This window comes from Lactuca virosa, chromosome 9 (genome assembly GCF_052849685.1).
Source record: "Lactuca virosa cultivar CGN04683 chromosome 9, Lactuca_virosa_CGN04683_v6, whole genome shotgun sequence".
Lineage (NCBI taxonomy): Eukaryota > Viridiplantae > Streptophyta > Magnoliopsida > Asterales > Asteraceae > Lactuca > Lactuca virosa.
Genome location: NC_136434.1, coordinates 228,793,484 through 228,865,572, shown reverse-complemented (window position 1 = coordinate 228,865,572; position 72,089 = coordinate 228,793,484). Strand labels below are relative to the sequence as shown.

The following is a 72,089-nucleotide window of genomic DNA, read 5'->3' as shown; positions in this document are numbered from 1 at the left end:
TGGGCCGTTATGATTATGAGATATTGAGCCATTAGAAATACCAAATGTTGGACTGGACTTTAGTTGGGCCTTAGATGAGACCATGTGAAGGTTTGGGCCCAATTTGGAAAATTGGGCCATATGTTGGGCTTTGAGACATAGTTGGACTTTTGGGGCTTTGGATTGGGCCTTGGGCTTGAGTCAAGATAGGTTAGGGGTAAAGTAGTCTTTTACCCCAAGCATGGATTTATGGATATGCGTTAGAACCTAATTATTAATTGGGTGTTATTTTGATGTTGACAGATTCGGGACTCTGTCATCCAGCAGCTAGGGTTTTGTCAGCAGGACTTCAGCAGTGTGAGGTGAGTTTTCCTGTAGTAGTAACTGGTCTACGGCCACAATGCCAGCCCATTTAGATGATAGTAGTTCTGGAGTTCGATCCGATGTCGGGGTTAGCCCGATGCAGTTTATATGTTTCCGGGCTTCGGTCCGATGCCGGGGCGGTCCTGAGAAGTAGTTAAAGTATGCGTGATGTCTTTGTGATTCATGTGTGTTATATGATATGTGTTAAGTGTTCCAGGCTTCGGCCGGATGTCGGGGCAAGCCCGATGTATGTTAGTTTACATGCGATGTGATTATGTGTTCCGGGGTAAGCCCGATGTCGAGGCAAGCCCGATGTGTGTTAGTTATTATGCCATGCATTATATGTACCGGGACAAGCCCGATGTATGGTAGTTTATATGTTATGACTATATGTTTCGGGCTTTGGTCCGATGTCGGGGCAAGCCCGATGCAGATCATGTGATTATGTTATGTGTTTATGATATATGTTATGTTGTGTATGTGTCGGGGTAAGCCCGATGCCGGGGTGATCCCGATGCCAGGGTGAGCTCGATGCCCGATGCGGTCGGAGGCCGGGGTGAGCCCGATGCCGGATAGGAGTCCAATGTCGGGTAAGCCGATGTCGGGATTCGTCCTGATGCAGTTGGGAGTATGCATTGTTGATATGTTTATATGTGTACCGGATTACGGTCCGATGCCGGGCAGGTCCCGATGCAGTGGGCTAGGCCCAAGTTATGAGATTATGTGTACGGTATGTCGTAGTATGGGGAGACTCACTAAGCTTCGTGCTTACAGTTTTCAGTTTTGGTTTCAGGTGTAACAACGTAAAATTCCAAAACAATTTTTCATTTTTAAATCATACTTTTAATCATAAAACAATATCAAACATAATAATTCCAATGTCATCTCAAATAACAACTCCCAAGATCTCAATGTAAATAAAACTCCATCTGTGTGTACGGTCATGTCGGCGCCTTCCCGCGATCCTCACTGGTATCTGAAACACATAACACACAACACGGTAAGCATAAATGCTTAGTGAGTTCCCCAAAATACCACATACAACACATACGCCACTCGAGGCTACAGTACGACCCTCCGGTCGATGTGTCTCAGCGGGACCCTCCAGTCTCGTAGCTCGTTGGACCCTCTTGCCCTGTCATAGCTCGTTGGACCCTTCGGTCCGGTCTGTTTCGTTGGACCCTTCGGTCCGGTCTATATCGTTGGACCCTCCGGTCCGGTATATACAACACATAACATGCATATATCACATAACACAAAATCTCATACATACACACAGCACACAAGACCCTCCGGTCTACACATATATACCACTCTAGGTAATGTATAATGAGAAGACTCACCTCGGGTAACTCGGATAGCCTCGGGCACGGATATACTGATCTAGCCCTCGCCTAATCACATAAACAATATCCTCAAATAAATAATGGCTCTCAAAGGCTAGATTAAATCCCTCTCTACAACTCCACAGAAGGGTAAAAGACCATTTTACCCCTCCTTGACCCAAAAGTCCAAGTGTTGACCAAAACCCTAAAAGTCAACGAAAGTCAACAGGGGCAGTACGCGGCGCATACCAGCTCTTGTACGCTGGGCGTACTCCGGCGATCCAGAATCGGGGTCTCAGACCCTTACGCTGCGCGTACTGAGATTTATGCCCAGCGTAAGTCTCAGTTTCATGCATTCATGGATTTTGGTCTTAAACGGTTAAGACATAAACTCAAACTCTAGATCTGACTTCTCTAAGACCACTTAATCCATAAAGTCGAGACCTTTAAGCCTTTGTATGGCTGTAAAGGTCACCAATCACCCTAAACACCTTTCCTCTTTCCATATTAAGCCAATACCTCATGCATGACTCAATATTTACGTCCAAGATTGGATTTTTATGAACCTACAACTCATTTTACTCTGGAATATGGCAGATCTAGGCTTATAGAGACCATTTGCTCATAAAGTCTCCACCTTGGGACCAAAAACCCTAAAAATTGGTCCAAGAAGCACAAAACACAAATGACAAGGAAAGCTTTGAGCTTTTTACCTCAGAAAGAAGCTCCAACCTCTGTAGAACTCGGATCTACTCTTGTCCACCAACTTCTAGCTCCTAAAATGGCCTCCTCTTCTCTTTCACCACCTTGAAATGGCACTTTGAAGCTTAGAACACACACACAAGCTAGGAACGAAGGCTATCTCTCTATTAGGGTTTCACTCTCTGAAATGGTGGCTGAGGATAAGGCCTTAACATTCCTTTTATAGTACACAAGCCACAATTTAGGGTTTACATCTGGGCCGGTTACGCCCGGCGTAACTTAAGCGCATGAGTACGCGGAACGTACTCTTCAGTACGCCCAACGTACTCATTTGCCTTAATATATTCTTTAAGGGGTCAAACTTGACAGCTTGGAAAAGAAGAAGGGTATAAGAGATGTACCTGAATTTCGGGATGTTACATCAGGTACTTCAGTTTTCAAAAGAGGGACTCGGGAAGATTGCAGTGCACACACCATTTGTTTAGCCTGGGATGATTATACTCTGATATATTTTGACATGAGACTTGATACATGACTTATGATTTTTATGTGAAGTAAATTGTTAAATTAAAACAAAATTTTTAGACTGTAGATTTGGGATGTTACAGATGTTTTTACGTATCCTAATTCCCATGTGATTTTTCCATTTATAGGTCCAAGAAATGAGATGTCACACCCCCGGCCCAGGTGGCAGAACATGTCGGGCTGTGCGACTAAGTTCATGGATCACAGGTAAACTGAATATATAGCAGAAGTACAATGATAAACAAAATAGCATTTGTATTCTTCTTGGTGTTTGAACAAATGGTTCTTACAGATAATAGTGTAATACATGAATTGCCTTAAATAGGTAGGCAAACATAACAAAAAGTTGTAAATTAAGTTGCCTGAGATCCATGACTATCCGTCGTCTGAATTTGTGTGATTACTGATTCCCTGAGAATACATGTAGTTTTGAGGGTCAACATGAGGTGGTGAGAGTTACAGGTTTTCTGCTAGCAGTAGTAATGATACTTTTAAAAGAGTTCAAAAAGTATTTTCTTTATAAGTAAACCATATTTAAATAAGCTTGAAAAATACAAAAGGTGTCTTGGTATAAGTAAATTCATGCTTAAAACGGTTAAGAATCAAGTTTATGAGTTGTAGTATGAGAGAGAGAGAGGGAGAGAGATAGAGAAACAGATTCAAGTTAATGTTTATAGTGAGTTTTATAACTGAGCTATGTGACTGAATGTGCCCTGCTATAATGCTTCTTTGGATGACGTAACAAGAATTGTAGACACTTATCACCCGCTTCGATTGATCGGTCAAGGTTGTAGCTAGCAACCACAGGTAGGGATGTCAACCCCATATAGATCTATACATATGTATCTCACTCCGAAGATTAACGGTTATAGTAGTGTGGGTATGCTACATGTTTAGACTTTGGCTAATGAATAATGTCTCACTATAAAACCCTTAATTAAGGTATGAATAGCTCTCAGCCCTAACTTAAAAGTGGATAAGTTCTAGGCATAATGAATCGTATAGAGTTTATAAAATTCGAGCATAATTGTTATGAATGTATAGTATAAGGCATGCACTAGCTTTTATAAACTAAGTATGTTTCTTGTATAACTATGTACATAGGCATGTATAGTTCAAATCCTTAGGAATACTACAAAGTTTTATGACGTGCATTTTATGACACACAATGTCATGTAAAAATCATAGGGTTTTGTACTAAAATGGCATATGTTATTTTTAAAAGTTGTATTATTTTAACAACATAACATATGAGAATATTGAAGTTTAAAACTAGTTTATGTGTTCGTAACATATAAAAGTTAAACCAATAATTTATAAACTAGTTATAGTTTTTACATAAATAACACTTTATGTGTTTTTTTTGTATTATCTAGCATAATTAGTACACGTATTCTCCCCCAAAAATATATAAAAGACGGGCCGTAACACTCACCTTAAAGTGTGGTTGTCGAGTTGTTTCGAGTATTGGATGCGTGAACCGGGACGTGTTGTCGTGAACACGACTCTTCGTGATTAATTTAGTTTCCTAGGAAATTTTAATATAAATTAATATATGGAGGGTAATTTGGTAATTTAACTAAAACATAGGACCAATTTATTAATTAAAATAAATTAAGTGGGACTGAATTAGTTGATAATTTTTAAATGAGGGACTAAAAATAACTTATTTAAATTTTAAGTTTCAAGATTGGACTTATTTTGCAAATAAATCTCAAGATGGGGTTTAAATTATTTAAATAAAATGGAAGTTTAGTTAATTTGGACACATTTCAAAGGATTTTCGAGTGGGGGTAAATTCTACACATTTTTATTTGAAGTTTGGATATGTTTTGAAAAAGAGTTTTGAGTTGGAGTAAAAACTATAAATTTTAATTTGAAGTTTGATGGTTTTGGTCTAGCTTGAAAGGGCATTTTCGAATTAGGGTAGAAACTGCCACATTTAATTCAACTTTGGCCTAGGTTTGTTAGGGATTTTGATAGGAGGGGGTTTATGTATAATTTAAAGTGGAGTTTAGGACTATTAGGACTAAATTTGTAACAAATTTAAAAACAGGGTATAATGTAATTATTTCGAAAGTAAGTTTGCACAGTGGAGGAGGTCCTCCTCCTCCTCCAACTGTGTTCGATCGTGCATACGAATGAAAGAAGAACACATAAAAAAATGCTCGAGACTTTGATTTCTGTTTCGACTGGAACAAAATCATAAACGAGGGTGGAAAGAACTTACAGTGGTGTGAATGAAGGCCGAAGTTGGTGGTGACCGGTGGTGAGGGAGGGTGGCAGTGGGATTCCGGTGAGGGTAAGAGGGGGTGACGGGGCTTTCTACCTCATTTCCTCCATGTTTTTTCTGGCTGCAACATAACAGAAGGGAGAGAGGGAAGGGTGGGGAAGGGTTTTACAACAGCACAACAACACAATGGGTGGTGGTGGCGGTTCTTGATGGCAGCAAACAATGGTGTAACACCCTGTTTCGAATCGTTTCCCATTGCGGGGTGGTGATCAAGGAGTGGGTATTAGCAGACTTAGAACCCTTGAAGAATTGATTTTGGGCTCATTTTGAGGTGGATGATGTAGTTTGGATGATCCGGGTATTCAGTTTGTGTTTTGGAGCCTAAGGGTATCGGTAAAGGCGTTGGTTCAGACCTTTTATGAATTTTGGATTTAATTTCGGTTGGTTTCCAGATTAAATAAAGTTGATATAAGGTTAGGGCTTCTCGTTACCTTTTCGTGGATATAAAGAACGTCGAAAACGGATAAGGGATGCAAACGTTATGACCATTTGAAGTTAGAGGGGTTTTGGGCCAAACCGGGTACGCATGGCGTACCAGGTGGGAACATATGGCATTCAAAAGGAAAATGGATGGGGGCCAGCTTGGGAACGCAGGGCATTCGTTGCCTATTTCAAAGCTTCATTTTTAGGGTTTGGCCCCTTTATAAGCATCATTATGGACCCAAACCTCTTCCATTCTTCAGCCTCCATCTTCTCTAACCCTAAGGACGAAATCCTAGCCCCCTATTTGTGTAATTCTTGAGCTTCATGGTGATTTTTTTGTGTTTTGGTACTTCAATAGAATGAAGGAACTTCTTTAAGAGTCAATGCTTGACTTAGAGCTTTTGGATCCAGGCCTTTCTCACCTAGATCTAACTTCTGGAGGTATAAAGTCTCAACCTTGACAACTCTTTCATATAGATCTAGCTAGTTGGTTTTGGTTATGTTTTGGTCCCTTTGTGGTGGTCCTTGTGAGTAGAAGTTACTCCAGAACCTTTGAGCTTCATATTTGGTACTTGTTGGGGTTATGAAGTCTTAAAGTTTGGATCTTGATGAGTATTAACCTTTCATGCATGTTTTAGTGGTCTTTTGGTAAAGTTTGGGACATACGGTTTTGTTTTGGGTCCCATTAAGTCTTGCTAAGTCATAAAGTCAGGAACTTTATGACTTAAGAAGTCCGTTTGAATCAGAGATGGAAGTTTGGACTAAGGTCTTAAGGGAAAAGCTTGCAACATGGCCTCTTTATGGAGTTAGAATGCTTGAAATCATGATTGGGTCCTTTTTGGACCATGAAAAGGTGCCAAGTTGACAACTTTATGGTTTAAGTCATTGATATCAAGCTATTTTAAGGATTTGGACGTTGGACTTAAGGTGTTAAGACAATTGGGGTAATTTTGGACAAAGTTCGGGAACGCCTTGCGTTCATCCTAGGAACGCGGCGCGTTCAGGCAAAGGGTCTCGATCTGTGGTCTGGCAACAAACGCCCTGCGCTCCACCAGGGAATGCAGCGCGTTCGGTTCATCAGTGGGTTTTTTGGGCTTTTGCTTATGGGCTTGTTTTGGGGTTTGGGCTTGATTCTTTGGGCTGTGAATTATCTGTTTGGGATCTGGTTGGGTCTCAGGACTTTGAGTGGGCCTTAGGTTTGGTTTGGGCCTCGAGTTGTGTTATTGGGCCATTTGTGGGCCTTGGGCCAAGTTTGGGGTTGGGCCCATTAAGGAGAAGGTAAAATGGTCTTTTAGCCTAGGATTCGGGACTTTCGAGTTGAGACCATGGTTATTGGATTATGGCATAATTATTAATTGGGTGTTGTTTGTTTGATAGCACGGGGTTTCTAGCGGATCTGCAGTCAGAGATTATTTATGGGTTCAGCTGTCGAGGCGAGTGTTCCTCACTGTACTTATGGGTCGAAGGCACCAATGTCGGACCTTTAGATTATTATCTTGGTTTATCGTATGGTTGAGCAGTGAGGTGATCTGTTAGATTTGTATCCTGGTATATAGGATGATGTTATGTTTAGTGATCTGTTAAATCTTCCTGTTATCTGTTCTGGCTATATGTTTATCGGTCACATGTGTTGATGTAGTATGGTTGGGTTGAGACTGTACTGCTTTGTACTACCTGTCAACAAACCCGGTAATATTTATATCGGTATGTTATATGTATGCTTATCGGTTATGTATATGTCGACATGGGTTGTGTGTGTGGTTGGGTTGAGGCGGACCTGCTTAGTGTTGAAGGCCAACAGACCCAGGGCGTCCCACATAGGCTAAAGTCTAGTGGGTCGTACAAGTCAGGCCGAAGGCCCGAAGAACGGTCCAGACATGTTGAAGGCCTGATGAGGCGGTCCAGACATGTTGAAGGTTCTATGAGCGGTCCAGATACGCTGAACGCCCGATGAGGCGATCCAGACATGCTGAAGGCTCTGTATGCATGTTGTTGTTGTATATGTGCTATTTGATTGTGTGTTGGTACTTTGGGGGAACTCACTAAGTTTTGTGCTTATAGTTTTGTTTATGGTTTCAGGTTCTTCAGATGATCAGAGTGGCAAGGTGAAGGCGTGACCGTATTTTCCAACAAACTGGATCTTGGGAAACTCTGATTTTCAAATAATGTTTGAGAACACTATTTTTGTAAACATTTTATTAGTAAACTGATTATTTTGAAAAGTTTAAATTTGTTGAAATTTTCGGGACGTTACAAGTTGGTATCAAAGCCTTGGTTTGAGTGAATTGGAGGAACACTCGTGTGAATCCAGTCTCAAACTAAGGAAAAAGGGGTTTTAAAAATGATTTTCAAAGTGAGAGTTTTAGAAATAATTTTCAAGGTTAATTTCAAAATAACCAAAAAATATGTGATGTGTACGATCGGTCGGAGCCAGTAAGTTGACCCCAAATTACCACACTGTTCTTGATATTGTGATATGTTAGAACAACATGCTAGTGATAGGCTAGGGTTCTTCAGGAATTGCATGATAGAATTGCATGATTATATGATGCTTGATAGCCTAGGGTTCTTCCTTATATGAAATTGAAATCATTACTGTAGTTGCTTAGTGTATGCATCATAGTTGTACATAACCAAGATTCTATAGCCTGAGAATGTTTGGTTTGGCCTTATTTCCTATTCTTGTTTGATGAAGGGCTTAGGGTAGGATCAGGTATTCAACTATCTATAGGATCCAATGTTATGTATGACTAGCATACACGAGTGCTGCATGGTTGGTGGAAGTTTCATGAGCGGGTGCAGTGTTTAGCGGGTCAGCGCGAGGAATGATTAGCCACTCTGGGGAGAGTGAGAGCAGGGCAAAGGTGCACCCGTGGTGCGGGAAGTTGAAGATCGGGGATTTTGTTTAAAGATCTGTCTGATTTTATTGCATTTTAGTGCCAGTTGGCTTCTCTGCTCGAATGTTGCTTGCTTTGTGCTTTGTGGGACCCTTGTTGATGAGAGTTAACCATCAAAAGAATACAATAAATTACATGCTATGAAGGTTAAATAATCTTAGAATTAAGGACTCGGACCTATTGCGCAGCTCTCGTTTGAGTCCAACCATTGTAGGGCTGAGTCCTTTAGTCGAAGGATTATTTAAGCTTGATTGAATGTAATTGTATTCGTGAAGTGGTTAGCTGGTGTTATTAGGGGTTCCTCAGCAGCTGATGGCAGAGGGGGTGTGGGTGAGTCCTAGGAGAGCTTAGGAAGTATTTTAGTGCGGTTATTTCGCTATAGAGCGGGTATTTAGTGTATCTTCATGACTACGACTTAGAATACCCGAGATGATTCTTGAGGAAATTATGGATAGGTGTGGAAGGTGGTATTAGGCTCGTACTACTGGAAGCACATGATCCATACTCGAATCAAGGAAGGTTTCGAGGATTTTAAGGGCTGGTCGGGGAAAGATAGCATGGTTGGACACAATGATTCGTGGCAGTGTTTCCGTCCCTATCAATCCTTTGGTTGTGACTGCTCAGACATGAGGATTGTTCTGGTATTTGTTTTAAGCCCAATGGTGTTATCGCACAAACTGGGCATAAAGTGTAAATTCGCACAAAATGCAGGGTCCTGAAATGTAAAATCTTCATTTTCTCAGCTTTATTACCCCAATTATATTCTGTCAAAATTTCGAAACATCAGGGACCAACTTCGAAATTTCTGCCTTTTTTCTTCCAAAATGTCTAAAACTAGTCCTTATTTCGAAATGGGTGTAAACTGTCAAATCTTCAAAACTTGAAAGACCAATTTCGAAAATTTTTGCTTTGTGAACTAGTCGCAAATGTCAACACAGTAAACCGAAAGTTTCGTTGGTCGATACCCGGTGTTGCCCTCCCTCCTTGAGGTTGAGGGTTCAAGTCCCGTCGTGGACATAGGTGGATTTAAGGTTAGGTTTAAAAAAAAATCAACTTCCCAAATCACTTGCAAAAACGAACCCTTGCAATCGCTGAATATCAGCTGAACCATTCAACTGCTTAATCCACACTTCGCTACTACAGGTCTTTCTAAAATCATCGACAACAACATATTTCGAAATCAAACAAATAGCCTTCGAAATCAACATCGCTTCGCTGCCATTCATCGAATCACGACATCAACGCTTCCTTACCAATCGATTTCCCAATAACGAATCCAGACTCCAAGCTTTCGTTTTTCAAAAATCAAGCCTTCCCAAATCACGACCAAACTCAATATCGACTTCAAAATCACGAATTATGTGCCTTCGTTATCAACATACAGTACTTCATTGTTTACTCCAAGGTCAACAGCAACCCAGTCGATCCATCGAAATCTAACCCATAGCTTTCGAAATTAGATTACAGATCGACATCAACAACCACAAATATAAGATGTCTATAGAGAACTCAAACCTTCGATTCTCAATACATTCTTGTCAACATCCAAAAGCGATATTAGGAAACAAAATTCGATCGCTAACACAGGGAACTTTCGCACATTAACATATACCATTGACCATTGATACTTCCCATTTCAATGATCATTCATGATTCGTTCCCAATTCACGGTTTCTTCGTCCCCAGATCAACAACGATTTCAAATCGAAATCAACCATCTGAACAATATAAATTTTTCTAATTTCGAAGTCAAAAACAAAAAAAATGACTTAGATCCCAAAGTTGTTGACAATCAATCCAGACTTTCGACATCAAAATTACCCCAATTCGATTTCCAGGATACAAAGAACAACATCATCACTGCCTTCGAAACTCAATAAAGGACCATCAATAATGATTCCAAATGTTCAATTTTGACTATACGACTTTCAACCAACCAGTCAAATGCAAACTTTTGACTTCAAACAACAAACTTCAATCAAAGATTTAGACTCCAATCGACTCAAATCGAGCTTCAGGTATCAGTTGAAATCAACACTAAGCATCGAATTTTGAGTCTCGATTTCAATAAAATTTTGACTATGAAAAAGAAATCGTGATCAGGATACCAGAAAACTGATAATGTGAAGGACTTGATTTTTCTAAGATTCAAACCGATCTGTGCTGACAATAAGTCCTTTTGATTTTCAAAATTGATTTCAACTTGAGATTTTCTTTCAATTGAAGAAATCAATTTTGACTTTGAAACCACCGTGAAATTGATACGAGGTAAACAAAATAGATGATAATAGGGATTTCGAACCAGGTAATGAACAGTAACCGTATAAAATATTGGGCTTGAAATCAATTAACGAATGGATTAACTTTGGATTGGGCTTTTTTTATTAAAAAAATGATGAACAGGGAATGATTGGATTTCGTAGAAAAAAAATCCTGATGAACAGTGATTTTTGAATGAATAAACAAAATTTGAGAATAATATTTTGATTTTTGGTATTTTGATCTAAACAAAAATAATTGGATCAATCAATGAGATTTGAAACGGATTAGATCCAATGAGGCAAATCGATCAAAAATGAAAAGCACAAACGCACGAATCGAAATTATGGACGTTTTGGAAATCATTTGAGAATTTGAAATACCATTTTGACGAATCGAGTTCCATTTTCAACGAACGAATCAAATTTAGAGGATCTTGGTTCTTTTGTTAGAATGAGAAAATCTCCAATTTGAACATTGTGCCACCCATTATGCGTGATGTACAACTCAATCTTCGTGTTCTTCAACGATCCAAGAACATTTTCAAAAGAACCACCAACACTTTCGGAGTTTGATACTTGTGAATTTCTTGGATCACCATCTTTCGATAAGGAATCATTCCTTCAAACGAATCAGAAGAACACAAAATATCATCAGTTTGAACTCCAATCGAGCAAAAAACTTTTTCATAATAAGAATCTACTTGAACTCCTTTTTCTTGAACATCAAGAACATCAAGAACACGATGATCATCATCAAGAACATGTTCCTGATCTTCACGCCAATTTGCATAATATTTAAGTTTATTGCCTCCATGTTTACATTCAACAAGAAAAATTCCTTTTATGACTTCACCTTCTTTCTTATTTCTTCGTCTTTCTTGATACGTTGTAATCAATTGATCAAACAAATCTTTGGTTTGATAAATTGGATGACTAATTAATTCTCCAACCTCATTCTTTTCTCCATTTGAAATGAGTGTATATTCACTTTTCAATCCAACAGTCAAGAAAAAAAGAATGGATTCAAAAGTGTATTCGTCTAGAGAATTTCCATTATGTATCAACCATTTCTTCATAATTGCTTCTTTCCTTTTGAATCAAACGATATGAACTTGGGTTTCTAGAAAGAGAAAGTAAAAATCAAGGAGATCTCTAGAGAGAGAAAGTGAATATGAACCAAATTCTACTGAGAGAAAGTGGTACAAACAAGTATTCTAGAGAGAGAAAATCGAATTATGGATCAAATCAAGGAAAATTTTGATTTCTAGAACACAAAACACTCTCTAAACACGAAGATCAATAAGAACATGAAGAATCACCAAATCTAGAAAGCCACCATGGATCAATTCTTGATAAAATCAAGAACGCCTGCTCTGATACCAATTGTAGTGGTGTTGATTATGATGGCATGTGCGGAATAAGAAAAGATCTAGTGAATCATAATACAAACTCAAGAAAACAAGGAGTAAATAAATCTGTTTAAGCTCATATTAGATCTAGAAAGAATATACAAATGGGTCTTGTATAAATTCTCTCTCTAGTCTAACACTCCAATACAAGATCTTACATAATGGGAGTCACTCACTTCCTATTTATAGGAAAGACTCAACCCATTTACACATACAAGAGGGTAACCCTCCCGAGGATTGATGATCTTTTCGACCAGCTTCAGGGTGCATCTTGGTTCTCCAAGATTGATCTGCGATCGGGTTATCATCAGATGCGAGTTAGGGACAAGATGAAAGAACCCCTTTCTATACTTTCATATTTCTGAAAGACCCAAACTTTCATACTTGACAATATAGCTACTCCAAAACATGCTACATGCATATTCATAAAATAATATTTTTACATTGATAAAGTCATTACAAAAGATTGGATACAAACCGACTATGTTTTAAGATTTTACATGACTACCCAGGATATTGTAAATCTATACAAACCTAAACCAAAATAAAAAAAAATAATATTACAACTATTCTAAGTCTTCCAACTATACTGGGTGCTTATTGCCTGCATTATGTTAAAACATTGGGAGGGGTAAGCGATAACGCTTAGTGAGTTCAATAATAGATACAATATAACGTTATGCCATATATATATACCAATATGGCAGAAGCAAATAGGAGCAAGGAACAACGAAGGCATAATGTGATAAGCTTTCCCTAACAATTACTGATTTGATTCAAAGATATACAATCATTGAGACATAACAATTTCCATACTTAATATACATCAATAACGTTTTGGCCCAAATGGCACAGAAGACATACAACTTCGGATTAACATTTTGGTAGATTTCAGGTTTTCACGCCCTGTCTAACCATCTGCCAATGCCATAGAATAGAGTCATTCACTTACTGGGGGACATGCTCTACATGGCCAGAGGCTACATACCAGTACCACTGTGAATCCGAGTTCTTAAACCGATCACATGGTCAAAGGTATAGCTTTGCTATCATAAATAGCAGAAATAAAAATAACACGGGAAAATACTCAGGAATATTATTCTACCGAAGCCAAAGTGATGCCTATGTCATACACTTCATGGTCAACGGTTCATACCAATACCCAAGTGATGCTTATGTCATACACTTCAAGTCAGAGGTACAGCCTTGCTATAAAAATAGCGGATACAACAACTCGAGATGATAACATGGAAAAGCACATAGCACATATAACACATAACATACAATTGTTTCTATATATTAAACTCACCTTAAATTAACCGGGGGTCAAAATAATAATTTGGGCAGCATTTCGGCTCTAAATATGACTTTATTTGTTGAAAAAATCGGGAGTTTTCTTGAAAACCGGGCTCTGCGAAGGTAGAGCTTCGAAGCCGAAAAGATAAATTTTTCGGGCTTCTTGGGAATCTCGGGGCGCGTTTCGGGCTTTGGAATAAGTACCGGGGCTTCGGGGGAAGTCGGAATGCAAGAAAATGTTGAAAAGGGGTGAAAAAGGCCAAAATTCAAACCCTTAACCGGGAGGTCTCGCACCCCTTATATAGGTGCGAGCCTCGGATCTGAAGCGAAGAAAGAAGGGCACGTGTGCGAGGCTCGGAACACGCGGCAGCAGGGCGAAGCTTCGGCCGGAGAGCTGGCTGCTTCGGATTGGGCCTCCTCCTCGGTCGAATCAGGAGCTTACACGAGGGTCAGATCACATGCTCACGTGGGAGCATGCGAGGATCACGTGGCTTCCTTCGGACACATGTGCGACACGCGTCGTTTCTCGGACCTGCCACTCAGCAGCTTCGGACATGTGGCCAGCTCCGAGCGAGGGTGACGTGGCAATCACTATTCATGCGGTTTTTCTTGAAAATTATGTCAAATCTTGTAAAATCCATAACTTTCTCATACGAGCTCCGTTTTTGACGTTCTTTATATGCACGCGTAGAGAAAATTATGCTCTACAACTTTCGTTTAGACTTCGTCGGAAAATTTTGATTTATTTTTATATTATTATTTTTAACAGACCGGGACTGGTAAATCCGTTAAAAATTCATAACTTCTTCATCCGACGTCCGTTTTCGTCAGACTTTTTACCGTTGTACTAATAATGAAAAGACCTTCGATTCTCGTTTAGGTCATGTCGGCTAAAAATCACTCGATCTAAAATTCGAGTTTTTAGCTGTCTACTGCTAAGCTGAAACTTGTAAAAATCATAACTTCCTCATACGAAGTCAGATTTTGGCGTTCTTTTTATTGAACTTCTCGGTTTAACGAATACTACGACTTTCATTTAGATCACTAAGGCTAAAAAGTAGTTTATCAAAAACTCACTTTTTACGTCATTCGGCACCGTGCCGGTTTTATCGTGGATCTTCGATTGGTCATAACTTCTTCGTTATAACTCAGATTTTGACGAGGTTTTCGCCTACGTGTTTCTAACGAGATTATCTACAACTTTCAACAATAAAATTTTACTTATTTCAAGTTTTATATTTTCGCTAAATTTCACTATTTAGCTTTTAATTTGAATCTCATAAGACTTCCAATAATTTATGAGTGATTCTAAACATAGTTTTACCTTATTTCTAGTAAAAACTATCTGTTAGAACTCAATACTCAATATCACATAATATTTCATAATATTATTTATATAAAACACGATCTTAAAACGTGTATGTTACACAAGAATATGTAGAAGACAGCTTTCCGGACTCGCTATGGCCATTATGAGTTTGTGGTGATGCCATTTGGGCTCACCAATGCTCATGTCGCATTCATGGATCTCATGAAACCGCGTGTGCAGACCAATGTTGGATCGGTCCGTGATAGTCTTCATTGATGATATCTTGGTCTATTCCAAGACGCAAGAGCAGCACGCGGAGCACTTGAGGGAGGTGCTTCAAACATTGAGGAGGGAGAGACTTTTTGCAAACTTCTCTAAGTGTGAGTTTTGGTTGCGCGAGGTGCAGTTCCTGGGGCACCTTGTTAATTAAAAGGGTATTCTGGTTAATCCGGCCAAGCTCGAGGCCGTGATGCAGTGGGAGGTTCCGAAGTCTGCATCTGAGATTCAGAGTTTTCTTGGTTTGGCTGGTTATTATCGGAGATTCATCCAAGATTTCTCCAAGATTGTTGTTCCGTTGACCCGACTGACCAAGAAGTCGGTGACATTTTGCTGGGGGCCTGAGCAGCAGGTAGCTTTCGAGACTCTCAGACAACGGTTGTGTGAGGCGCCGATTCAGACCTTGCCAGAGGGTGTCGATGACTTTGTGGTCTATTGTGATGCTTCGATCACAGGTTTGGGTGCAGTTCTTATCCAGCGGAGTCGCGTAATCGCATATGCTTCGAGGCAGCTGAAGCCTCATGAGGCGAATTATCCGACGCATGATTTAGAGATGGGGGCTATGGTTTTCGCCCTCAAGATTTGGCGACATTACCTCTATGGAGTTCGTTATACTATTTACACAGACCACAAGATTCTGAGGTATTTGATGGATCAACCGGACCTGAATATGAGGCAGCGTCGTTGGTTGGATGTGGTGAAGGATTATGATTGTGAGATCATGTACCACCCGGGGAAGGCCAATGTGGCGGCCGACGCTCTCAGCCGCAAGGAGGTCGCGGCTCCGATTCGTGGTATATGCTTGAGGATGACAGTGATTACTCCGTTGTTGGAACGAATTCGAGAGGCTTAGGTTGAGGCTACGAAGGAAGAGCGCCAGAAGTGTGAGCGGATTATGGGTCAGGTGGCTACCTTTGATCATGATAGTCGCAGATTGTTAACCTTGCATCGGAGGGTTTGGGTTCCGCATTGGGTCAGGGTGCGCCAAGTTCTGATGGAGGAGGCTCACAAGTCGAGATTCTCCATTCATCCCGGGGCGACGAAGTGTTGTGTTTTGTATACTACAACATCCTATGGTGCACATACAACCCTAAATGCTTTGGATCCATGTTTTCTCTAATTATACATGCAATATTGTTTCCAAAGCATTAAGCCTACAACTAGCATACAATTGACATAAACAATGTAAAAGTGAGTTATAAAATTACCTCTTGTTGTAGCTTTTTGTGTTTTGGCCTTTAAGAACTCCCACTATCCTCTTGACATATAAGACTATCTTGCCAAATATTCAAGAGATAGTGCGGATTCTTTATCAAGACAAACACTTCACACAATTGGCCTTAGTTGGTCTTTGTTTTATCCAAAACATCACAACTTACCAATTTCAAATGTACAAGAGTAGGACACTTTTACTCTTACATTTGACAAGTGTTTTAAACCTTTCTTTAAGATATGTCACTCAAGTTACAATCTTGGAGTATGACTCTAAGAATTGTTTTGGAACGAAGTATGACTCATCTTCCTGATCTAACCATTTCAACAATTCATGACTCCTCTTCTTAGTCATAAGAATGCACTAAGATGACCTTTAGAGGACTAATTGTGATATGAATTCTAAATCATTAAGATGATCATAAACATGATACTAAAGTACTCTCCCATCTTTTCAGATTTGACAAACTTTTATCTTTCTGCCTAATTTGATTCTTCCCATTCGTTCTGCCATACATTGAGACTTTTCCCATGTTTCAGAATTATACTTAAACTTGTAAGTATAACCATATTTTGCTAAACTTTAGTAAATCAAATAGTCTTAACGAGCTTTGTGGTGGACATGACCAGTGCACAAGAATGTGTACTCGATCCCTTTAGTCCTTCACTTGACTCACACATCCATGTGAACAAGTAATTAGTCTTGATTTTCCAATGCTTGAAAGTTCTCATTCATCATACTATTCAACTTGCATGATTCCAAGTTTCGGTCCAATTGAAACTTGGGTGATGAGGAACTTTCCTGTTTTGGTAAATTTAGACACTACCACAAATAAAAGAATCAAATCCATTTTCCAATATTGCTGTCAGTGGAATCATATAAGCAACAATTTTCTACAAATGCCATTGTAAGGATACTTCAAATAAATAAAATTAAACAATTTTCTTTTATTTTAAAACTTTGCGGAAAAACTTATCCTTACAATCCACATGGAAAATTGTTTTTATCTATTCCTTAGCAATATATCATAACTTCTTAAGCAACTGCTTAAAATTCTGATGCGATCGAAATCCACCTTCGCGATCAGAATCAGCATATACTTCCTTTAAGATTTCTCTCTATTCTTTGATTCTTAAAACATCAACATGTGACCCAGTCACATCATGTAATGAGGATCTCATAATAGAACTTAACAGAGTTAGATAATGGGCTCTACCTGATGTAGAGTCAAACTTATTGACTTTAACATCCTTAGGTAAATTTGGCAGCTTTGCAATCAACGCCCCTTCCTTTGGCAAAATAAACATATGGACCCTTTGGTAATGGGACTATCTCAGACTTAGCCTTTCTCTTTACCATTTCGTCAACCGGGTTGACTATGGCCAATCCCTTTCCATTGGGAAGAGAATGCTTTTTCTGGATTTCCAGTGTCACCATTGTCACTGTCCATAAAGTTTTTTGGGAAGTTGATCTTCTAATCAAATTTGCTTTACTATCGTTCCAAATCATTGCTGATTCAGCAGCACCAAGCAAATAGATATGATCATTAAGGTTCATGTCATAGTCTGTTTCATAGTAGTCCCAAAGGAACTCACTATGTGACTTAGAAAGTGATTGAACATCCAACTTTCTCAAGACTTTGACACCCAACTCTCCCGGCTTGTCAATATGTGACTTCATCTCTAAGATGTGATCACACATAGACCTTGCTTGCCATTAGGGCTTGAGTGACCTTGAACTTGTGGGTTAGGGAGAATAATTGGAGGAGGTGGAGGAAGAGAAGTATGACTTCCATGAGCCAAACTCGGGAAGTCATATTCATTAGGAAAGCTTGGTTTGGGAAGATCATTGTTGTCTAAACCAGACATCAACAATGGGAGAAATTCACGTAAAGTTGATTTAAGTCCTTAATATAACACCCAATATGATATATTAAGGCTAGGACCCAACAAACTATTTTATAACTTGGAAGAGGGATGCCGTAATCCAAGCTATAAAATATTTGAAGGTAGGTGAATGACGATTCACCAATTTCCACCAAGATAAACGAAATGTATTATTAGGTTTTAATTGGTTTTGAAACTCCTAGATTCTTTTGAGATTCATTGAACTTTTCAATGACATGTTTCAATCTCGAGTGTGCCCTTCAGGTTTTGTGACTGGGATGCCAAGGATCACAAACAAGGTGTGAAGTAACCATGCAAATATACTTGGTACCCTTAATATTTACCCCTCAATCGATGTGCCGGTTAACCACACACGCTCCAACGATACTATGATAAACATTAAGTTACCCTTTGCCTACCTTGTTAAGTCCAGGTTAGTGTGCCGGTTAACCACACACGCTCCACTAACAGCTTAAACAAAGTGCAAAGTGTAATTTCATGGATTAGCACCTTATTCACATTTTCCTAAGTAACTAAGATTGAGAATTTATAAGTGTTTAGTTACTTAGTATTTATCATTATACTTATAATGAAGGGAGAATTATAGTCCTTGTCCTACCTGTTCGGCTAACGACCCTCCACCAGTCAAGGAAGCGGTGGGTGAGAGTGGACACCCATTAAACTGCCATTTTATAGGCAGTAGCCTTATACCCCCCTTATAGACCGGCTTCGTGAATGAGGCCTACTAATGGTAAGACGACTTGCTCTTATACATATAATATATTAAACTTTTAATATTATAATAGTATAAGGGTGTATTTTAGACATTTAAAATACTTGGTGGTTTAATCTATTAATTAAACTATACTCTTAATTTAATTAAATTTAAACCATGTCATTATGGAATTATTAATTCTCTTTTAATTAAACACTTTAATTATCTATTAATAAAGTCCATAAGAGTTAATTGAATTATTCAATAAAAACATCATAATTCCAATTATTAAATTCAAAATTAAAACCATTTAATTAATTGTTTAAGTTGAACCCAAGAGTTTTAGAATTCAATTCTTTTTTTTTATCATAAAAAACTTTTTCCAAATTCCAAAACTTGAGGGCAAGTTTTGTAACTCTTGAAAACTTTTGGATTCCATAACTTATGGAATTAATGGTGTTTTATGATGAAACTTTCCATGTTCCATAACTTAAGAACAAGTTATGGAATTCTTTAAAACATTAACACCAAATTTTGTCACTCCATAAAAACTTTGAATCAAATTTTTTTTTTTAAAAAAAAACTTTCATATCCATAACTTATGGAAGTTTCAAAAACCCTTAAGATCACAACTTTAAAAAAAACTTTTGAGCTCCAAAATTTTATGACAAAATATGTAACTCCTTAAAACATTTAGATCAAACTTTTAAAACTAATAAAATAATCATATCATTTTATCTTTTACTAAATTTGACCTAATTCAACTCATATAACAAATGATTCAAATTTTACAAATAATTCGTTTTTCACAAAACAAGTAATTATCTTAAAATTTGACAAACGTCATGTTTTTTTTTTTCCTTTTTTTTTCCAACTTGAAAATAAAACATTTGCATCAATATAACAGAAAACAACCTGGCTCTGATACCACTGTTGGGTTTTGAGCATTCTAACACTCCTATGGTGTACATGCAACCCTATAAACCTTGGATCTATGTTTTCTCTATTATACATGCAAATATTAACTATTCCAAGGTTTCATCCTAACTAGCATATTATGAAGCACATATACTACAAAGTTTTAGTTAGATGACATACCTTTTGATGTAGCTTGATGTCTTCAAGCTTTAAGAGCTTAGCCCCAATAGTGTGGAAGCCTCAAATGGAATCACAAATCACCAAAACACCTTGGAAGAACTTGAGAGAATATGTATGCACACTAAAATCGGCTCACTCTTATTTTCACACACTTGTTCCAATTTTGTGAGCCAAGGACCCCTTTATATATTATGGAGGATTAGGGTTACATCCATGTAAACCCTAATACCCATGACCTTTCATTTACATAGGATCCATGGGTTAAAAGCTCCATGGACCATCCATGAAAGCTTAGCCCAACCTAAATGAACTTGGCCCATTCCATATATATAAGAGTCCATATTTAATTAGTTCTTTTTGATCACTTAATTAATTCTAAATTAATTCTTGATCAATACTAATTAAATAATATGATTCCATATTAATATACTATAACTTATAATATATTAATATAAATCATAAATATACTATTCTCAAAAGACTATCCATATAAATTGTGCCGGTGAAGTGCAACCTAAATGGACCATGCCGGATCGGGTCAAGTACATACCAAATATAGTTATGGACTTAGACATTAATCCAACACTATTTACACGGATCACAAGAGTTTGAGGCACATTATGGATCAGCCGAACCTGAATATGAGGCAGCGCAGGTGGCTGGATGTAGTCAAGGACTATGATTGTGAGATCCTTTACCATCCTGGTAAAGCGAATGTAGTTGCGGACGCTTTGAGCCGCAAGTCAGCTGGGTCTTCTACCCCGACAAGGTGTATGAGGGTAGCGGTGGATTCCGCGCTTGTGAGCTTGATTAGGGATGCTCAGGTCGAGGGCATGAGACCAGAGAACTGGAAGATGGAGCGGATTAAGGGCGGGAACGCCCGGTTTGTTCAAGATAACCGCGGGTTATTGACCCGACACGGTCGGGTTTGGGTTCCGATGACCGGAGGAATCCGGCAGACAGTGATGGAGGAGGCTCATAAGTCTCACTTTTCTATACACCCCGGGGCCACCAAGATGTACCGGGATCTGAGTTTGAGCTACTGGTGGCCGTGCATGAAGCGAGAAATCGTTGGGTATGTTGAGAGGTGCTTGACCTGTAGGATGGTCAATGCCGAGCATCAGAGGCCGCATGGCAAGCTACAGCCTCTGGAGATTCCCATGTGGAAATGGGAGCAGATCACGATGGATTTCATTACAAAGTTGCCGAGGACGGCGAAGGGGTTTGATGCTATATGGGTCATCGTGGATCGGTTGACCAAGAGTGCCCATTTCTTGGCCATGCGGGAGAGTTCGTCGGCTGAGAAATTGGCCGACATGTATGTCAGCGAGATTGTCTCTCGCCATGGGGTTCCAGTTTCCATCGTTTCCGATAGGGATGTCAGGTTTACTTCCCGTTTTTGGCAGAAGTTCCATGAGGAACTGGGTACGCGACTGCATTTTAGTACAACTTTCCATCCGCAGACAGATGGGCAGAGTGAGCGGACCATCCAAACCATCGAGGATATGTTGAGGGCGTACGTTATTGATTTGGTAGGAGTTGGGATTCCCACCTACCGCTTGCAGAGTTCGCCTACAACAACAGCTATCATTCCAGTATTGGCGTCCCGCCTTTCGAGTTGTTGTATGGTCGGAAGTGTAGAACCCCAGTCTGCTGGGGTGAGATTGGGCACAGGGTTATGGGGCGGACAGAGATAGTTCTGCAGACTACCGAAAAGATACAGCAGGTTAGACAGCGTTTGCAGACCGCTCAGAGTCGGCAGAAAAGCTATGCCGACAGACGCCGATCTGAGTTGGAATTTCAGGTGGGTGACATGGTACTCCTGAAAGTCTCACCCTGGAAGGGTGTGATCCATTTCAGGAAGAGGGGAAAACTGGGTCCCCGTTTTATTGGGCCGTTCAAGATCGCTGCCAGGGTTGGCAAGGTGGCGTATAGGCTGGAGCTTCCGGAAGAACTTAGCCGGATTCATAGCACGTTCCATGTTTCGCAATTGCGGAAGTGTATCATGGACCAGGAGGCAGTGGTATCACTAGACGACATTCAGGTCGATGAGCGCCTGAATTATGTGGAGAGGCCGGTAGCCATTTTGGAAAGGAAGACGAAGATCCTTAGGAATAAGGAAATACCTTTGGTGAAGGTGCAGTGGGAACATTGGAGGGGATACGAGTGGACATGGGAGCCGGAGGCGGAGATGCGCGAGCATTACCCGACATTGTTTATTCCAACGGACTTCAAGGGCGAAGTCTAGTTCAAGTGGGGGAGAGTTGTAACGCCCCGATTCTCAGGTATTGTTTTAATTAAGATTTTTGGGTTAGGCCTTACTCGACGAGTTGGTTGCCCTACTCGTCGAGTAGCAGCGGGGTGGGATCGCGAGTTAAGTGACCTACTCGACGAGTCCATATTTAAAGGAACCTTAGCCTCCCTTAGGCCTCTTTACAGTTCTAGAGAGTCCTTGAGAACCCTAATTCGTGTGTGTGTGCCCATTGTGTGCTTGAAGCTTGAAAAGAGGATCTTTGGAGGGAGAAGGCGTGGAGGAGAAGGAGATTGGAGCAAGTAGAGTGTGGGAATCAACACTTATCTCAGTTATCATCTTCTAAAGGTACCCAAATCACCGTTTTCCCTTGTAGATCTCTTCTATTGGTTGAGTTTTAGGGTTTTTGTGGAATATTAAGTTGGTAAGATGAGCTTTGGGCTAGAGCTGAGGTTGTAACTTCAGATCTGGACCCTTCTTGGATTCTAGAAGCATAAAGTTACAGTTTTGGTCATGATTGAGGTCCCTCTTGATCATGAAGCTCCATTAAGAACTTAAAATAGGCATTTAGAGCCTTTATAGCCATGCATGCACGTAAAGTTTGCAACTTTACGTGATAAGCATGCCCTAGAAGCTTGGATCTGTGATTTGGAGCCGCTGGATGGCTCAAATCAAGTCTGTATGGAAAAAGGACTGAATGGGCTCGGCGAGTCTCAAGGTTGACTCGGCGAGTCACATGAAGATGGCCGTGAACTCGACGAGTTGGATGAACAACTCGGCGAGTCCGATGAAGATTGCCTTAGACTCGACGAGTTGTATGAACAACTCGGCGAGTCGGATGAGTTTTCTCCAGAATATGTATGCGTGTGTAACCGTCGAGTTGCAAGAGGGAAACTCGACGGGTGGCCTTAAAGTTTGATCGAGAATCGGAGGAACTCGACGAGTCACCTCGATGACTCGGCGAGTTGGAAAGTGCTTCAAGGAACTCGACGAGTAGCCGAGGGTACTCGGCGAGTTAAGGTCAACATGGATTGTTGACCTTGACCGAGGACTTTGACTTTGACCAGGGGTTGTCTAGAGAGGTATGGAATACCTTATAAGGTTAAGGGCTTATGAGTATATTGTACTATGGTAATAGGTGGTGGAGCCTGTGTCAAGTGATTCGAGAGTGGGGATTTATCTGCCGAGTCGACATCTGCGAGGTGAGTTATCCTCACTATATCGATAGGGTCTAAGGCACCAAGGCCGGCCCTTTGGTTGTTATCGTTATGGTATGTTACATGTGGATATGATCTGTTAGATCGGAATCAGGATAGACAGTATGTTATGCTTTTTATGATCCGTAGGGATTAACATGTTAGTGACCTGCTAGGTCAGTGCTCTAGTTATGAGAGATTGCTATGTTTGGTGACCAGTGAGATAGATATGTTTGATGTTTGTATATGCCAGTATATGTTAGTTATGCGCACATGGTTAATTGCTTGTTGCTTGGGTTGAGGCGGTCATGCTTTGTGTTGAAGGCCAACACACCCTATGAGCGGTCCGGGGAGATTGTAGGCCCACATGGCGGTCCAGTCATGCCGAAGGCTCGGTATAGATTCAGTTGGACTGTAGGCCCTGTAGGGCGGTCCAGTCAGGCCGATGGCCCAGTATGCATGTTGGTTGATTGATTATTGCGAATATGGTATTGTAGTGTGGTATTGGTATTTTGGGGGTAGCTCACTAAGCCCTTGGGCTTACAGTTTTCAGTTGTTTGTTTCAGGTACTTCAGGAGATCGTGGCAAGGCAAAGACGTGACCGTACCGCTCCTCATCCTTATGATCTGTTTAGGGACACTCTGATGAATAATGTTTTGAAAACAATTTGTAAACAGATACTTTTTGGGTTTTAATTATGATTGGAAAAGTTTAAATTTAGCATGAAATTTATGGATGTTACACATATAAGCAAGGCAATCCGGGCGTGACAGATACAAAACCCTTTCATCAAACCAGAAAAAAGCACGACAAAATTTACAAATAAAATTGCAATCGCCGATATCGTCATAAGAAGGCAAAAGTAAAGCATCGTTACCAATAGAAGAAGATAATCCTTTTTTGGAAGAGAAAAGTGCAGCTAAATGGGGAGAAAAATGGCGTTTAGAAGTGGAAGTTGCAGACATGATATTATAGAGGGAGAATTACAAAACGTACCTAAAGAACGAAACCTGTAAGGGAAAATACGAACGCGACAATCGAAGAGAAAGGAGGAGCAACCGGAAAAGATGAAAAGAAGTAAAGAAAGCGTAATAAATATCATTGGTGGAATGGGCGGCTAGGCGATAAGAAAAGAAGATAAGAAGGAGAAAATATATCAGGTATGTACAAAAGAAGGAAAATGAGAACATCGGTGTAAAAAAAACAAAAACAAAAGTCCCGTGTCCAATTATGAAAGAGAATAAAAGTTACTGCAGCTAACCATTTTAAGCTTTTATGGTATATGTAATGTATTGGTGTGTGGATGATCTTTATTTTATTTTATTTTATTTTATTTTATTTTAAGTTCCAAATACAATTATTTTCTTTTTTTGTATTTTGGGGGCTATGAAAATTCTTTATGAAATAAAGGGGGTTTTCTGTACGAGATGAATTCTGAGAGGGTTTCTTGAAAATATGAACTCTCGAGGATATATATAAAGCGGAGAAGATTGAAAGTCTGTAGTTACCCCAAAGATTTGATTTCAAAAGCAAAAAAGGAAGAACACAGGAACAAGAGATCGTAAGGGTTTTCAATGAAGCTTGGTCTCGATTAAGAAAGGTATAATTCAATCGGAAAGCCCTAATTTCTACATCTTCTTCTCTGCTACGATAAACCCTAAACTTCACCAACTAGGCTTAACTGAGCGAGTCCTACTCGTTCTTGTCAATCGAGTTTGAGAGCTGGAGTCCTGGTGAAGGACAACATTATCCTCGATGGAGATAATTCAGAAGAATTCCGTTTGAGAATTGGTGTTTACCTGCGAATTTTATTATTCCATCCATATAATTTAAAATGTTCTGGAAACCCTCGTTATTTCGTTGTCTCCTTCAAACAACGATTCATTATATCTTGTTTCTTTGTCGTTTTCTTGCACCTCTACAAGCTTCCTTTGTTGATATGCTACATAAATCTCTAATTCTGCTGATATGTTTCAGATAGATCAACTTTCCTCATGGCGCCAACAAGAAAGTCTAGAAGTGTAAATAAGCGGTATTCCGACTATGTAGAGGTCTCTCCCAGTAAAAATGTTGCCAATAAATCCGGACGGCAGGTGAGTATAGCTTATAGAACACGTCACAGTCTCATAAAAAGAATTTATTCGACATTAATCTCTGAACCTAGTGGTCTTGTTATTGAACTGGTTATTTATAGTTTTGAATTTAATACATTACTGTTCAGTAGTTCCTTCCCCCAAAACAAATGATTTGGTTAAAGCTTTTCACAGTGGAGCTCATTCTGTTTGGCAAGAGGGCTTTTCCAGTCTTTTGGTTACCATCACAACAGTATATGATCATACATTTCTATTGCTGATGATATTTACAGATCAACAATTCTTGCTTTCACTTATCTGTGAAAACTGACTCTGTAGGAAAACTTAAGCACATGCTTGTTTTATATGTATTATGTATCTGTTGTGCTGTATACAATATAGTACTCTAGTAAAACACATCGTCCAATCTTTTGTTTTATATGTTATATTTTATCTTGTCCATAATTAATACTAGTTTGATAGTTTCAATTTTGGTTAATCAATTACAAATAAAGTTTATATCTTTTCTTGGTTGCGTTTGAGATATGTATGAAGATACAGTAAGCATGGGGCAGTTGCATGGTCTATAACATGTTTGCTATGCATCCTTGACTCCTTGTTCATTATTTTTTGATATTTCTTTGATGATTAAGGAATATTCAATGTAAATCAATTAAATTTTTCTCTTCACTTGACATGATATTCTGGCAAGAAAATTTGGTGATCCTGTTTAACACCAAATTCCATTGTGCAGAAGAGGAAGCTTTCTGACATGTTAGGGTCTCCATGGACTGATGAAGAGGTTGAGCGCTTCTATAAAGCCTATAGGAAATATGGAAAAGACTGGAAGAAGGTATGTGCTTCTTCTTCTTCTTCTTCTTCTTTATATGGTGAACTATCATCATCATAACCAATTACATCTACTTATCTACCTCAGAATCTGATTGGCTTATGTGCATTTGTTTTTTCCATTGAAATCTAGGTGGCTGCAATGGTGCGCACCAGGAACTCTGAAATGGTTGAAGCCCTTTACACAATGAATAGGGTAATTATTCATTTTTCAAGTATCTCTAGAAAAAGCATTCATGCTTGAGTATTTACTTTATAATGCTTGTGATAGTAGCTTTCAGGATTGAAGATTAACTTTTTGACACTTGTGATTTCCAGGCATATTTATCCTTGCCAGAGGGAACAGCTTCTGTGGTTGGGTTCATTGCAATGGTATCTGATCATTATAATGCCATGGTAAGATCATATATCACTTTGCTGAATGTAATCTTCTACTTTAGCTTCTAAATGTTTGATTTTATCTTCCATTTATTGACAGGAAGGAAGTGATAATGATCAAGAAAGCCATGATATTCCAAAACCAATTCACAAGCCTAAAAAACGTAGCCATGGATTGCTTCAACAAAATGGAGGTGAAGAACAATTACATTCCAGATTAGTTGTTGGCTCAAGTGGTAGGAGTTTGCCACAACTGAAGAGAAGGGAATCCGATGGTAATAACTAATAAATATTGTTGGATTCAAATCCTCAAATATGATTATTTAATTGTTTTTCTTTTTTTTCAACTTCTAATAGTTTGAAAAACAATGTAGGATGCACTGTTAGAAAAAGGACACCCCGTTTCCCTATAAATCATTCATCTAGAAGAGACAACAACAACATTGGAAATTATCCCTCACCTTACAAAAGAAGTCAAAGGAGAGAGGTTGATGACGTGGCACATGGTGCTGCATTGGCACTAACTGAAGCTTCACAAAGAGGAGGCTCTCCACATGTGTCTCAATCCCCATACCACATGAAGTCCACTCCTTTAAAGGGCAGACAAAAAATTGTATGTTTTTATTTTTTTATTTCTTTGTTAGATGCTTTCTTTAATCTTTACAAATTAAATTCCATTTACAGTTGGATACAGTGAGAACAAAGCGTCATGGTAATTTGATTGATGAAGAATTATTTGAGGGTAGTTCGGGAAGTGGAGGAGCTGAAAATGAAGGGTACCAGAAAGGGAGAAAGTTTTATGGGCAAAAAGATGATAATGACCTTGATGATGGTGGGGAAGCGTGTAGTGGCACAGGAGAAGGACTTGCTGTTGGTGTGGGTGGGAAATTTGATGAAAATATTGAGCACTCATCACAGGGTAAAAGAAAAAAGAACAAGAAACTTCTATTCAGAGGTATTCTTGTTAATGTAATCATGTGAAACAATCTTAAATGATTAATAGAATGATTAGAATCAGCTCCTAATTCTTTCACCTAATTTGTTCAGATGAAACTTCTGCATTGGATGCACTACAAACATTGGCTGACTTGTCATTAATGATACAATCATCAAAAGGCGATGGTAAATTTATCATGCATAACAAACATGATAATAGAATGTAATCATTTAATGACCTATTCCATTCCTTTGTGATGATTCTGATTCAACTTCTGTGTGCAGATTCACCTGTATTAAAAGAGGATAAGCCAGCAACGGGTACAAATGACAACAACGCCCCTGGAAGACCTGGTTCTACAAGCAACCGGAGACACAAAACCAAAGTGTCAGTTGAGAAAGAGAAAGTAGCAAATGAGTTCCCTAGAGGTGAATCTTCTAAATCAGGAAAGTCTAAATCAGGAAGGGAAATAAAAGTTGATTACAAGGCTTTATCTGAAGGAAAACAGAAAAGAAAAAACAAGTCCACATCTTTTGAGGTTTTCATTGAAGAAGAAAAACCTACAGATAAACTCTTACATTCCAATTCCAATGCCAATGCCAATGCTCCTTTGAAAAATAGTAAATCCACAAGACTTGTGGAGTATTCTTCTTCAAATAGTAACACTTCAAGAACAGGTGCTGACTCAGCAGTATCAACAGCAGTGGTTCCAGCTTCTGATGGAGTGGAATTGCCATCCAAAAGACGAAAGAAACGTAAGATGGATCGAAATATAATATCAAAAACAGGGGAAATGAAGTTGACAAAAGTCAACTCTAAAGATCAATTGAATACAAAGTCTGAAACCCTAGAAATGGCAAACAACTTGAAGGTAGTAGTCATCAATCTTCTCTTGTATAAAAAGACTATGATACCCTCGTTGCTCGTTATAGATATTGAAATAAATGAAAATGAAAATTGCAGGAAAAGGCTTTTCATTGCCTCTCATCATCTATGGTGCGTAGATGGTGTACTTATGAGTGGTTCTATAGTGCAATTGACTATCCATGGTTTGCTAAAAGAGAATTTGTGGAGTATTTAAACCATGTTGGATTAGGGCATATTCCAAGATTAACCAATGTTGAATGGGGTGTTATAAGAAGGTAATTTTATTCCTTTATTCTTGACTTTTGACAGTTGTTGTCTTTACATAAAGATTCATCATCTTTAACATTTTCTTGATTTTTTTTTTAGTTCATTGGGGAAGCCTAGAAGGTTCTCGGAAAATTTCTTGCGTGAAGAAAGGGGAAAACTTTGGCAATATCGGGAATCAGTACGTGAACATTACACGGAGCTTCGAAGTGGGGCCCGGGAAGGACTACCAACTGACCTGGCAAGACCTTTGTCAGTAGGTCAACGTGTGATTGCTCTTCATCCAGAATTAAGAGAAGTTCATGATGGAAGTGTGTTAACTGTTGATAATGATAAATGTAGGGTTCAATTTGATCGACCTGAGCTAGGTGTTGCTTTTGTCAAGGTAATCTTCTTTCTTAATTCTTTCTAATCATCTTATCATCCCATCTTTTACATTTATACTAATAAAAATACTACTTTTTTTTTGAAGGATGTTGATTGTATGCCTTTGAATCTGTTGGATAACATGCCTGAAGCTCTGAGGAGAGAGATGAGTGCACTTTATAGATTTTCTATGATCTCTGGTGAGCCAAGGTTGCCACATCATCATTCATTGATGCATACTTCAAGTGAGCATTTCGAACCGGGTCCTACTATTGCTTTGATGAATCACAGACTGGTTAGTTTTCTTAAAATTATTTTCTGAAAAAAAAAAACCCGAACATATGTTAATAAAATTAAAAATTATATGTTGTTTAGGGACAAAATGGGTCTGGTGCACCTCTTAAAGCTGCAGACAATGTTGTTATCTCACAGCATCAGCATGCTGCAGCCTCTCAAATTCAGGCAAGAGAAACCGATATACATGCACTTTCTGAGCTTACTCGTGCTCTTGATAAAAAGGTATTTCTCTTCATTTCATACTTTCTTTATTATTTCTTCTCTATTAATTAAATTTCTAATTCTTGTTAATTCTGATTTGAATGAATTCTAGGAAGCAATATTGAAGGAGCTTAAGCTTGTTAATGACAGCTTATCAAGTCACAAAAACGAGACAGGTGTCCCCATGAACGTATCCGAAAGCTTCAAAAAGGAATACGCAATGGTCCTATTACAGCTCAAAGAAGCCAGTGATCAGGTATCGTTTATTTCATAATTAATTATTATATATTCACAAAATGTAAAGTTAATTTTAACAAATAATCTTATCAGGTTGCTTCTGCTCTTGCAAATTTGAGGCGACGTAACACATACCCAGGAATCCCGATGCCTACGTGGCAAAAGCCTAATCCCGATTCCGGACCTGTTGTGGACCCCACGGCTTCTAACCATGACAACAACTTTCCATCCAATAACAATAATCAATTGGCACCTAATGTGATTGAGATTTTGAAAAGTTCAAGAAATGAAGCACATAAACTTGTACATACTGCTTTGCAGGTAATCAATGTTTTATCTGTGTAAACGTTAATTATTAATTGCTTTGTATGTAATAACCTTGTTACTTTCAGGGAATGTCTAAAATAAAGGAGGAGCATAATAATAATGTTAGGTCAAGTGTGGTAGCGGTTTTGGATTGTCTTGGTGTGGGAAAAAACCCGAGTGAACATGGGTCATCATCATCTATCAGATCTTCAGAGCAATCCAATGGGAACATATATAATAATAAGCGTGTAACAAATGAAACTGAAGCAAAAATCCCGTTTGATCTTATTGTGTCTTGTGTTGCTACGTATCACATGATACAGGTGAGTGAGTAGTTACTTATAATATATGTTAAATATTATTTATAATGGAAGAAGTATTTAATTTAATTGGTTTTGTGGATGATGATTGTGCAGAGTTGTACGGAGAGACAATACCCACCAGGTGATGTGGTACAGATGCTGGATTCAGCTTTTAGAAATTTGCATCCACAAAGCCCTCAAAACCTTGGGATATTTAGAGAGATTGAAATGTGCATGGGAAGAGTTAAAACTCAGATCCTTGCTCTCGTTCCTTCCTAGCCAATCCAATCAATTTTGGACTTGTGTATCTGGTTATCAATTTACTATTGTTATTATTATTATTAAATATTATTATACTCTATTACTAGTTTACTACACCCATTCTGTTTCTCTAGCTAATAATTACTTCTTGTTTATACAGAAGAAGCCAAGTTCTGGATATATGTGTTAACAACTTGTGCTTTAATTTAGCCACACTTGCTAAATTCCTAATCAACAATGTAGCAAATCATATACCTTTGTTTTGTTGCCTTTTTATTTTGTTTTATTCTATAGATTGAAAAATCAACTTATACGGACAAAATACCTTAAAGGAAACAGTCTATAGTTCCATAACTGCCACTATATTATATTTTGGTTTTGGTTCTTGTTCTTGTTATATATATATATATATATATATATATATATATATATATATATATATATATATATATATATATATATATACTAACCGTTTACCCGCGCTAAGCAACGGGTGCGAGAAATTTATTTCAGAAATTAGTTTTTAGAGGTTTTTTTGTGCAAATAGTTTACTACATCTAAACAATTATCAATAAGAGTCAATCTAGCAATTAGTTTTGTTTCGGCGGCCAATGATTAGTTTCAATTCAACAGTTTTGCTTTAAGAAACATGCCAAATTAAAAAGAAGACACATGCTAGTATCACCAAACGTAATACAACGGGCGATGAATAGTTTCCTTTTGGTGTCACTCGGGGGATAGGTATCCCATGATTCTCATTGTTAGTCTACCCAATTCAGTCCTCATATTTGATGGGATCGGGAAATCCGGCCCCATTTAAAAAATTAGACCTATCCGCAACTCATCCCTGAGGCTCTACGATATATAAGTAAAAAGTTATATTGAAGAATGAAAGACGTTTGGTTTCTTTAGCAGAATAATATCCCTCGTAGTCGTTAAACCGTAAAAGTAACAAAACGATTTTGGACTGTGATTAGTAGTAACTTTTGGTGAACGTTGAATATTTTTTTAAAATTAAAAATAGATATTAAAAATATTTTTCTTTTTCAGTTCAAAACTAAAAATATTTCATTGATTAAAACTAAAAATTATATTGTTGTTTTCCGTTTAAAATAAAACTATTTTAATGTTTTAGGTAATCAAAGAAATTACATACATACTCGGCTAATCTTTTTTGAATAATTATGATTGGAATTTTTTAAAAAATGATAAACTTTAAAAAGTCAATTTTTTAATTTATCTTATTTTTTATCGCAAGTTATAATTTGTAACATCTTATATTTATGTATATATGTATATCTATACTCTTATTATACAAATTTTGTCAAATTAGCAACAACAATATATACATTTTCAGACATAAAATTGTCCATAAACATAAAGATACTATTATAAAAAAAGAAATAAAATAAAAAATGAACTATAAATTGAAGTTTTGACAAAACAAATACTTCTTATTTGAAAGATAACACAATCAACTGTATAGAAAAATAAAAACAAATCAAACGTAACTTTGAAAATTGAACAAACTCCATATAATTCCTCATCAAGCTGAAAATAACACCAAAAAGCCATTGTTAGTCCATATCTACAACAAAACCAAAAAAATCAACATGAAACATTATGATGCAAATGCAGTGCAAAACCAAAGTCTAAAGCTTTGAGGGTTGTCGTGCATTTAGTTGGCCCTTTTCTCGGAGCAAACTTTCTCCAACATCTTTTTTTTTTCTTTCTTCAATCAGGAATACAAAAAGAAAAAGACCATACATTACCTTGATATTGAATGTACTATCTTTTTACTCTTTAGCCTATAATTTCATTAATAGTATTAATAGTATCTGTAACCGTAACCTTAGCATTAGGTTTTGGAAACTTGTATCATGATGCTTTGTACTATCCACACAATTCGGCCGCTTGTTGATATTATATTTCCTTGTGATTTGTTTGTTTTGAACAATCACCTTGAAACATTTCATATTCATATTCATGTTTCTTTTCGAAAGAAAAAAATAATAAAATCTTTAATATTTTGGTTTCATGATTTTATTAGTATTTTATCTTTCAATGCAAATAAAGATAAAATTTGACCACTTTCAATGCAAATAAAGATAAAATTTGACCAAAAATAGGATGCATGTCAATTGTCCTTCCATAAAAATCTGGGACTGACGGGACAGAGTGATTTGGGCCAAAACTTTAAGTCCATCTCGAATACACCAATCATATTTATATAAATATCTATGCAAAATGTGACCGGCCTGTTTACACTAAATTTGACCAATCGGTAAAAAAATTATCTTTTTTAATTGAAAATAAATGAAAGTCTTATTGACTTGTTGGTAAAGTTATGAACATATATTTTATTTTACTCGATTAACATTCTAAATTTTAATATACATATTATTTATTAATAAAGCTTGACAAAATAGAGAACTTTGCATGCATGCCTCATCTTTGACCGACCACACTAATTAGTGTTTTTAAGTACGAATAATGTATCCATAAATTAAATAGCATTGCCTACATTAAAATTAATTCGTTAAATTATGATAATGTTGGCTACATTAAAGTTGAATAAAATATATCCATAAATTGTGGTCTCAATTGAATTCAAATTTATATATCAGCTGCGAATATGACAAATATCAATAGCTTCAAATAGATTTCTTGTACAAATGTGATTTAAGTCGAGCAGGAGACCGTTTTGCCTCTTTCATAGATAACATTCTAGAATCTGAATAGTACAAACAATGATGGACAATGTACAACCACAAAAACACAAACTAAACATACTCAAATGTTGTACATCAGTTCCTGAATCACAGACCAATATCTTGGGACTGAATGTTAAAAGGCTTTGATTCCGAGTACTCTTTGATCATTTGATGCCTAACCTTTGACGGATTCCCCTGTCAATCAACATTATAAAATATCATCTAGTTAAATGTCCACAAAACAATCTGTTTGTAGCTAATAAAGCGTATATATGACATTTGGTTAGTAAAGGACAATAATACCATTCACTTTAAGATTTAAGATACTCCAAGAAGAAAGGCTAGGAAAAACCAATCATTTCCATGCCATAAAGACTTCCAGGAAGCTGTAAAGGTGGAAGCTTTAATCTTCCCAACTTATGTTGGTTTAATATTTTATTGATTTATTATCTCCCTCCTCCCCATAGCACAACATTTCATAGCTGATAAGTGGATAAATACTTCGCCTATGCTTAAAAAAGAAAGCAAACATCTATACCACCTTCTGTCCCATCTCATCGCCAAAATCTGCAATATTTGTTAATTACTCAAAGCATCTTCTCAACTGACCATTCACCATCCAACTTTTGTGCATACATTCAGCTATTGTAGAAGTTCACCACCTACAAAAAAAAAAAGCAAAACCACCATTAAGTCAAAAGAGAAAAAGTGGTTGCATCAGCAACAAGAAAAAGCTTCTTTTTTCATGAAAAGATAGAATTACACTGAAAAACTAAAGAGTAAGGGCTAAAAACAACAGCAATAGCAACACCAACACCATCAAGAATCAGGGCATCTCACAATCTTTATTTGCATAAACATGAACTACTCCATCTTCCATTTGAAATTTAGTTCCCCTATACAGGTTGCAATTGACTTGTCTTCTTACTCCTTCTAATCGATGTGACAAAGTTCAATCCTTACCATGGTTTCAATTGGTGCTGTTTAACATCACTATTGCAAATAAATAATTCAGTAAACAATGAGTATAAAGAATCTCTTTTCTAAACCTCAAAAGATGAAAAATGAGCAAAACAGTTCCGTCGACCACAGATTTACCTCTGATAGAGGCTAGTGACATCTCTTGGAGCCGAGTTCCATATTTGAATTAACCTTCCTCAATGCTCATATGTTTGAACACAGTTTTTCATCACTCTATCAGATTGATATTCCATTGAAACAATATTGAACTACTTTACCTCATTTCTTCCACTTCTTGCTGTTATTCCCCTCTCGCTCCTACATGAAAAAACTAACTTTTTAAAATACCGATTCCATTATTTGAGTATTACATATTACCATCTTTCCATTCTTTATTGTGCCTTCCCAACTCACACATATATGGGTTCTCTTTCAATAAAGATGTTTTGAGAAGTACACTTTACCATTAACCTGAAAACAAATAAAAAAGGTTGAAATAATAAGATATTTCTTATCTATAGAGTCTAAATTACTTTCTACAAACAAAACATAATAACTATATTTAGTTTCTTTGGCCTCTTTCCCTTTCAAGCCAACCCTCTATCTGCCTGCACATATAATTCTCACGTTCACAAGGTCATTTTGTCATGTTTTTTAGGAATAATGGTATCAGCAATTTCTTACCATCTCGTCAAGAATCCTGTCAATTTTGAAGTTTAAAAGTGACCGCATTACACTCAAGAAACTAACTTTAGCACTATATCTGAATTTCAGTTTTAGAATTCTTCAAAAGCTCATCAACATGATACTACATAAAGAATTGTAAACCAATCTAAGTACTAAAACACAAAAGATAACACACACATAAAATCAATTAATGAATCCACACTTAAAAGAAAACATATATACAGGATTCTATGTGCTCTTTTTAATTTTAATGGACCAAATGTCACTTACATATTTGAAATAGGTTTTGAATACATCGGAGTTTGATATCGTAGACCCTACACAGAAGAGCAATGATGATGTCTATGGTTTTCTCTTATTCTTCCCATACTCATCTTTACCCCTTTGATTTTGATTTATGCACCATTTTTCGTTCATGAATCCGTCTCCAATTGTTTGTGGTAAACGATCGGAGCATTATTCTTCTTATACAAAAGGGAATTAAAAATAATAATAATAATAAAAAGACCGATGAAGGTTTCACCTGGATGGAAATCATGAACATCTCTCTGAAGCGCTAGGGTTTTCTGTGAGAGTGCTAAAAACTGCAAGATTCCAAAACATAAATTAGATCTGAAAGTTTATATTTGCGATTTCAGCTCAAAACAAACCACCCCAACTTTTTCCCTTCGACATTACTTAGAAACGATCCATGCACCAAGAGACCAGATCCAACATTAATATTTTAACCATCGAAGTTTAAAGAAGGAGGAGAAAAAGAAAAGGAGAAAAGAAGAGAAACACCAGAGCAGAGCATGTATAGGTGGCCGAGAAGAAGGAGAAACTTCATTGCTGATGGATTTCTTGATAGGATTTTCAGAGAGATTTTGCTTCTTGTTTTCAAATTTTAAATTCCTGGTCTTTGAGAGAGACGACTTTTGGGGCTAAAGATTTCAAAAAAAATTGAATTGCCCGCCATGGTCGGAGGTACATGATACGGGTTGGGGCGAACGATGATTTGTGCGTTGCATCTCAATGTCCTTCCTGTAGATTATAAAATTGAAACTGAAGCTCATAACAGACATTGAACAGACCTGGAAGCAAATGATCTGCAAAATTTCAGAAAAATCAACGATATGAAAGGGGTTACGTTTAGAAAGACCAAGATAAGCATCAAATGGCTAGTTTGTTCAATATTTCCAGAGATATTAGAAACAAAAAAACCAAAAAAAAAGTATGACCTTTTAAAAACTTAAAGCAGCAAGAACCAACATCAATGGTAGATCGTTAAAATTCTTCGGAAGGTTTGCTGCAGATTTTGCGACTATTAGTAAATCAAACATGTTATAAAGATTTCCATAGAAAAAAAACATAACTCACACCTGTATTTGAGCCCTGGCACGTGAAATCGAAACACACATGTTAACATACACAAAGTAAGAACATAAAGAAACTCTTGAATAACCTACCTCGATCCGGTTTATACTGTGAGATGTCTGGTGGCGATAGTGGAGCCACTTTAGGGATATGGTTTCCGGTGTGCGATGGTGGCGTTGATGGTGGCAGCGAGATAGAGTTAGGGTTTCTCGTCTCGACATAAGGTAGAAGCGGGCGGCAGATGCCAGTGAAGGTAGGTAACGACAACGTCAGGAGGTTGGTGGTAACCGAGGCTACCGGAGATTGAAGAGAGTAAGGAGGGAAACAGAAGAGATCTGGGAGAAATGACGGCTGATGGAACATATTAGGGTTTTCCAAATACGCGTGTGTATACGCTTACATTGTAAGCGTATAGGGTTTTCCAAATGACGGCTGATGGAACATATTAGGGTTTTCCAAATGACGGCTGATTGTACGTGTTATAAGAGTTATACCTCTTAATTTTCAAGAAATAGGCAATATGTTTAATAATATATATATATATATATATATATATATATATATATATATATATAAAAGCTACCTATGTTTGTAAAAGATTTCAGTTTAGTAGGTGTTGCGCTAAAAACTTACATGACTTCTTATTCTTATTAACCTACATGATGTTTTTTGAAACCATTTTTTATTTAGACCATTCACTATATCCACCACTAAGGTTGAGAGAAATGGCCTTGCTAAAACCATTCTCTAGACTCGCTAGGGGGGTTGCTAAGGGAGAATCGCTACAGATGTAGTGAGAGGAGAGAGTACGTAGCTTTGTTGTGATTGGTGGAAGCCTTTGACAATGGATTGCATTGACCAAGAACTCGATTCCAAACCTAAAATTCATTTAACTTATAACTACTTTCTACACTTAAAAATAACGTTTTTTTAATAAATTACACTACACCCTCAACATTTCAAACACACACACACACACAAAATCTCATTACCTCTCTTACAAACACTCTCAATTCACCAAACAAAAATGTCTTCATCAACTCAAAATCTCCATATTTGTTTTTGTTTTTTTGTTTAAAGCGTCGTTTCCACATCTTGGAATGACGTTTGCACTTCTATCATTTTTTGCTCCACCCTACTCAACATCTCCGCCTTGGTTTCTTGAATGTGGACATATCGTCAAATTTCTCTCCAAAATGATTGATAACACTAGAACCCAAAACTGACGAACCCGTACTTTTTATTTTTTATTTTTTGCTTTATTTCTTCAAACGGGCCGACGAAGAGGTTGCTCGTCTTCAAGATTGATCGGATCATCGTTGATGTCGATGTGTGTTCGCCTGTCCGATTGTTGGGAAGTTGCATCGGGGTTTCTTGAACGCTTTGAACCGGGAGAGGTTTGTGGAGTTTCTCTCGTTTGCTCTTTCCATTTTGGAACATCTTTCAATTTTAGCCATGGTTTCACATACAGAAAAGCTTTGCGGGTTCTAAGGTTGCCTTGAAGACATTGAAATCGTTTGACCCATTTATGTTTTGGAGGTTGTCGTAAATTCCTCCAAATTTGGTGCATTTTAGTCGAATATCGCGCCACTTCGAGTTAATTTGATCGGGATTTCGAGTTTCACTTCCCGTTAAATGACAGAACAAGCTTCAAACTTTTTCCCAAAAATAATTGAAGGTTTGACTATCTCCTTCAATTGGGTCTTGGGAAGCCGAAACTAGCTTCTCTTCTTCCTCTTTTGTCCATGACACCCTTTCTTGACCGGTAGTGGGTCAGATCGTTTTTTTTTCCTTTCTTCTTTTTTGGTTGAGGTGGTGGTGAATGTTGTGTTTCCGAAACAAAATCCCGCAAATGAGGTGGTTGTGAAGGTGGTGGTCGTGATTGTTGTGGTTGTGAAGGTGGTGGTTGTGACGATTATGAATGAAATTTTTGTTGGAATTGTTGTTGAAAGGCCGGAAAATGTTGAAATTGTTGTTGGAAACTCATAAAACTACCTTGAGGTGATTCCATGGTTGGGAATTGGTGGGGGAACCGGTTTATAGCAAACTCATAAAACTACCTTGACGTGATTCCATGGTCAGGAATTGATGGGGGGTTGTATCTAACGAAAAAGCATTATTGGGTTTGCGGTTCCGATAGTGTTTTTTTTTGGTATATATATATATATATATATATATATATATATATATATATATGGGCTAGGTTATAATGTGGATGAACAACTATTGTGTGGATGTGTCGACAATGCTATTCTATGAGAATTACTAAAATAATAAGTTGTTTAGTAATGTAAATACGTTCAACCTCACACAATTATTATCATTTCCATTCATTGTCACTAATTCTTATTCATTTTTGTTCGCACATATCGTTTTTCACTTATTTTAATTCTTACAGAATACGACTCAATAAATATATTGACAACATTCTGACAGAATGTGAATAATAAAAAAAATCTATAATAATCTTATAGACAATTTAATTGGTGAGAATGCGTGATAATGACAATAGTTATGTAAGATTGAACGTATTTACATTTTTCAAATAACATATTTTCTTTGTCATTCTCACAGAATAACATTGTCCAAACGTTCGCACAATAGATATCAGTCAACATTTGAACCGAACTCTCTCTCTCTCTCTGTATATATATATATATATATATATATATATATATATATATATATATATATATATATATATATATATATATATATATATATATATGTTTAGGTTCATTTGAGACCATGCTAATTTGGTGAGACCGTGAGACGCAATCTAAAAATAATTTTAAAATGCAAAATAAAAGGAAAAATCCGAAAATTCTTTTTTTAATTATTATTTCCGTCACTTTAATTACGTAAAAAAAATAAAAAATAAAATAAGAAAAATAAAAAAATATTACCGTGTTTTTTTTTTTTTGAAAAATACGTGAAATATTCTAATTGAATATTACACTGTAAATATTTTAATGTGATTTTTAGAATGTTAGAATATTCTACTAGATTTGTTAGATAAGTAAAATATTCTAATACTGTACTAGAATATTCTAAAATTCTACTAGAATATTCTAATATTCTACTAAAATATGTAAAAAAACGGTATTTTTTTTTAGTTTTTTGGTATTTTTTTTTATTTTTTTTTGGAAAATATAAATAACGAAAATAATATTTGAAAAAAAATTTCGAAAATTTTCAATTATTTTGCATTTTAAAAATGTTTTTTTTATCTACAAAATGAGTGACTAGGATTGAATCTCACGGTCTCATAAAATTAGGCTGTCTCACATGAACCTAACCCTATATATATATATATATATATATATATATATATATATATATATATATATATATATATATATATATATATATATATATAGAGAGAGAGAGAGAGAGAGAGAGAGAGAGAGAGGTGTTTTAACTAAGTATTTTGTTATTTTTGAACATACTCAAACATATTCTGTCAGAATGTCCGAACTAAAAACCTTATAATTTGTAAAATCAGATTTTTAAAGTTAATAGAATCTTTGATCCCTTAAAATATGCAAATTTCCTTTATTAAATCTATGTTAACTGACTAAAATACCATTCTAGTTAAATTAGATGATATTTTTCAATTATATTTAATTAAATAATATGTATTAATCACTTTCTTAAAATAAGTAAAATGATTGGCCCACATTTATGCATACAATAACACAATAATTACTTTGAATAGAATAACCTAGGCATATATATATATATATATATATATATATATATATATATATATATTTTCGTTTTAATAGATAGGTCATATCTCTACTTTTTTTGTTACTTATTTTGTATCTCGAATATATAAATTATACAAGTTACATACCCAATATTTTGTATTTGTTTACTCGGTAAAAAAAAATACAACGATTCAAAAACCTACATTAACACATGGGCCATTTCGTTAATTATAAAATTCAGAGTTACAAAAGTATTACAAATAGGTGTAGGATTACTTAAACCAATGAATCCTTTACACTGTTTTTGTCTGACACGACACGACACGACAAAGTTTCATGTAACACGAACACGACACGACACGATCTCGTGTTTTTTTAACTAATTCGAAAACAAACCGATTAAAAAACGACAAACACGACCGACACGACAAAGATAACATGAAATAAAAATTAATGTATTTAATTAATATTTATTCATACATAACACAAAAAACACGAAAAAACACGACAAAAAATGTTAAATCGTGTCAATTTCGTGTCAAATTTTGAACACGAACACGACACGACACGACGTCGTGTTTTTTACACCTGACACGAACACGACACGAACACGAATTCAAATTTCAATTTCGTCTCAATTTCGTTTTGTTTCGTGTATTTTTGTCGTGTCGTGTCATCAATTGTCACCCCTATTTACACACAACACAAGCTAACGATTACTTATGTATGCCATATAATAATATTGTTTTGTAAATTTACTTTCACCAAATTGGTCAACTGTTTACATAATAATTCAAGATTAGTATTTAGTAACAACCAAATGCGTTTATAACATGACTTTTCGAAGTCAACGTAATTGGTTTCAAATGCACTCATGGTAATAGATCTACTAGGATTAAATTAGGTATCACTCCACTCCTCTTTCTCACACATTCAATGCAAGAAATAGATAACAATTCATTTTCATTTCTTTGTTGTATTATAATTTATACATCTTATTTTTAATTTGTTTCATTACTATATTATATTGTCAGTTTTTTCTTATCAACACATTATACTTTAGACAACCTACTTACTTTTCTTCCTATCATAATATTATACTTTCAGATAATCTTCTAAAATTTATGGGTGCAAATTGCTTTGAATTTAAAAACATATAATAAATAATAAATTGGATACATTTCTCAAAGTACAATGCTGAAATAAGATGGAATGAAAATATGATATAAAAATACACAAATAAATAAAAGTATGTTGTTATTTCTTGTATTTAACCTTTTTTTCTTGTTTGTATATATTTTGAAAAATATATCTAATAATAGCAATGAATTGTTTCATATTTGGATGATATTACTATAATTACGCTATATCAAAATGAAATAAAGTGACCACATTAAACAAATAAATAATTATACATTGTTGATTCTCACTTTCTTACATTTAACCCTAAAAAATAATTAAAGTAGTCTATAGATAACAAAAACAATGCACTTTAAAATGTTTCAGTTAAGAACTACAAACAAAACGGATAACATTAACAATTCGATGTCAACTAAAACAAACAAACAAGTGTCAAATTTTCATAATGACCTCGGAGGTTTCTCCAATAAAGCAGAAAGAAACACCTCATCTTTAGACTTATTCGAAATAGCCCATTTATGCTTCTTATACCTAAACTGCAGAAACATATACATATAATCATCCAAATCCTTCCTGCTACAAAAAAACCGGTCCACCCACAACAACCCACCCGGCCTCAAAACCCGGTCCCAATCAAACAAAATAAAATCCATCAACTGCAAATCAATCCAGCCATCCATAAACCCAGTCGTATGAATCAAATCCATTGTATTATCAAAAAAAGGCAACCTTTGATTCAATGTCACATATAAAGGAATCAAACCTCGTAGAGCAATCATTTCATTAAACGGGGCCCCAAGATTCAAAGCAGTAGACACAATCGTCACATTATGTTCCCGCATCCGACCCGCAAATGTCCCGGTCCCGATTCCAAAATCAACCCCGACCCGTATCTCACCCGGTTTGACCCGTAACACGTCTTCAATCAAGAAATCGGTTGACACCGTTGTGTTGATTACCCATTTTACCCTTTCCTTTTCCATTTCAAAACACCCGATGCATTTGGAGAAACCCCTTTTCGGATTCTTGCTCGATAAACACTCGAAGTTTCTACATGAATAGTGACTCCATCTCACGTTTCGCCCATCGGGTATTCTCCATAAAGATTCGTTTATCGGGTAGGGTTTTTGGTAGAGCTTTGAAGCTCTTGTGAGACATCTTCTTCTTGGTAATGGATCGCAACCCTTGATCATGAGATTTTGGGCGATGTTCCAATCGTCTTTACAGAATGACCCGATGTCGTAATCCATGTATTCTTCGAGTTCTTTCTTCATGGAGACACATCCATGGCCTATTGTGTTGTATACCTTTTCGGTTCCGTATATGTTCTTCTTTCCAACACGGTTTTCTTTTGGGGTTATGTACTTTTTGATTTCTTCTGTCACGAAAGTATTGATCAAAGGGTCTTCGTTTGTTGTGCCATTTTCGATTTTTGGTAGACGGATTTGTCGAAGAGTGATATGAGCGGTGTAAAGAGGTTGAATCACTTGTTGTTGGATAAAATTCTTGTAATCCAACATTGAGATGTTGGTTTTGGATAAATCTTTGTTTTTTTCAAGCTGTTCGACTGTGGATTCGAGGGTTTCTTGTAGGCTGAGCATTTTGTGGAGCACTTCGTCTACAGCAGCAGAGAGAGCCATTACATCGAATCCTTCGTAAACGTCTCTGACGCCATAGAATTGCTTGCATATGTCTTCGTTATGTATGAAGAATCCAGCTGAATAGAATCTATATAGGCTTGAAACGCTTACCATTATGACCAGTGCTCCAAGAATAATCTGAAACATGCCTAAAATTCTCCCTAATCTGTACCTTGGAAAGCATGACATCTTCATCTTAAACTATTTCACCTTAATCAAACAAATGCCACCCTAATTTGTAGTGAAGTTAAATGCATATAATCAGATATTCAACAAAACCCAGTTGAAAAACTCATTCTGTATAGTAGAGATCTTACCAGGAGGAGTTTCTTATATAATCAACGACACGAAGTCCTGAAAAGCTGTGATTAAGTCGGAAGAGAATCATATGAAGCTATGGATGATGATTATATGTAAAGGTGAGCTACAAAAAGACAAGTTTCCCTTAAAGGTGAAGAAGAGCTGTAAAATCGTGAATTTGAAGCATACTAAACGTGGATTGTGAAGGGGCATAGGAAACCGGTGCCTAATCTCGAGACAAGAAGCCGAGAATTTAGCTGTAAAATATTTGTGATCACAAATTGCATGTATAAATGGATAATTGGGATTTGGGAATGGGAAGCGTTGACTGAAAGTATAGTGATGGTGGGGTGGGTTAGGTTTACGATGACTATGAGTTCGGCTCATTTTCATTTTCCGCTGAAAACTGAAAAAGATTTCGACGGTTAAAGATGCAATACTTGTTTATGATATAATAGCAACTTTGCCATGAATGCCGGAAGAATTCTGTAAAATGGAGCGCCGGAGTTCAACGGTTGCAGGGGGGAGCCCATGAAAACAACGCTTTCTTTATACCCGCCACTTCTGCTGTTTGTTTTTCCTTATCTGTATATCTAGTATTATATAATATGTTTAAATTGGTGGATACTATGTCTCTATGTTAAAAAATATATAATTACTATGTTGTCAAAATCGCGATCTTATCATAGGATCGTAATATCCTAGGTATGAAAAACGGGTCGGATCGTAAACAGACCGTATTAAGGTAGGATCAAGATCCGATCTGATCTTACATTCCCTTGCTTTTTTGTTTTTTTTTCTTTTTTTGAAATTTTTTTTATAAAGCTATGTCTTTTATCCTTTACCAATGAAATGTTTATCATTTTCTGTTGTGACTTATAACTAATATTTTGAAGTTTTTATAACTTTTGAACGAAAAACTGAATGTTTGAAATATTTTTCATCTTTTAAAATTATAAATTAAAATTAGGTTTTATTTTTTGGGATCTTAGGATCCCGATCCCGAACTTGCAAACCGAAAAATGATCATACGTAAGATCCTGATCTTGACAACCTTGTTTTTTATAATTTGAAATTGACAAATCAAATATTTGCAAAAAGTTTGTTAATTTATATAGTCCTCTTGTTGGTATAAGGCAACAAATGGGATAAAATGTGAATAAGGTTGAAATAATAAAATGAAAAAATTGCAAAAATGATCAATGTGGTTGTAAAAAATATATGTTTTTGGTCCAAAAATATTTTGTAATGCATCAGTGGTCTAATTTTGGATAACTTGTATCTTTTTGGTCCAAAATATTAACTTTTTTAAAAAGATAATTTGACCTCTAGGGACTATTTCTGCAACCAAATTACAAAGATCATTTTTTTTTTAAAATTATTATACATTAATTCTTTTAATTAATTCTTCTTTGAATTTCTTTTTATTGGATTAATTTTTTTATTGTATAATTATATATTAATAAATATTATTTTAATATATAATATTTATATATTAATAAATGTTACTTTATTGGATTATTAATGTCATTTTATTAATTCTTTTTTAATTTTTTAATTGATTAATTTTTTTATTGGATTATTGTATATTAATAAATAATATTTTTAATATATAATATTTGTATATTAATAAATATTACTTTATTGAATTATTAATTCCTTTTAATAATTCTTTTTCTTTAATTTATTTTTTATTGGATTATTATATATTAATAAATATTTATTTTATATATAATATTTATATATTAATAAAAAAATTATCTTATTGGATTACTAGTTTTTTTTAATTAAATGATTTGATGTTACATTGTTATCCTTGTTAGCCATTTTAGTTTTGTTATAACCCAAAATTTGATTCTTAACCTGGTTCATGTTGGCCGCTTGAATTGGGGTTAGTTCGTTCTCGTATTCGTTTGTAAAATCCGTAATTGTTTTATGAATTGATGCTAAATGAACATGTTGAATTTGTTATGTGATGGGATTAACTTCGATGTAAACTAAAATTGCACGTATTTATGTTTCCAAGCTTGTGAGTAGTATTGGACGTTGTTGGGAACATTCACACAAAACTTAATGTGATCTTTCAATCTATCTCTAAGAGCTTGTTTAGAGTAGATTAGTAAGGTTAAGTTTAATTCAAAGAGCTTGTTTTGATTAAACAATTTAGTGAATGGAAGATGCTAGAGCTTGTTATTATCTTCCGGTACTAACTTAGACTAGAATTCAATTTGACATCGATTCATCATCAACTTCCATCAATTAGGTGATTAGAACTCGAAATCAGATTGTTTTACTCTTATTTATAGTATTTATTTACTATATATTAGTTTAGTTTGCTTGTTTTCAAATTACCCAATTTTTTTATGCCCTGGAATAAAACATGATTATTTTGGTGTATTTATGGATTAAAACCGAGTCCATGAGAATCGAACCTGTTTGCCATTATTACTATTATTTTTAAATCTTATGTGCAAATATGATTTATTGTTTGATAGATTCGACACCCATCAAACACCACCACCGCCATCCAGTCATGTGATGATTGGATGAGTGCATTTTTTAAAATAAATTAGGATGGTTTTGGTGTTGTAAAAAAAGAATTAATCCAATAAAAATAAAATTGAAAAAATTAACTAAAATAAATTAATAATCCAATAAAGTAATATTTTTTTAATATATAAATATTATATATTAAAAATAATATTTATTATTATATAATATTCCAATAAAAAAGAATTAATCCAATAAAAAAATTAAAAAAAGAATTATTTAAAAGAAATTAATAATCCAATAAAGTAATATATATTAATATATAAATATCATATATTAAAATTAATATTTATTAATATATAATAATCCAATAAAAACGAATTAATCCATTAAAAAAGAAATTAAAAAATGTAATAATTAAATGATATTAATAATACAATAAAATAATATTTATTAATATATAAATATTATATATTAAAATAATATTTATTAATATTAAATAATACAATAAAAAAATTAATTCAATAAAAAATAAAAAAAAGAATTAATAAAAAAAATAGTGTATAAGGTGTTTCTTTTGTTGCCGTAGACTAAGCTATAAGGTATTTATTAATATTTAAATATTATATATTAAAATAATATTTGTTAATATTAAATAATACAATAAAAAGAATTAGTTCGATAACAAAAAAGAATTTATTAAAAAAATCTGTAGACTAAGCTATAAGGTGTTTCTTTTGTTGCCGTTCACGCTGTTGTTCGGTATGCCTATAACACGCTTTGCAGTTCATCAACCCATCATCCTTTGGCCTCGTTTAGTCTTGTTGCCAAGCCATGCACAATTGCCCGATTGGTGACTTCGGTTTGCCCATTTTCCTCTAGGTGCGCTATGGAAGTGAACCGCTGATTTATTTGGAGCTCTTCACACCACTCATGGAAGGGATTATTTTTAAATTGTGCTCCGTTATCCGAAATTAATGTATGTGGTACTCCGAAGAGGCAAATGATTTGCTTCCAAAAGAATTTGATCATGTTTTGGCCGATTATTGTAGCCAATGGTTCTGCCTCGAACCATTTGATGAAATAGTCTATTGCTACTACTAAGAATTTTACCTTCCCCGGTACTTCTAGGAACGGTCCAATTATGTCTATTCCCCATTGAATGAAAGGCCAGGGGCTGCTGATGCTAATCATTGGTGTTGCCCATTTTATTGGGATTGGTGCGTGTTTTTAGCACTTTTCACAACTGTAGATTAATCATTCTGTGTCTTGGTACATAGTCGGCCAATAGTACCCTATCCTTGATATTTTACGTACTATTGTCTGTGCTCCTTCAAGTGCTCCCGCCACGCCTTCATGCATATCTCTTATGAGGTATTCTGCTTCCTTGCCATTTACACATCGTAAACGAGGTGTTAAATATCCGTTTTTGTACAATATTCTGTTGTCCACTACAAAGGATGGTGCCTTGACCCTTAGTTTCCTAGCTTCCTTGTCATATGGAGGTAGCTTGCCCTCCGTTAGGTATTCTATTATTGGTTTCCTCCAGTTGTTTGTTTATGCTATTATTGACATTACCGGCTTCTCCTATATTTTTTTTACTTGTACTATTTCTACCAATACTTTCTTGGTTATATGGGAAAAAGTGGACAATGCGAGCTTACTTAATGCATTTGCACGTTTATTTTTCGACCTCGACACATGTTCTAGCCTAAAGCTTTTAAAGTGCTTTGTTAATGCTTTAACTTTGTTTGCATATTGTGATAAGTTCCTTCCTCGTATTTCATACAAACCATTTTTCTGGTTGGCGACGACCATCAAGTCTATAGAGGCGTGTATGTGTTCGCACCCCATCTTGATAGCCAATTGTAATCCTGCGATGAGTGCTTCATATTCCGATTCATTGTTTGATACTTGAAAGTCGAATATTAATGCGTAGGTTATCTCTTCCCCTGCTGGACTTGTTAATATCAAGCCGGTTCCCGAACCTTCTGTACAAGAGGACCCATCTGAAAATAATTTCCATTGATTTTCTTGTGTTGTGCTCATGTCCTTAATGTTAATGTCTGATTCGTGTATTGACAACACTTCCCTCTGGCCCTGTATTTCGCTGATAAAGTTTACCAGTGCTTGCGCTTTTATGCTGGTTTGTGGTTTGAAAATGATTTCGTTCTCTCCTAATTCCATTGCCCATTTAGCTAGTCTTCCTGATTCGCTAGTTTTAATAGCACTTGACGCAAGAGGATATTTGTGAGTACTTCGATGGTATGTGCCAAGAAATATCTTCTTAGTCTTCTTGCTGTGTTGACTAGGCATATTGACAGTTTCTCCATATCTGAATATCCCATCTCTACTCCGTGCAGTATACGACTTACAAAATATATGGGTACTTGTTTGTATTATCTATTGGCAACTAATACTACACTAGTTGCCATTCTGGATTCTACTAAATACATGGTTAGAACCTCACCTGGGATCGGCGATGTCAAAGTGGGCAGCTCGGCTAACATCATTTTGAGTTCACAAAATGCTCTCTCGGATTCTTCCGTCCAACGGAAAGTCTTTTTTCCAATACTCTTCTTAACATTTTGTAGAAAGGGTATGTTTTCTCTGCATATTTTTCCAAGAACAACCCTAGTGCTACCAGGTTGCCGTGTAGTGCTTGTACCTCTTTCACTTTTCTTTGGGACTGCATTTCTAACACTATTTCTACCTTCTTGGAGTTTGCCTTTATACCATCCTTTATGATGACATTCCCTAGGTTTTTTCCTTCCTCTATCCCAAGTATACACTTTTGTGGGTTCAACTTCATATTTACAGCTCTTAAGTTAGCAAAAGTTTCAGCTATGTCTTGCAGAAAACAACTATCATTTCTGCTTTTGATGACCATGTCGTCCATATAGGCTTCGACGTTCCTCCCAACCTGTGGTGCAAAAACTTTGTCTGCTAACCTTTGGTATGTGGCCCCTGCGTTCCTTAATCCAAATGGCATTTTTGTGTAGAAAAATTTCCCTCTCTCCACGTGGAAAGATGTTTTTTCTTCATCCCCACCATGCATGTGTATTTCATGATATCCCTTGTAAGCATCCAAAAACTCTTCTATTTATGCCCGTGCAAGGACTCAATATTTTCATCGATAAATGGTAGCGGGTAGCAGTCTTTTGGACAAGCTTTGTTTAAGTCTGTAAAGTATATGCACATCCTCCACTGTCCATCTCCTTTTCTAATTAGGACTGGGTTTGCTACTCAGGATGTGAAGAGCGATTCCCGTACTATTCCTGTTTTTACCAATTTGTCGACCTCGTTATTTATTGCTTTATTCCCATCCTTTGATTGCCCCCTTTTTTTTCTGTCGAACTGGCTTGCTTCCTGCTTTCTCGTTTAGTTTGTGCTCGACCAGTTGTCTGGGCACGCCTGTTGATATGTACATATTCAACCTTATATTTAATATAGATTTTTGTCATTTATTAGCTAAATATTTGCATATTATGGACAAAAAGGTACTTAATTATCTTTGAATTGTATTTTCAGTCCAAAAGAAGTACTCGGAAGCAAAAGGAAGCAGGAGCAACTATCGGGAAGCTGTGGAATGAACAAAACAAGAAAACACCAAAAAAACCACAAGGGACTCGGTGAGTTGGTCACCGACTCGACGAGTCGCCACGAAGTTTCGCGAAGCAGAAGAAGTCCTTGACTTGCCGTACACGGGAATTTACTGATGGACTCGACGAGTCGGGTCGAATCTATGAAAAGAGACCCTCAGATCGATTCACGTTTTTTGGGGGGAGAGAACCCTTGGGGAGAGAAGCTGCGATTAAGAGCCAGAGGAGACCTGGAGAGTGAAGATCTAACCCTAGATCCAATTTCAAAGGAGAATTAAGGCACAAATCATAACTCTTTACTTAGATCTTTAGTTTTGATTTTATTTAAGCTTTTAGCATCTGTGTTTGAGTTCGTTTTTACCTTAATCATGAGCTAAAACCTTTGTTGCTTCTGTTTGGGGAGACAATATTGATACTATGGTTTGATTTATGGTAGGATTAGTTTTATATTGGTGATTTTGTTAATTTAAGCTTGTTAAAGAACCTTATGTGTGAATGAAAACTATTTTTCTGTTAATAGGAAGATAATTAAGTTGCATGAACATCTCTTAATTGTTTACCTCGTATAATTTATGTGAACACTTTATTATATGACTAGGATTAGCGAATGTGAAACTAGAATTAATAAGAAAATAGGTAAATTTACGTGTGAGCTTGTGTGATGACCATCAACAAGAGGACAACTAAAGGGGAAAATTAGTTAACCACAACAAGTCTTAATTAACCCGAATAAATAACCTAGGGAATTAAATTAATTTAGACAACTGGCCACTGTTTGAGTTAGTTTGTTTTCTAAGGATTAGTGTAGCGAATGTGAACCTAATCACCTGAATCGGTAGCCAATAAAAAGTTAATCCATTGCACTATTACCATAAAATCAACCATAGGATCAATTGAGTCGAACCTGAACAGAAGTCCATTTAGATATTGAATTTAGTTGGTCTTTGCTTGCTTAGTTGCTAGTTAGTAATTTAGTTTAAGTGTTAGTAAGTTTCTAGTCTTGTAAAACTAGAGAAAAACCTCTCTTTTATTATTTGTTAGTTGCTATTAGATAATTTTGGTAATTAGTTTAAATTGCCGTTCCCTGAGTCGATACCCTGCTTACTAGAACTATACCACCAATAGACAGGTCCACTGCCTTTGTGTGATTAATTTAGATTTTATAAGTAGGATTAAAACTAGTTAGTTTCACATACATCAAGTTTTTGGCGCCGTTGCCGGGGAACAGTTCTAATTTTAAATTGATTGCTATTGTTATCGATCCTTTGTGTGAGATTTATCTTGCACAAAGTTACTACTTCTATTAGATTTAGCATTAGGTTTTAATTTTAGCTTTAAGTTTTTAGGAAATTTTAGTTAAAATTTTTTGCTGTTTTTACACTGAACTCGCCGAGTCCATTCGAACAGACTCGACGAGTCCATCGCTGAACAACTAATTTCGTTTTTAGTTTTCCTTTGTTCTTTTTACGTATGTTTTTCTTTTTGTTTGCAGGACTTTTATGACCAGAGGAGGAAATACACCTCTGATCCCACCGTTTGACGACCCGGAAGCAACACTTAGAAGGAACAGAGGCATAACGATTGGAGATCCCGAAAAACCGAAGAATTCACCGCTAAAGAATCTCAAATCCGTTTTCAGCAAGAAGAAGGGCAAGAAAGTCGGAGAATCCAGCACCTCTTTGGCAAGCGACGACCCAATCAAGGAGGACTCCGAGTACGAAACCGAAGGAGAAGAAGACCCTACATTCGGGCACGATTCCGATTCCGTCGACGAATTAGCTATTCCCATGGCTAACATCGATGAAGTCCCCATGGGGGAATGGAAGAAGAGGATACGTGATGACACCGGCTTGGGACTTGTGCAACCCGCAATTCCAGCAACTGCCACTTTTGAGCTCAAGGGTCACATCCTTGCTCAACTCAAGGAGATACCCTTTTACGGAAAAGACCACGAAGATGCTTATAAACACTTGGATGAAGTCAATGATGTAGCTGATTACTTTAATGTTCCAAATGTGCCTCGCGAAACCCAGCTGCTTCATATACTTCCAGTTACATTCAAGGGTGCTGCAAAAGATTGGCTCAAGTCACTCCCTCCCGGATCCATCACTACATGGGCCAAGATGAAAGAAGAATTCATTGACCAGTTTTGCCCACCTTCTAAAATAGCCAAGTTGAAGAAAGCTATAACCAACTTTGAACAACAACCCGGAGAGTCCCTTTATGAGGCGTGGGAGAGGTACAAAAGTCTACTAAGGAATTGCCCACACCATGACCTTAATAGCCAACAAGAAGTCTCCATCTTCTATGATGGAGTCAATGTTACAACTCGACAACTCCTTGACTCGCAAGGACCCCTCACAAAGAAGGCACCCCCGGTGATAAAGGAATTGATTGAGGAGTTCTCTAAACATTCTAGAGAATATCACAACCTACGAAATGAAGTAAGTAGGGGGGGTAGTGAACACGGTTAACGATGGCATGGCGGCAATGATGGCTAAACTAGATAGTTTAGATAGGAGGATGACAAAGATGGATCAAACAATCCATGCTATTCGGGTGGGTTGTGAAAATTGCAATGGACCTCACCTTACGAGAGATTGCGACTTGGACGAGAATGGAAACAAAAAGGCGCAAGTATGCTATTCAAGCGGTGATAGGCTTGATTATGATTGGCGGAAACCGAAGAAAGAATGGCTACCCTATGATGAATACAAGAAGGCAAAGGAGGAGAAGTTTAGACAACAAGCAAGGGGTATATACCAAAAAAAGGAACCAGTGCAAGACAGGAAACCCAACTTGGAAGAGATGCTAACAAAATTTGTAGCTGCTTCTGAGAAAAGACACAATGATCACGATGCTGCAATACAAGAAACAAGAACTATACTAAGGAACCAACAAGCATCCATTCACAACATCGAGAAGCAGATAGGACAGCTGGCTCAACAAGTTAATCAAAGACAAGCGGGTGAACTTCCAAGCAACACCGAAAACAATCCGAAAATGGCGCATATTAATGCAATAACAACTAGTTCTGGGAAAATTTTCACTCATCTGACCCCTGCACAGAAGGCCTCAACAAAGGTGCAAGCAGAAAAGACAGAATACTCAAGTTCAGCAAAACCCGACTCGACTCGCCGAGTCCATCTCATGGACTCGACGAGTCCAAGGCCTGATGACAAATCTGCTGTTTCTTTAAAGCCTTACAGGCCACCTTTGCCATTCCCGATTCGAGCCATACCTGATGAGAAGGTTAAAGAATACAGAGCTTTCATGGAGCATGTAAAGGCCCTTTAAGTCAATATTCCATTTGTTGAAACAATACTTCAAACGCCTAAATATGTAAGCTTGCTTAAGGGTCTCTTTACCGCTAGAAAAAATATGGCAGAAGTCGCTGAGTTGGTGTTAAATGAGCTGCCAAAGAAGAAGGGCGATCCGGGTAGTATTACCTTACCTTGCCAATTTGGGAATCTAATTACCACTCGAGCGTTGACGGATTCGGGTGCAAGCATTAATCTCATGCCATACTCTTTCTTCAAGAAGTTGAACTTGCCGGAGCCAAAGCCTATTGACATGAAGATCCATCTAGCCGATAAGACAATCATTCATCCAAAAGGTGTTTGTGAAGATCTTCTTATCAAGGTAGATAAGTTTGTGTTTCCTGTGGATTTTGTAGTGCTTGATATGGAAGAAGACCCCAAAGTTCCAATTATTTTGGGGAGACCATTTTTGAACACCACTTGTGCATTGGTCGATGTATGCGAATCCACCCTAACACTAAGGGTGGGGAACGATTCAGTGGTGTTTAAGACTACACAAGACATTAAGCATGCAGAGTCAAAGAAAGAAGAAGTTTCCTCAATTGATTTGAATGATGAAATGTTAGAGAAAGAGCTTGCACTTTTACAAGAAGAGGATCCAAGTAAATTTCTACTAACTTCTGGAGGAAATTTTGATGTTGAAAAAGATTTAAAGGAGATAGAAAAGTTACTAGAGGAGGCTGATTCAGAAGAAACAATTAAAATTGTGGAACACGCATTGACTCGCCGAGTCGCATCGACTGACTCGACGAGTCCAGTCGAGAATTTCAATTTTACTGAAAACCTTGACCTGCCACTTTCAAGTTCTCTTTATGGCACAGACTTGCATATTTTTTCTGAGTCTTTGTAAGGTCCAATAGCAGAAGGAGAATTTGTTAAAAATTATTGTGACTTCCAAAACGCACAAATAGCTTACCTGGACACGTTAATACAAAAAGATGAAGCAATTCGACTTAACGAGGGGGCAAGTTTGGGAGAAAAGGAGAATGCAAGGGCTGATAATAATGACTTGCCGAATTCGTCCATTGAGTCACAAATTGCTAATCAGAAGAACAAGTCACATACACTTAAAAGAACAAAACCTCGAGCCCAAGTGTTGACTAATTATGCAGTGTTCACATTTGAACCACCGGATTCTTTGGAAGGTGATGAGAGTGATTACGAATTCCTAATATCAAGTGACGATGAAGTGGAAGTTGAACGAAAAATCAAGGTTGATAAAGAAGAAGTCCGAAATATAGGTGCAAGAAACGGGTTGAAGAAAGAGAAGTGTGGAAAAAGGATAAGGTATGAATCTGAAGATAATGCTCAAAAGAGGAGGAAAGAAGAATTAAGAAGAGCTTACAAAAGGAAGATATACGCTTACAAGACGAAGTATAAGCAACAAAAGATCAAGCATGGCATCCCGATGAAGAGCACTGAAGAAACGTAGAGCGGGAGGGAGTCCAGCTAAAGACTCCTCAAAAAGAAGCGCTTGGCGGGAGGCAACCCGTTACGAGAGTTTGCTTTTCTTTTTCTTTCTAAACTTTTAGTATTTAGGGATAATTTAGGATTTTTTTTTTTTTTTTTTATTACTTGGTATTTGTTTTTGATCTTTTCAGAATATAGGGTGTGGGATAGAATGAACGAATAAAGTGTGAGGAATAAAACGTGGGATCGAGTCTAAAACTAGAAGAATGGGAGAATTGAGTCTAATTACGAGTCTGATAGTTAAACAGCTGAAGGGATGTGTTTTTACTGAAGAAAAATGAGGGGGAATATTGCTATAATAATCTCCAAAAAACCCCAGAAACGAACCTGAAGCAGGAGCTAATTTTTTTCACTCAGTGAAGAAAACTCGTCGAGTTCCATTCAGATACTCGACGAGTCCATTTGGTAAAACCCGACTGTTATCGACTTAACTCGGCGAGTTCACTCTGGACTCGACGAGTTACTCTTTCTCTTACCTTCAAGTTGGTGATTGGATTACATTTGACAAGGGCATTTGGCTATACTATTAAAGATCAATTTCCGAGAATTTCCAAGACCTTTTTCCTCTATATTTTGGAGCATAACCACACGAGACGAATGACACCCAAGGCATGGATGAGCTGTTCCCATGTCTAAAGTCAGTTGAAGATGGAGCTCAAAAGAAGAAATATCAACCTCGCCACTACTATCCCAGGGGAGTTTGTTCCAATTCTCTCTTTACTTTTATGTTCTTTAATTATCATGATATGCAATGGGGACATTGCATAAATTAAGTGTGGGGTAGGGGGTTGGTTACATAATTTTAGTTAAATTTAAAAATTTTTGCATTAAAAATTGCTAGAGCTAATTTAGAAAATTTGGTAAAAAGCAACTAGGAATCATGCTAGTATTGTGTTTGATGATTTTATGAGGACCTAAATGTTTAGTTGAGCCTATATACGCTATAATGCATTTGTGACCTCCTTTATTCTAGTGAAATCATGGGACAAAAACACAACCTCGTTTGGTTTGAGGGACGCAATATGTTTAGCATCGTGTACTTGAAATGTATCCAGGAAAACTAATACTTTAACCAATAAAGATTGAAGTTGAGTGCCCTTGCTTAAGCATGTAGGTATTGAGTGAAAAAAAAGTGAGATACATGTTAAAAAAGAGAGAGAGAGAGAATTACAAGAAAAGTTGTAAGAATTTTGGAGCTTTCAAAGTGAAGATCAAAAGATCAAAATTCCGAAAAATCAAAAATTTTGAAGATACCAAGAATCATAAAGGTGGCGAATTCAAAGAAATCAAGATAAATTATCAAAGAAGTGAAGAATTCCAAAGAGCTCCATAGTGGTATCAAAAAGTTGTAATTTTCTAGATTATGTATGCTTGGGTTGCTCAGCCAAAAATACCTTGAGGTTAAAAAAGTTTTCTGGGGATGGATTCGGAGGGATGCATAAAATGAGCGTTGTTCAAAAGAAGTGGGCGAGTGTTTATGAGAATTGTTAGTATTTAGAATTAGGGGGGTCCTTAGGAAAAAAATTAGACACAAATGCATGCGTTGCGGTCTTGACATAATGGCTGGGATAGATTGGGATTGTCTTATGTGATGCTAGTATGTTTAAAATTCAGTTTTGCTTGGGGGCAAGCAAAAGTCAAGTGTGGGGTATTTTGATATTTACATATTCAGCCTTATATTTAATATAGATTTTTATCATTTATTAGCTAAATATTTGCATATTATGGACAAAAAGGTACTTAATTATCTTTGAATTGTATTTTCAGTCCAAAAGAAGTACTCGGAAGCAAAAGGAAGCATGAGCAACTATCGGGAAGCTGTGGAATGAACAAAACAAGAAAACACCAAAAAAACCACAAGGGACTCGGCGAGTTGGTCACCGACTCGACGAGTCGCCACGAAGTTTCACGAAGCAGAAGAAGTCCTTGACTTGCCGTACACGGGAATTTAATGATGGACTCGACGAGTCAGTCTTGGACTCGACGAGTCGGGTCGAATCTATAAAAAGAGACCCTCAGATCGATTCACGTTTTTTGGGGGGAGAGAACCCTTGGGGAGAGAAGCTGCGATTAAGAGCCAGAGGAGACCTGGAGAGTGAAGATCCAACCCTAGATCCAATTTCAAAGGAGAATTAAGGCACAAATCATAACTCTTTACTTAGATCTTTAGTTTTAATTATGTTTAAGCTTTTAGCATCTGTGTTTGAGTTCGTTTTTACCTTAATCATGAGCTAAAACCTTTGTTGCTTCTGTTTGGGGAGACAATATTGATACTATGGTTTGATTTATGGTAGGATTAGTTTTATATTGGTGATTTTGTTAATTTAAGCTTGTTAAAGAACCTTATGTGTGAATGAAAACTATTTTTCTGTTAATAGGAAGATAATTAAGTTGCATGAACATCTCTTAATTGTTTACCTCGTATAATTTATGTGAACACTTTATTATATGACTAGGATTAGCGAATGTGAAACTAGAATTAATAAGAAAATAGGTAAATTTACATGTGAGCTTGTGTGATGACCATCAACAAGAGGACAACTAAAGGGGCAAATTAGTTAACCACAACAAGTCTTAATTAACCCGAATAAATAACCTAGGGAATTAAATTAATTTAGACAACTGGCCACTGTTTGAGTTAGTTTGTTTTCTAAGGATTAGTGTAGCGAATGTGAACCTAATCACCTGAATCGGTAGCCAATAAAAAGTTAATCCATTGCACTATTACCATAAAATCAACCATAGGATCAATTGAGTCGAACCTGAACAGAAGTCCATTTAGATATTGAATTTAGTTGGTCTTTGCTTGCTTAGTTGCTAGTTAGTAATTTAGTTTAAGTGTTAAGTTTCTAGTCTTGTAAAACTAGAGAAAAACCTCTCTTTTATTATTTGTTAGTTGCTATTAGATAATTTTAGTAATTAGTTTAAATTGTCGTTCCCTGAGTTCGATACCCTGCTTACTAGAACTATACCACCAATAGACAAGTCCACTGCCTTTGTGTGATTAATTTAGATTTTATAAGTAGGATTAAAACTAGTTAGTTTCACATACATCACCTGTCATGTCTGCTGCCTCCCACGCGAATATGTCGGCATTTTCTTTTAGAAGTGTCGTTAATCCATATTTTAGTTCACATGGTAACCCTACTCCTATTCGCACTCCTTGGTCTGCGTATATGCTATTAATTGTGATTTCTTCTAACTCGTTATTTACTTGTGCTGTATCCAACTTCGTCGTTCTCACCCCACTTTCTTGTTGGGTTTTGAGCACTATAACACTCCTATGGTGCACATGCAAACCTAAATGCTTTGGATCTATGTTTTCTCTATTATACATGCATATTTTCAATTTTTCTAAAGCATTGTCCTAACTAGCATACAAATTACCAAATGAATAATAACATCTAGTTATATGACATACCTTTTAGAAGGACTTGTAGTTCTTGACCTTTGAAAGCTTGAGCACCTCAAGTGTGATGCCTCTAATGGTTCACAAACACCAATATGCAAGAGGATGATTTAAGAGAATAATCTATTTATCTCAAAGAGAAGAGGTAACCGATTTTGGTCTATGGAGGGTTCTATTTATAGTGTTGCACATGCTAGGGTTACACTTGGTAAACCCTAATAACCCATGACTTTCCACATTCTCATGCTCCATGGGTTTAACCTCCATGGACTATCCATGGATTAGTTTAGCCCATAATCATGGATCATTAGCCCACACTACAAGAATGATTGATTTACATAATCAATCCCCATATATTTAATTAGTCTCTTTTGATCACAAAATTAATAAATTAATTCTTGATCAATACTAATTAAATAATTTCGTATTAATATATTATACTTGTAAAATATTAATAAACCATAAATAACCTTATTCTCAAAATCCATCCTATCAAATTGCACTGGTGAAGGCAACCCAAAAGGACCATGCTACAATCGGGTCAAGTACATACCGGTTATAGTTATGGGCTTAGACACCAAATCCAACAGTCTCCCACTTGGATAAGTCTAATAACTATTACTGCTAATGTACTTCAGGATCTGACTTTGCAATCATAAGCTTTCAAAAGCCGCTGTCGAACTCTGACCTAGTCAGTGACACGTCCTTCAGATAAGGGATCATATACTCCTCTGTTCTCAAGATATCTATGCGGACAAACACATGGAACACAGTCATACTTATTGTCCTACAATTTGTTTCCCGATTTCCGATTCGTCTGACATAGAACATAACTGGACATATCAATTTAGTTCTGACCGGGCCCGACACATAAGTCAAAACAGAATCATCGACATTATATGTGATGGGTTTGAGCCAAAAGAACATCGACATTATATGTGATGGGTTTGAGCCAAAAGAACATCCTATGTGCTCATGCAAACCCTAATGCTTGGATCTAAGTTTCTCTATTGTACATGGAATTCATCCAAGGCTCAAGAACCCTAATCTAGCATATGCATTTCGAAATTATCACATAATAGCAGATCTAGATGATTACCTTTTGATAATGGCTTGAATCTTCAAGTCTTGGAGCTTAGAGTCACAAGTGTCACTCTTCTAATGGCTTACAAACACCAAGAGAAAGAGAATGACTTATGAGAAAGAGGAAGATCACCAAAAACGTCCTAGGGTTCTTCCAAAAGAGTTTGTTTTTTCACTTTTTTGGGGCCATTGGGGTCTTTATATAGCGAGGCTATTAGAGTTTTCAACTAGGAAACCCTAATTTGACTGCTTAGGCCCTAAGCAGCCCATTGACTCCCTTTAGAACACCCCTTGGACAAATTCCTTATGGGCTTCCCATAGAATTCGTCCAACCTATGTTCCAAGGTGATCCATAACCCAATTGCAATTATCTTATAATTATAATTCTAGTCCCTTAAGTTTAATTAATCTCTTTTAGTCACAAAATTAACTATCAATTAATTCTTGACTAATATTAATTAAACAATATGATTTCTCCTTTAATACATTATTCATATAATATATTAATAAATCATAATTAATCCTCTTTCTCCATAAATCATCCTATCAAGTTGCTTTGGTGAAGGCAACCCAAAAGGACCATGCACAACCGGGTCAAGTACATACCAAATATAGTTACGGGCTTAGACACTAATCCAACAGTGTCCCACTTGGATAAGTCTAGTAACTATAATGTAAGTACAATTCGATTAGCAATCGTAGCTCTCAAAGACGCTGTTGAACTCTGATCTTATCAGTAACCTGTCCTTTAGATAAGGGATCATATATTCCTCCATTCTCGATATCGTATGAACTGAGACATGGATTTTAATCATACTCTTTTTTCACATGTTGTTTCCCGATTTCCGATTTATGACGACTGACAATAGACTATAGTTGAACACATCAACTTAGTCCCGTCTTGGCCAAGCACTTAGGGTGTCATCACTAAATCATCGAGGGGCCCACATATATCGCTTTTATCCCACTTTGGGTAAAAGGAACGGATAAACTTCGACTCAATGCTCGCTTGTACTCACTCACCGAATCACACACAACAATACGTTTTATAACACCAAGTTACTGGTGCGTTTACATATTATCGATGTGTAACCGACTCGCAAGATACAACTCACACATCTCGGTTTCAAGAATATAAGATATTATCGTCTCACCAATCACTCGTGATAAAATCCATGAAGTGATCCAAGTGAGCGTGGGTTTAATCCAATACTCTAATCTTATATCAGCACTCATGAACTCTGCAACAAACTTGTGCTATGTCTAAACACTTTAGGCAATCTACAGACGGATTCGTGACAGTCTTCTTTCATACCTACTTCCAAAGTATGAGCGACTGTGGAGGGTTTGAATAATCTTATTATTCGGGAAGTCAAAACATGCAAAGTGAAACACAAGAATAATACTAATCCTATATGGCCCCAAACTTTTGAGTATAAATAAAACACCTTTTATCTAATCACCATATTGATTACTCATTATTTGTTGTTTTCGGGTAATCAAATTCTTACTTGAATTATAACAATAGTTGTCCCATGCACCAAGCATGCACACTATGTTTACCTATGGTCTTTACTTTGCGAAATAGATCAAATGAACACATTTCCAATGATACTCATTTCACAATTCCTAATCCTAATCAATTAGTGTAATACAAACTTCTCGCCACTACTAGAATATGTTAGATTCTAACATTTTATGCAACGGTCCTTTCATAATATCACAGCGCCAAAGTCACCAAGACTTTGCCAATGAAATTACAAAGTGCTCTATCGGAGATTGTTTCAAGACAATTCCGTGGATATGAAGTCTCATATTCAAAGTACATTCCTTTGAACATCCTTCTTTCACAAAAGTTTCTAATCTAGATATATAGATTCTTAATGTCTAACTCCCAATATGAAAACATTTCCATATTTGCCATATGACAACTCATTATTAATAGAATCATATCTAATAATAATAATGTCAGTATGGTCCTTCCATTACTATACTTCCAACTGCTCACAAGCGACCAATCCTCGGCGAACCTTAGATTGTCCTCTTGACAGTTGATTAACCACTTTTAGTCATATCTGGTTCCAATCCTTTTTCCCTCTTAATGCCCTAGGCATTTGGAAAATTTTAGAACACACGGATATTATAGCATATGCAATCGATCCTATGCCCGAAGTATACGGGATACGATTCATAATGTCTTACATAAAGACGTGATACTTGACCAGTCTTTTGCTACAATATCTCTATTTGTCATGTTCTCACAATTCGAACTATGAAGAGGGATGTCGTAATCATAATCGAATTTGGGAACACAATCTTAATTTTATATGACTAAATTAGATTAAAAATCAAGCTTTTAGAACTGAAATGAAGTATAAAATTCTCTCCCTTAATTATAGCAAAAACAACTTTTCAACCGTTGCAACTTTGCGAATTGAACATTTTGTTTTCTATAATTAATATTGCTATCTCGCAATACTTACCATAATTATCATGCTCCCACTCATATGATGCTTATATATTTTCCAAGCATAATACTTATGCTCCCACTAGCTTTGACATGTATTCAGAAATTAGCTGGACTTCTAGAAACCAATACTTATTGACTTTCTTTACCAAAGTTCAGATTTCTGAAACCGAGACGCTTCGATAAGCCTTTATCTAAGCTTCTAGAACTCATACACCTTTCCTTAGATAACCCATATGTGTGTTTAAACAATTCTAGAACTTATAACAATAAGTCTAAAATGTTCAGACCCATTTGCCATTTCCCACAATTCGAACTATGAAGAGGGATGCCGTAATCATAATCGAATTCGAGAAATGCAAATTACATAATGTTATCTTCAAAATCTCTCTTAGTGAAAGAGTTTCCTCACAATCATTTTCATGAAGGAGAGAAACCTTATGACACTCAGATTTTGTGGTGTATGTGTTCCTATCCATGTGAATTTGTCATAACCATAATCATAAGACAATAATTGTGACAAATCCAAACTCTTATGGATCGAACTTGTCCATTCTTAATTTTGTTGCTACCAAGGGTCCCACCATTGCTTCCAAGTTATTGAGCAGCTCACCCCTACCTTTCAATGTACTTTCCATTGATTAAGGTGCTTTGCCCCTATGCAACCCATTGAGAACTCATAGAACTCACATGCATAGTTGACCAAACTGGAATGGAACAGACACAAGAATATGTCAACACGATAGGTTAGAAACCTCAAGTCGTGTGCTAGTAATTAACAACAGGTTTATTCTCGATTAGTTCTTCAATCTTTTCAAGATCTTTAGACTCCCACTGACCTCTTGACATATAAGATTCTCTTATCAAGAAACATTTCTTGTAACATACACGTTTTGAGATCGTGTTTTAAGTAAATAATATTATGAAATATTACATGATATTGAGTATTGAGTTCTAACAGATAGTTTTACTAGAAATAAGGTAAAACTATGTTTAGAATCACTCATAAATTATTGGAAGTCTTATGAGATTCCAATTAAAAGCTAAATAGTGAAATTTAGCGAAAATATAAAATTTTAAATAAGTAAAATTTTATTATTGAAAGTTGTAGATAATCTTGTTAGAAACATATAGGCGAAAACCTCGTCGAAATCCGAGTTATAACGAGGAAGTTATGACCAATCGAAGATCCGCGATAAAACCGGCACGGTGCCGAATGACGTAAAAAGTGAGTTTTTGATAAACTACTTTTTAGCCTTAGTGATCTAAATGAAAGTCGTAGTATTTGTTAAACCGAGAAGTTCGATAAAAAGAACGCCAAAATCTGACTTCGTATGAGGAAGTTATGATTTTTCTAAGTTTCAGCTTAGCAGTAGACAACTAAAAACTCGAATTTTAGATCGAGTGATTTTTAGCCGACACAACCTAAACGAGAATCGAAGGTCTCGTCATTAGCAGTACAACGGTAAAAAGTCTGACGAAAACGGACGTCGGATGAAGAAGTTATGATTTTTTAACGGATTTACCAGTCCCGGTCTGTTAAAAATAATAATATAAAAATAAATTCAAAATTTTCCGACGAAGTCTAAACGATAGTTGTAGAGCATAATCTTACCTACGTGTGCATATAAAGAACGTCAAAAACGGAGCCCGTATGAGAAAGTTATGGATTTTACAAGTTTGGGCACAATTTTCGAGAAAAATCGCATGAATAGTACCAGCCACGTCACCCTCGTTCTGAGTTGGCCACGTGTCTGAAGCTACTGCGTGGCGTGTCCGAGAAGCGACGCGTGTCGCACAGGTGTCCGAAGTCACGTGATCTCGTATGCGCCCCTCGTGCCCGACCCACGTGTAGTCTCCTGATTCGACCGAGGCAACTGACCTGATCCGAAGCAAGAAGCCGCGTCATCCAACCAATCCGAAGCACGCACCTGTCCGTCCGAGCCTCGCCCTGCTGCCACCTGGTCCGAGCCTCGCAGCCACCTGCCCTCTTCCCTTCGCTTCGGATCCGACCTTCGCACTATAAATAGTGCCTGCGAGACCTCCCGGGTAAAGGTTAGAAATTTACCCTTTTTCACCCTTTTTCCACATTTTCTTATATTCCGACTTCCCCCGAAGCCCCGGTACTAATTCCAAAGCCTGAAACACGCCCCGAAATTCCCGAGAAGCCCGAAAAATTTATCTTTTCGGTTTCGAAGCCCAACCTTCGCAGGGCCCGGTTTTCAAGAAAACTCTCGGTTTTCAACGAAGAAAGTCATATTTAGAGCCGAAGTGCTGCCCGAATTACTATTTTGACCCCCGGTTATTTCACGGTGAGTTTAATATATAGAATAATTGTATGTTATGTGTTATATGTGCTATGTGCTTTTCCATGATTATCATCTCGAGTTATTATTTCCGGTATTTTTATAGCAAGGCTGTACCTCTGACTTGAAGTGTATGACATAGGCATCACTTGGGTATTGGTATGAACCGTTGACCATGAAGTGTATGACATAGGCATCACTTTGGCTTCAGTAGTATGCTAAGATAAGGCTGAAAGCCTAAATATTCTTGCAAAATGATATTCCTGAGTATTTTCTGTGCCATTTGTGCTGAAACTTTATTGATTTTATATCAAGTATGGAAATTGTTATGTCTCATTGATTGATATGGAAAGCTTTTCGCTTTATGCCTTTGTTGTTCCTTGTTCCTCTTTGCTTCTGGCATATTGAAGTATATATATGGCATAACGTTACATTGTATCTATTATTGAACTCACTAAGCGTCACCGCTTACCCCTCTCAATGTTTAACTAATTTGCAGGAAATAAGCTTCCAGTATAGTTATATACTGATAGAAGATTTTTGAATAGTTTGAAACTATTATTTGATAGAAGATTTTCGAATAGTTTGAAACTATTGTATTTTGCACTCCCAGATTTATAAATCTATAGAATCCTGGGAAGTTATGTAATATATAACACTATGAAATAGTGGGTTTGTATCCAATAGTTTGTAATCACTTTATCAATATATAAAATATTATTTTTATGAATATGCACGTAGCATGTTTCGGAGTAACAATTGTCATCTATGAAAGTGTGGGTCTTTCAATCATGGTATCAGAGCAGTGGTTTAAGTGAACTAAATTCCACGGATTGGTATTTAGACTTAAACTATTGGAAGTTCAATATATGAACTTAATCATTGTAAGTATAGGGATACAAACCATAGGATATATATATAAGTAAAAGTATTAAGTAATAATAAACCCTAATATAAAATACAAAGTTACTCCATATTGCAGAGCAATGGCTGAACAGGTTAGTAGCCATACCCCTGAGGTTGGTGGAGGTCCTCAACCTGAGGAAGTGAATACTCCAGTATCTCCTCGTGAGGAGCGACTCTTGGGTAAACTTACCGGTGTTATTCGACAGACTCTCGAAGAACACAGAAAGAGTGGTGATAAAGGAAAAGAGAAAGCCACTGGAGAATCTTCGAGAGGAGAGGTGAAGCGTTCCTCGTTCAAAGATTTCAAGAGTAGCGGTGCTATAGAGTTTTCTGGTGTTCTTAATCCAATTGTTGTTCTTACTTGGATCCAGAACACAGAGAAAGTGTTTCGTATTTCTCATGTGGATGATGAAGACAAGGCTAACTATACTTCTGCAATGCTCATCGGAGAAGCCTTGGTCTGGTGGGAAGCAACCTATGAAGCTCTCAGTGGGTTTGACCAGGAAAATTTATCCTGGGAAATGTTCAAAACTCGTGTGCTAGAGAAGTATTGTCCTCTAGACATGAGGAGGAGATTGGAGAAAGAATTCCTCGAGCTTAAACAGGGAGGAATGACTGTGAATGAGTATGAAACTCAGTTTAATCAAAGAGCAAGGTTTGCTACAAAGTATATCCCAACTGAAGACGAGAAAATTCAGTTGTTCATGGAGGGACTACGGCACGAAATCCACGATTTCGTTGCTAATCGGGAGGTTCTTTCATTCGATAAAGTCGTTGAGTATGCTCGAAGGCGTGAGTATGACTTAGAATTACATGGTGCCACTCTTACTGTTCCGAAGCATCCGCGTACTGAAAGTACTGCTACTGCTTCCCCTATTCCACCAACTCAATCCGTTCGATCTGAACCTAGCAAGCAAGTACAATCTCAGAGTGCTTTTCGTGGCCGCGGCAGGTCACAATCTTTTTCTCTCCAGTCGCCAGCTTGTTGAAATTATGGAAAGAATCATCCGGGCGAATGCAGACTAGAGGAAGGAACTGTGGTCTGTTTTGGATGTGGAGAAGTAGGACACAAGAGGCCTGTGTGTCCAATGAAAGGTGTTACATGCTTTGCATGTGGTGTTACTGGCCACAGGAAGCGTTTCTGCCCTACTCTTACAAGTCAAAAGGCTGGGAGTCAAGCTTCTGTTCAACAACCGGTGAAAAGTCAAGCTCCTGTTCAACAATCAAGGGGTACTCCAACTAAAAAGGAGGAGGTTCCAAAAGCTAAGGGTCGTGCATTCCAGATCACCACAGAGGAGGCACGCGAGGACCCAAATGTTGTGACGGGTACATTTCTTGTTAACTCTAGACCTGCTCACATCTTATTTGATTCTGGTGCCTCAGATTCTTTTGTGTCTTATGAATTTGCGCATTCTTTTCAAATTGCTTGCTATCCACTCGCGCAACCATTTCACGTAGAGACTGCTGGAAGTATATCATTACTTGCCGATAAAGTCTATAGGAATTGTGTTATAGAAATTGAAGGCTACAATTTTCTTGCTAATCTAATTCCTATCTCCTTGCCTAACTTTGACATTATTCTTGGCATGGATTGGTTGTCAAAAAACCATGCAGACCTCTTGTGCTATGAAAAGATAGTACGTATTCCCATTGAAGGGGAGAATCCTATCTATGTCTATGGTGAACAAGGAACCTTAAAAATAATATCTTTCCTCAAAGACCGTAAATTCATATCGAAAGGGTGTTCTATCTATCTGGCCTACACAGTCGATGTCTCAAAAGAAGATAAGAAAACGGTGAATGATGTTCCCATTGCTAAGGAATATCCAGATGTTTTTCCCGAAGAATTGCCTGGACTTCCTCCGGACAGGCAAGTAGAATTCCGAATTGACCTTGTACCTGGTGCTGCTCTGATTGCTAAGACTGATGGGTTTTGAGCATTCTAACACTCCTATGGTGTACATGCAACCCTATAAACCTTGAATCTATGTTTTCTCTAATATACATGCAAATTTGATTTTTCAAGGTTTACTTCCTAACTAGCATGGCATGGGGAATATGTAATACAAAAACTAGTAGAAGTACATACCCTTCTTGTTGCTTGGATTCCTTGAAGACTTTGTAAGCCTAGCACCCCAAATGTTGTGCCTCAAATGCTTCACACAACACTACAAGACTTGGAATAACTTGAGAGAATACACTTGCACTCAAAATCGGTTATGCCCTCTTAGAACTCACCAGTAGTCCGATTTTGCTAGCCATAGGGCTCCTTTTATAGTGTTGTCACAATTAGGGTTTACACATGAATGCCCTTAATTGTCATGACTCTTGATTTCTAATGATCTATGGGTTTGTAACTCCCATGAACTATCCATGGAGCTCCAAATGGTTATAACCCAACTCCATAAACCATGGATCATAAATCCACCATAAAAGATTAGATGATTGTCATAATCAACCCTACATATTTAATTAGTCTCATTTTGATCACCAAATTAATTATAAATCAATACTTGATCAACACTAATTAAATAATACTATTATTAATATATTAGAACTTATAATATATTAATAATCACAAGTGTCCTTTCTCTCATTTAGTCTATCCAAGTATTGCAATGCCATGCAACCCAAATGGACCATGCCGGGTCGGGTCAAGTACATACCAAATAAAGTTATAGACTTAGACACTATATCCAACAGTCTCCCACTTGGATAAGTCTAATAACTATATTTGCAGATATGACTTCAGGATCCGACTAGCAATCGTAGCTCTTTCAAAGTCTCTCGGAACTGAGATAATAACGATACGCCATTTAAGATAAGTGATCATACAATCCTCTGCTCTCAAGATATCAGCCGGACAAACACATGGAACATGGTCTTACTTATTGTCCAACATTTGTTTCTCAATCTCTGATTTGTTTCGACATAGAACTAAATTGAACACATCAATTAGGTTCTGACCGGGCCCGGTACATAAGTCAAAACCAAATCATCGAGGGGCCCAAATATCGCTTCTATTTCTAGAAGGAACAGATAAACTTCGACTCATATGCTTGTACTGACTACTTGTTGAATTATGCACAAAAGCACATTTTATAACATCGAGTTACCAATGCGTTTTCGTAGAATCAATGGATAACCAACTCATAGTCAACAACTCATATCTCTAGGTTTAAAGATTTATATGATATTACCGTCTCACGATCACTCGAGATAAATTCCATGAAGTGATGCAAGTGAGCGTGGGTTGAATCCAATACTCAGAACTTATGAGCACTCATGAATGTTGCAGCAACTATTGCTATGTCTAATACCTTTTAGACATATCATACAAACCAAATTCATGACAGTCTTGATTCATATCTACTTCCGGCATATGACCGACTGTGGAGAGTTCGAATAAAATAATTATTCTGGAAGTCAAAACATGAAAAATTGAAACCATAGTAAACGATTAACATAAGATAGTAACACTTAATCATAAATAAATAAAAACTTTTATTTAATCATCAAAATGTCAATTACATTTTACAAGTTTCAGAAATCTAATTATTGAAACTAATATCATCCTTCAGCCCGATGCGCCTCGCATGCTGTAAATGCTTAACCCTACTCAGTCCCTTCGTGAGGGGATCTGCTGGATTCTCATCTGATGATACCCTTTTTGCCACGAGGAGTCCTTCTTCTATTCGATGTCTGATGAAATGGTATTTTCTGTCAATGTGCCTAGATCTCCCGTGATCTCTTGGTTCCTTAGCCAAAGCAACCGCACTTTCGCTGTCACATAAAATTTCCATTGGCTCCTTTATAGCTGGTACAACTCCAAGGTCTCTGATGAAGTTCTTTAGCCATATCGCCTCCTTTGCTGCTTCACTCGCTGCTATGTACTCTGATTCACAAGTAGAATCAGCTACTGTCTCCTGCTTGGAACTTTTCCAAGTAATTGCCCCTCTATTTAGGATAAAGACCCAGCCTGACTGGGAGCGAAAATTATCCATATTAGTCTAAAAGCTAGCATCGTTATATCCTCCACTCTCAAGTCATCACTGCCACCGAGGGTAAGGACCCAGTCCTTAGTCCTCCGCAGATACTTGAGAATGTTCTTTACCGCACTCCAGTGAGCCTTGCCAGGGTTCCCTTGATATCTACTGACCATGCTCAAAGCAAAGGCCACATCAGGGCGAGTACAAGTCATAGCATACATGATAGAGCCCACAGCGGAAGCATATGGTATATGACTCATCACTGCTATCTCAGCCTCTGTACTCGGACTCTGAGTCTTACTCAGCTTGGCATTACTCTGGATAGGTAATTCCCCTTTCTTGGGTTCTTGCATTCTGAACCTCTTCAGCACCTTATCCAAGTAGGTACTTTGACTAAGTCCAATTAGTCTCTTACTCCTGTCTCTCATTATCCTTATCCCTAGGATATAGGCAGCTTCTCCAAGGTCTTTCATAGCGAAACACTTCCTAAGCCAGGACTTCACCTCCTGCAGGGTTGGGATGTCATTTCCTATGAGTAGTATGTCATCCACATACAACACCAAAAAGCTAACTATGCTCCCACTAGCCCTGACATATACACAGGACTCATCTTCGCTCCTCGAAAATCCAAACTCTTTGACTTTCTCATCAAAGCAAAGATTCCATCTGCGAGACGCTTGCTTTAATCCATAAATGGATTTCTCAAGCTTACACACTCTATTAGGGTATTTTGCATCGACAAAACTCTCTGGCTGAGCCATGTAAACATCCTCAACCAACTTTCCTTTAAGGAAAGCGGTTTTGACATCCATTTTCCATATTTCATAATCATGAAATGCAGCTATGGCCAGCAAAACTCTAATAGACTTAATTTTTGCTACTGGTGAAAAGGTATCATCATAGTCAACTCCCGGAGTTTGAGTAAAGCCCTTTGCCACCAGTCTTGCTTTGTAGGTGTGTACCTTCCCATCCATGTCGGTCTTCTTTTTGAATATCCATTTGCACCCAACTGTCTTACGACCTGGTACATTGTCAACCAAGTTCCACACTTGATTGTCATACATGGACTGAATCTCGCTGTCCATAGCCTCCTTCCATTTAGCAGACTCAGGGCCTGCCATGGCTTCCTTGTAATTATTAGGTTCATCCAAATATATCAGTGTACTATCATTGATAAATGTATCACCTATAGTAGTGATGTGATAACCATAGTAAAAATCAGGTGTGTTCCTCACCCTAGTGGAACGCCTCGGAGGTACAGAATCATCTATCAGCTCAACAGGAGTTTCCCCCTCAGGTTGATCGGTAGTATTTGAGGTTCCTTCACCACTTGACTCTTGAAGCTCTTCAAGGTCAATTTGTCTCCCACTGTCCCCTTGGCTTATAAATTCTCTCTCACGAAAGACTCATCTTCTTGCTACAAAGACCACATTATCACTGGGTCAATAGAAGAGGTAACCAAAGGATCTCTGTGGGTAGCCGATGAAAATACACCTCTCACTTCAAGGTTCAAGCTTATCATGAGTCTCACGCCTCACGAAAGCTTCACAACCCCAAATCTTGATGTTGTCTAAATTAGGAACTTTCCCAGTCCACACCTCGTGAGGTGTTTTGGCAACCTTTTTAGTAGGGACTAGATTAAGGATATGGGCGGCAGTCTCTAAGGCATACCCCCAGAAAGAGATTGGTAACGAAGCTCGACTCATCATGGAACGAACCATATCCAACAAGGTTCGATTGCGCCTCTCAGCTACACCATTGAGCTGTGGTGTTCTGGGAGGTGTCAATTGTGAGACAATCCCACATTCCTTAAGATAGTCAAGGAACTCAATGCTAAGATACTCTCCTCCCCGATCGGATCGGAGCATCTTGATGTTCCTGCCCAATTGATTCTCTACTTCCTGCTTAAACTCTTTGAACTTTTCAAAGGTTTCTGACTTATGCTTGATTAAGTAGATATATCCATATCTGCTGTAATCATCAGTGAAAGTCACATAATAGCGATTAGCATCCCTTGTAGCAACTCTGAAGGGCCCACACATATCTGTGTGTACCAGGTCCAACAAACCTTCAGCCCTATCATAAGTACCTATGAAGGGTGACTTTGTTATTTTTCCAAGTAAACAAGACTCGCAACTATCATCCGACTTTAGGTCAAATGATTCCAAGACTCCAGCCTTTTGGAGTTGGCCTATGCGCTTCTTGTTGACATGTCCAAGACGACAATGCCACAAGGATGCTTTATCCAAGCTATTTGAAGAATCAATATACAACACATTATTTCCTAGATTGTCTACAACATTCACAGCTTCATATACACCATCACAAGGTAATGATTTAAAGTAAAATACATCATTGTAATAAACATTAATAGCACCATTATTATTATCAAATGAAAATGTAAACCCTTATTTGTACAAGCCATGAAAAGAAATAATATTTCTCGCCATTTCAGGCGAGTAACAACATTTATTCAAATCTAAAATTAACCCATTATTAAGCAATAAAGAATAAACTCCTATCTTGGTGACAGGTGATGCTTTCCTGTTGCCCATGACTAAGTTTATCTTCCCGTGCTCCACTTGCTCACTTCTTCTTAGGCCCTGCAAATCAGTACAAATGTGAATACCACAACCTGTATTAAGTACCCAAGAATTAGCATTAGATGAGTTATTAGATAATATTGTATAAATACCTGCATGGGTGGGTTTAACTTTCCCATCCTTTACATCTTGCAAGTATTTGGGGCAGCTTCGCTTCCAGTGCCCCTTTTCCTGGCAATAGAAGCATTGTGCTTCCTTTGGGTTTGAGGAAGGAGTAATGGGACCTTTCTTTGTCCCACTTGAAGAGGAACCATCAAGGGGCTTACCCTTGGTACCCTTCGAAGGGGTTTTCCTCTTGTTACTCTTTCCCTGCCCAATTGCAAGAACAGGGGCTGCTGAAGGAGTAGAAGTAGAAGTAACAACCACTTTACCTTTAAGGCCATTTTCAGCTGTCCTTAAGAGTCCCTGAAGTTTACTTAGTGTGACTTCCTCCTTGTTCATATGATAAGTCATACGAAACTGATCATAACTTGGAGGTAAGGAATGGAGAATGATGTCAATCGCCATTTCTTCAGGAAAGTCCACATTAAGCTTCAATAATCGGTCAACGAACCTTTGCATTTTCTGCATGTGACCGGTGATGGGTTCACCATCTTTCATTCTGGTTTTTATCATGGAGGAGATGATTTCGTACCTCTCCTGACGCGCGCTCTGATGGTACCTTTCCATCAGATCTTGGTGCATCTCATAGGGGTAGAAATCTTCATAGGATTTTTGAAGTTCAGGAGTCATGGTGGCCATCATGATGCATGCTACTTTAGTAGCATCCTTTTCATGTGCCACAAACTCCGCAAACTCTTCAGGAGTAGCAGTGGCTTCATTCACAACCTTAAGCTCCCTATCGAGGACATACTCCTTGTCCTCATAGCGGGTAATCATCCTGATGTTTCTGATCCATTCATTGAAGTTGGATCCATCAAAAGTGACTTTCCCACACAAGTTCATAAGGGAAAAGGAGCCTGTTGGGTTTGAGCCAGAAGCATTGTTGGAAGACATCTGAAAGAAAAGAAAAACAAGTTTCATTAGATTAAGAGTCCTTAATAAGTCACCAAAATGAGATATTAAGGCTAGGATCCAACAAACTATTTATAGTTGGAAGAGGGATGCCGTAATCCAAGCTATAAAATATTTGAAGGTAGGTAAATGACGATTTACCAATTTCCACCATAAGAACGAAATA

The 72,089-nt window shown here is 37.0% G+C and overlaps 3 protein-coding genes, 1 long non-coding RNA gene and 1 other non-coding gene across 14 annotated transcripts; 1 reads left to right on the top strand and 4 right to left on the bottom strand.

Moving 5' to 3' along the window:
* The first annotated feature begins 24,898 nt into the window (after positions 1-24,898).
* LOC145136851 (protein ALWAYS EARLY 3-like) lies at positions 24,899-31,004 on the top strand. The gene is made up of 18 exons (XM_079070958.1): positions 24,899-25,017; positions 25,395-25,510; positions 26,244-26,342; positions 26,472-26,534; positions 26,657-26,734; positions 26,817-26,991; positions 27,091-27,329; positions 27,401-27,671; positions 27,764-27,838; positions 27,938-28,524; positions 28,617-28,795; positions 28,887-29,169; positions 29,257-29,445; positions 29,526-29,669; positions 29,761-29,904; positions 29,979-30,206; positions 30,278-30,514; positions 30,608-31,004. Exons 2-18 carry the CDS (start codon positions 25,412-25,414, stop codon positions 30,770-30,772), a joined length of 3,255 nt encoding a protein of 1,084 aa, XP_078927084.1. The 5' UTR covers positions 24,899-25,017; positions 25,395-25,411; the 3' UTR covers positions 30,773-31,004.
* A 2,386-nt stretch (positions 31,005-33,390) lies between these two features.
* LOC145136696 (uncharacterized) lies at positions 33,391-36,898 on the bottom strand. Of its 10 annotated transcripts, none has more exons than XR_013720679.1 (8): positions 36,564-36,897; positions 36,336-36,403; positions 35,113-36,203; positions 34,843-34,899; positions 34,567-34,746; positions 34,232-34,461; positions 33,772-34,130; positions 33,391-33,663 (listed from the first exon to the last, which is right to left on the bottom strand). It is a non-coding gene; the product is annotated as an uncharacterized LOC145136696 (long non-coding RNA). The 10 variants fall into 10 exon arrangements; XR_013720681.1 differs by having other exon boundaries at positions 35,386-36,203; positions 36,564-36,896; XR_013720678.1 differs by having other exon boundaries at positions 34,843-36,203; positions 36,564-36,898.
* Positions 36,899-41,559: 4,661 nt separating this feature from the next.
* Positions 41,560-43,841, bottom strand: LOC145141445 (S-adenosyl-L-methionine-dependent methyltransferase). The gene is made up of 2 exons (XM_079074735.1): positions 43,282-43,841; positions 41,560-43,195 (listed from the first exon to the last, which is right to left on the bottom strand). The coding sequence occupies exon 2, from the start codon at positions 43,157-43,159 to the stop codon at positions 41,765-41,767; it is 1,395 nt and encodes a 464-aa protein (XP_078930861.1). The 5' UTR covers positions 43,160-43,195; positions 43,282-43,841; the 3' UTR covers positions 41,560-41,764.
* Positions 43,842-47,341: 3,500 nt separating this feature from the next.
* Positions 47,342-48,070, bottom strand: LOC145140377 (uncharacterized). Its single transcript, XM_079073888.1, has one exon. The coding sequence runs from the start codon at positions 48,068-48,070 to the stop codon at positions 47,342-47,344; it is 729 nt and encodes a 242-aa protein (XP_078930014.1).
* Positions 48,071-51,527: 3,457 nt separating this feature from the next.
* On the bottom strand, positions 51,528-51,634 carry LOC145141783 (small nucleolar RNA R71). Its single transcript, XR_013722977.1, has one exon. It is a non-coding gene; the product is annotated as a small nucleolar RNA R71 (small nucleolar RNA).
* Positions 51,635-72,089: the final 20,455 nt, after the last annotated feature.

What these genes read in the sequence shown, in the direction of transcription:
- LOC145136851 (XM_079070958.1), top strand. Translation starts at nt 25,412, where the DNA reads ATGGCGCCAACAAGAAAGTCTAGAAGTGTAAATAAGCGGTATTCCGAC. An exon ending in TAAAGGGCAGACAAAAAATT is followed by an intron (nt 27,330 to 27,400) that starts GTATGTTTTTAT and finishes TTCCATTTACAG; the next exon opens with TTGGATACAGTGAGAACAAA. An exon ending in GAATGGGGTGTTATAAGAAG is followed by an intron (nt 28,796 to 28,886) that starts GTAATTTTATTC and finishes TTTTTTTTTTAG; the next exon opens with TTCATTGGGGAAGCCTAGAA.
- LOC145140377 (XM_079073888.1), bottom strand. Translation starts at nt 48,070, where the DNA reads ATGCCTAGTCAACACAGCAAGAAGACTAAGAAGATATTTCTTGGCACA.
- LOC145141445 (XM_079074735.1), bottom strand. Translation starts at nt 43,159, where the DNA reads ATGAAGATGTCATGCTTTCCAAGGTACAGATTAGGGAGAATTTTAGGC.